General features: G+C 48.7%; 1 protein-coding gene across 2 annotated transcripts; it reads left to right on the top strand.

Annotated features, from left to right (window-relative positions):
- The first annotated feature begins 15,550 nt into the window (after positions 1 to 15,550).
- On the top strand, positions 15,551 to 67,441 carry SAMD10 (sterile alpha motif domain containing 10). Of its 2 annotated transcripts, none has more exons than XM_081196724.1 (5): positions 15,551 to 16,192; positions 45,355 to 45,539; positions 59,056 to 59,224; positions 64,797 to 64,937; positions 66,945 to 67,189. In XM_081196724.1, the coding sequence occupies exons 1-5, from the start codon at positions 16,081 to 16,083 to the stop codon at positions 66,965 to 66,967; spliced, it is 630 nt and encodes a 209-aa protein (XP_081052850.1). In that variant the 5' UTR covers positions 15,551 to 16,080; the 3' UTR covers positions 66,968 to 67,189. The 2 variants fall into 2 exon arrangements, with proteins under 2 accessions (XP_081052850.1, XP_081052849.1); XM_081196723.1 differs by lacking the exon at positions 66,945 to 67,189 and adding an exon at positions 67,198 to 67,441 and having other exon boundaries at positions 15,560 to 16,192.
- The last annotated feature ends 3,963 nt before the right edge of the window (positions 67,442 to 71,404 follow it).

Raw genomic sequence — 71,404 nt, 5'->3', positions numbered from 1 at the left:
TCTCCCCCCCCCTTTTTTTTGGCCTATTGTTCTGTTTCGGCTGCATGTGGGGTTTCTTGGAGCGCTGTCATTTGCAAAATTAACTTGCACACAAGAGCTGAGTTTACTAGCCCAAAAAAAGAGGGAGGAAAGACATTTTGTAAGTCCATATCCTCTCTAAGCTTCTTAAAATGAGGCTTGGGGAACTGGGGTGATGGGGAGGAATACATCCCTGCAAGATAGCAGCTTAGATAACCATTGCCAAACCTGAACTGCGCCACTGGCAACCCTAGAGCGAGAACTCGGCATGAGCACTGCCTTATGTAGTAAGGATTAGGAAGCCTAGAAACCACTCGTATTCCTGTAAGAGTAATTAAATCCTGCCTAAGAGCCATCATTCTAGAGCATGGGTAGGCAAGCTAAGGCCCGGGGGCTGGATCCAGCCCAATCGCCTTCTAAATCCGGCACGCGGATGGTCCGGGAATCAGCATGTTTTTATATGAGTAGAATGTGTCCTTTTATTTAAAACGCTTCTCTGGGTTATTTGTGAGCTCTGCCTGGTGTTTTTACATGAGTAGAATGTGTGCTTTTATTTAAAATACATCTCTGGGTTATTTGTGGGGCATAGGAATTCGTTGATTATTATTTTTTCTTCAAAATATAGTCCAGCCCCCCACAAGTTCTGAGGGACAGCGGACCGGCCCCCTGCTGAAAAAGTTTGCTGGCCCCTGTTCCAGAGGAAAAGAACCTGTTGTTGGACTCCAAATCCCATCACCCCCTGCCAGCATGGCCAATGGTATACCCTCCAACATGTTGAGTCCGAAAACTAGTACATGCGTCTTCCTGGCTATGCTCCTGCATGAGTCACATAACACGTGTGAGAGCCCAAAGCCCAAAATCGTGCTTTTGGGGGCACTGTGCTCTTGTGCGAGATCTTTTGGGCTCCGTGCTCTCGTGTGAGAGTTCAGTGCCCCAAAACAGAATGTACCGATTTAATCGGGGCAGTTGAGGGATATGCAATACTCAGGGATGATGCAAGTCATATGCCAGAAGCACATGGAAACCAATTCCCCATCCCTCCATTACACCTCAAATATATGAAGCTGCCCATTCTACTGAGCCAGACCACCTAGCCCTTATCTCCTCTAGCGATGGCTCGCTAGGGTCTCAGGCAGAAACTTTCCCCTCTGGAAGCATCTGCAGGAGGTCTGTGATAGTTTCCCTGTCTGAAACCCCCGAGATTTGCTGCCAGTCACTACAGTCCATGGTTAGACTCAGTATACTTTCCTATACTCCCACTGCCTGCTGCTACCAGGTTCTCTGTCTGCCTTGAGTTCCCAGGGACTGAACGAACACAGGCAGTTTTGCATGTAAAGCAGGGGCTCAAATAGTAAGTCCTGATCTTGTATGGAAAAGCGCTGCCATTTCTAAATCTGCTGCATCTTGACCTCAGGTTGTTGACTTCTTTTATTATTGTTGATTTTGGGTGTGAATAAGTCATCCCTGCTCAATTCCCCCCCATGCCGTTCATGCTTTTGTCAGCTCTCTATCAGCTCCATCCTACAAACTATCCTTTCCTCAAAGCTAATTGCTTAGCCTTCTAAACCAGGGCCGCAACATTTTCTTTTTCCTCTTTGGCCGGGCTTCTTATTATTGCATTTGATTCTATTACAATTTGAATTCTGTGCCATACAATGGAAGGCAAAATATATCCGTAATAAAAGAGGCAATAAAAATAACAATTAAAAATCATACAGCATCTAGCACAATTGCGTTAATTGTTATGGCTGGCAGGGAAATCAATAAGCAATCCTTAAAGACCCATTGCAATTTTCTAAGTAACGCATTTTGAAGCAAGCGAAGCCATTGGACGTTGCCATCCCAAGAGAAGGGTCTGCATTGGACCATTAAGTCCAGATTTTAGCCATCTGCACTATTGACATTCCAACTTCAGGCATGCCGCAGACTTATATAATGGCATGACAAAAGTTGATGGTTTGTTTCTGAGACCTTCTGAATGCGGCCTTTGCATTCCTCAGCCGCCGCATGACAGTCTGACATTTTCCATGAACTTTGGGCTCACAGTCCAAAGTTTCATCCTTGTGCATCAACAGTCAATTCAGATCCTTCAGTTTATTGTAGAAGGGGGAAACCCTCGCAGTTTCATCATGCCAGTTTGAAAAGCCTGAGGAATAAAGTTGGGCTGGTCTCTCTTCAGGTTTTCTGCCTTTCTTTACTCCCATCCAAATTAGGGGGGGGGCTAACCCTTCGGAATATTTTTTGCCTTACCTGTAACACCATCAACCTACCCTGTCCAGTTTTATCTCTGTATTGGTAAATACCCTTTTTTTATTTTATTTACTTATTGCATTTACATTTACCACCTTTCCTTCAAGGATCTCAAAGGAGTGTACATGATTCTCCCCTTTGCTCTTCTATTCTCACAATGACCCTGTGAGGTAGGTTCTGTTGAGATACAGTGACTGGGCACAAGATATAGGTCATAACATTATGATGGAAGATTGGGAAAGGTTATGGAAAACTGATTTCAAATTTACAGATTGTTCTTTGTTGAAAGAAAATTATATGAAGATGATGTATAGATGGTATATGACACCAGTGCAGTTAGGAAAAATGTATGAAACTAGCTCAAATATGTGTTGGAAGTGTTAGGAAAAGGAGGGGACATTTTACCATATATGGTGGGACTGTAACGAAATTTTAACAAATTGGGAAATGATATACAATGAATTGAAGAAAATGTTCCATCTCACATTTGTTTAAAAACCTGAAGCATTTCTGTTAGGGATTGTAGGAAAAGACCTGCCAAAGAAGTTGAAAAACATCTTCATGTATGCGACAACAGCCGTGAGAGTCTTAATAGCACAAAGATGGGAGACTGAGGAAATCCCGACTAAAGAGAAACTGATGGACAATGCAGAACTGGCAAAATTGACACATAAGCTACGGGACAAGGATAACTGTGACTTTAAAGGTGAATGGGAACCTTTTACAAAATATTTAAAGATGCAACAAAGTGAATTGGACTCCTTGGCAGGTTTTGAATAAACACTCACAAACTTTTTACAGTGGTACCTCAGGTTAAGTACTTAATTCGTTCCGGAGGTCCGTACTTAACCTGAAACTGTTCTTAACTTGAAGCACCACCTCCTGCTGCCACCACACCGCCGGAGCACAATTTCTGTTCTCATCTTGAAGCAAAGTTCTTAACCTGAAGCACTATTTCTGGGTTAGCGGAGTCTGTAACCTGAAGCGTATGTAACCTGAGGTACCACTGTATTGATAATATGTTTTGTTTAAATTCCTAATAAAATATTTTTTAAAAAAGAGATACAATGACTGGCCTGGGGTCATCCCAGCTGATGGGCAGCAACTTCACCCCTTTCTGAGAGATCAGCTGTGCAATTGAGTTCCCTACATGAATCTCGTTCGGTCAGCAGATCCAGGAGGGTTGACCTCACAAACTATATGTGGGATTTATTATTATTTGATTATTGCATTTATATCCCACCCTTTTGTACTCCATCTTTGCCTGGTGCTAAAGAAGTCCCTCTTCACTCTGATAGAAGAATCAGAGACCCAGGGTGCATATTTTGATTTAATCATGTTTCAAATATTAAGGCAGTGTTTCCCAACCGGTGTTCCGCGGCACACTAGTGTGCCGCGAGAGATTGCCTGGTGTGCCGTGGGAGGGAGGCGGGCGAGTCGGGCGGCGAGAGGCGGGGCGGCGGCGGCGAGGATCCGCGTCGAGCCGGGGGCGGCTCCGCGGTGGTGGTGCCGAGGTTTCTCTCTCCATTCTCCCCTCACACACACACACAGGAAATAACACAGGATCAGCTGACAGGACCCGGCCAATGGGGCGGCGGCGGGGCAGCGCGCGCAAAAGGGAGGAGCGCGAGACAGCGGACGAGGAGGAGGCCGGCATGTCCGGGCAGCAGCAGCAGCAACAGCAGCAGCAACTCCCGGCGACGGCTCCTCAAGCCCCGGGCAACCCTACTCCCTCACCGGCCTCGGCCGCCCTCCTGCTCCACCCGCCGCCGCCCCCTCCTCCGCCCGCTATCGCCGCCACCACCACAACAGCCGCCGCCGCCTCAGCTGGGCCCATGCCTGCCGGGAGCGGCGGCGGCAGCAGCAGCAGCGCCCCGGGTTAGCGGAGTCTGTAACCTGAAGCGTATGTAACCCGAGGTACCACTGTACTTCCAAGTCAGCGTGCAAGGGATTGCAGGACCGGCGGACTTGGCGGTGGGGGTGGTTGCTGGAGCCTTGTCTGTCCTTTCAGCCCCGCACCCACCGCAGACCCCTTCCTATGCCACTGGTAGCTAGGCGAGGCGGGGGGCACTGGGCGCCACACCTCGGCGCCTGCAGCGTGCCTGAGCCATGCGTCTGCGGGCGAACTGCCCGCAAGCTCCGCTCTGGCCTCTGCCCACCACCTCAGCCTCCCTACAGCTGAGGGGGAGGCTGCAGCGAGGCTCCACGCAGCGCGCCCTGCCATGGCTCGCCCCCATGGCACTCGCCCCTGGTTGCAGGACGCGCGCGCCGCCCCGGGCCCCTGAGCGGCTAGCTGCGCCGCTGCGCTGAGCGCAAGGAATACGTCCTCTCCGAGTTCGGCGTCCTCTTCGTGGGCAGCGCGAACCGCATCTCCAGCTTCAGGTGGAACTTTGGCCAGGTAGGGGGAAGCCTTTGGGCGGGGGGGGGCTGGAGGGCGGGGGGGAGGGGTTAGGAGAGACGCTACCGGCGCTGTCCAGAAATGCCCAGAGCAACTGGAGCTCAGCTACGCGCACACATGCGCCCTCCAAATCCCGTTTCCCACCCCTTTCTCAAAAGAAGAGAGAAAAAATGGGTCCTGGGTGTGAAACCAAAGGACCTTTCCAGCTCCTCCTCAATTCCAGGTGTGGATGGCAATGCCTCGTGTCTCCTCCCCCGCGACCAGAGCACACTTCCTAGGCTGGTTGGACGGTCCCTGGGGGTCTTCGGGTTGCCATATTTTGAAGAGCAAAAAACAGGACACATTTGTCGACTTCTGCTTTTAGCTATGGATCAGTGGCCTAGCGTGGGGGGTGCAGGGGGGGCCGGCCACACCAGGCGCAACATCTGGGGGTTAGTGTTAGGGGGCGCAAATCCACGGGTTAGGGGGCGCAAATTACTTGCATTGCCCCGGGTGCTGACAACCCACGCTACGCCACTGCGGCCCTGAACGAGCAGGAGAAGGAGCTCAAGTGACGCTGCGCGCTGACGTCACGGGGCTGTAATGGTGGTGTGCCTCGAGATTTTTTTCATCAAACAAGTGTGCCTTTGCCCAAAAAAGGTTGGGAAACACTGTATTAAGGGCATTTAACCTTTAGATAGATGGAACACATCACTCAATTGTTTTTTATGTATGGCTCCTGTGCGCCTACATTTTATAACCCCTGTGCTCTCTAGCCGATAAACAAGAAACCCTAGCTAACCCCAAAGGCGGCACAAATGGTCATTAAGGATGTTGTTTTAGTCAGTTGGAGTGTAAATCCAAACATATCCTTGAAGCTTCTTGGGAGATAGGAGAGGCAAGGGAAGTGAGATAGAGAAAGGAATGTCAACAAGCCAGGGAAACTGTGATAAAAATGCAACATTTGAGGCCCAAATGGCCTAGGCACTCCCAAGGAAATTGCAGGGAAGAAGATAGCAGTATGGAGAGTATGGAGCCATAAATGTTCACCATCCCATGACCTGTAACTTTTCTTTATGTACGTAGGATGTTTAAGAATGTTATATTTTGGTGTTTTAGGACCCTTTGTGTGCTGTGTCTATAAAACCCTTGTTCTGAAGCTCCTCGTGGCAGAACATTTTCTTAACCTGCTAGAACAACAACGTTGGGTTGAGCTCTTCCCTATTGCAATAACTAACCAGACACTGGACTTGCTTAATTTCCTTGGGTCCATGTTTCTAATTTAAGGGCGGTGTAGCGATGGGGTGAGCTCCTGTTGCTCGGTCCCAGCTCCTGCCAACCTAGCAGTTCGAAAGCACAAAGTGCAAGTAGATAAATAGGTACCGCTCCGGCGGGAAGGGAAACAGCGTTTCCGTGTGCTGCTCTGGTTCACCAGAAGTGGCTTAGTCATGCTGGCCACATGACCCGGAAGCTGTATGCCGGCTCTCTCGGCCAATAAAGCGAGATGAGCGCCGCAACCCCAGAGTCGTCCATGACTGGACCTAACGGTCAGGGGTACCTTTACCTAGAAGCTAAATTCTTGCAACAATTCCAGGCTTCCTTGATATTGTTGCCACTTAGCCTCTGGAAAATCTGCTGAGCGGAAGAGTTAATGGGACTGTTTACATTATGTATTTGACAGTGTAATTTGACGACTGGTCTGGGATTTATTTATTTTTTAAAATTCATTTATTTAAATGAATTTAAAAAAGAAAGAAGTGCAATATTTGGAATCCATTCACTGATTTCTGGGGTTGGAGGGTCGTGGGCGGAATGGGCCTCATACCTATTTAATAGACACATTTGGAGCCAGCGACAGATGGAATGAAATCACCAGTTTGTTTGGGCTGCCTGTGTGTTAATTAGACGCACGCTTAAATGTTGCAAAATGTGCGCCCACGTCTTCTCGGCTGTTCCTTCACACATACACATATGCACTCACACACCGAGCTGACTAACGCAGCACATCGCACATAGCGCCACAGCTTCTTGAGTGTGCGAGGTGTGAAGTGTAATTGAAGGGAAAGAAACAGCCTGGGAAACGTTTCTCCATGCAAATTGGAAAGTAAACTCCAGAGTCCTGGGGAGAGATTGCGTTGTCATCCTCGACTGTAGATTTTGATCATATTTTTTGCACCTGCTGATCTGCGCCGCCATTTCTTGCATTCAGCTAAAAAGCTGCAGCGCCAAAGAGACGATCGGAGGCCCATCTTAGTTTCAGCTGCTTTATTATTATTATTATTATTTAAATAAGCAAACCTGGAAACTTGTCTGAGCAGCTCCTGAATGAACGCTTCTGGGAAGTATTCTTTCTCAATTACTGCGCAGGGCTGCTGCAACTCTCTGAAGGCAGGGTGGCCTATTTAGCAAAATCAACTGTGCATTAGGTAAACATTCTTCCTGAAATATTCATTGGTCCCAGGGAGGTACATCAACAGAAGGCCCTCAAGTCACAAGCTACCAACATCTGATTGCTTCTGCATGGGAAGCGGGTGGTCAGATCCGAGCAGCGAAAAACAAAGTGTGTTAGGAAGATGCAAGGGGGGCCTGCAACAAAATGCTGCAGTCATGCTTCTCCTGTTCAGTTCCCTCCTGCAGGGTACTTCATTCCTTTTTCCTCCCCCTGGTTTTCCCAGTGACATAGCGTGGCTTGCTGGTGCCTGGGGCAGTCGTGAGGTGGAACACAGAGGGTCACAGAGCCTGCCACACCGGCCCTGAGCTGCTTTGCGAGGCTGGGATCTGATCTGGATGATTTGACACAGCAGAGCCAAGGAAGAGATTTCAAGGGAAATCTAGGAATTATAGATCTTTGGCGGGGGCGGGGGGGGGGAGTAGGAGACTCCTAAAAACTCTCAGCAGCCTTAACATGCCACAGTTCCCAGGATTCTTTGGGGAAAACCATGACTGTTAAAGTGGCACGTTTCCACTTCAAATGTTTCCCGCAGGGGCAGGGAGGCGTGTTCGGCTCCCTGCTCCTGATTGCTTCTGCTGCCGCGGCCAAGCCTTCCAGCCGACCAATAGGGCCAGCTGGTGGGCGGGGCTAGGCACATTTAAACAGATGCAGCAGTGCTCTGTTCTCAGTCTGGTTCCTTTGGAACTCCCGCCCTCCCTCCCTCTTAGGTCAGCTTCTTTTGCGTATGGACTTCAGTTGGTTGCCTTGGTTGCCCAAGGGGCCTGGTAGGACTTTTTTATCCAGTTGGCAAACTGGCACCAGCCTCTTGGCTTTTTTGCCTACCTCGTAGCAACTCATCACAACTTTCTGGTATTGGCGGTTAGGCATTGGAATATGTGTGCTGTGTTGGAGGATTGGGTATGCCCATCCCTCCCATTTTTGGTTATTCTGTTAAAGGAATCTGGTGGTCGTGGATCCTGTCCGATGCCCTGCTGGTGGCTAGGGCCATGGCATGACCCCCGGTGACATCATGGGGGAGCTTCCAGTTGTATTTGCATCAACAAGCTCCTCCCACTGGTTGTTAACCCTGAAATGACTCCCCGCTGAGCGGGGTGGAGTCATGTATTCCTGTTTTATCCAATGCCTAAGCCAATACTACTCACATGCTGTAACCATTAAAAGTTGTGGCCTAATTTTGCCACTTATCCTAAAATAATGTGTCTTTGTGTTTTATTATAATCCTATGCGGGTGGCGGGTCCTCGACTCACAAGTAGGGGGACTGGCACCTGGAGAATGGCTCATGCATCCTGAAAGGGTAAAAATAAGGATGTGCAGGGGATGGGCATCAGATAATGGGGCTGTCTCTGGTAAACAGGAACAGTTGAGCATCTGACTGAAGGGAGAGAAGAAGGCCAGCAAGATACAATTACACAAGCAAATTGAAGAGGAAAGAGCACAAACAGATGCTGACCCATTAAGAGCCCATGAGAGAGAGAGAGAGATATGGAGAGAAAATGTTGAGTTGTCAGATGTCAGGGAACTGACATCAGAGGGAGAGGCGAAGGGGAGGCTCCCAGATGATGCTGGCGAAGGACCCAGCAGCAGGGGGAGAAAGAGCTCAGTAGAGGGGGAAGCCAATCAGCGCAACACCAGGGATAAAGGGGGGCAGATGGGGGAATTGGAGAGAGGGCTCCAGGACTCTTCACTGGGCATCAGTGAGGAGAGCCCAGGTCCTCCGCTACCCACGCCTTCCCTGCGCAGAAGACTCCCGCGCAGTGAGAGGAGGAGGAGACTGGGTGTCAAACAACTTTTATGTTGGAAGAGGTTCAAGAAACGCCCACTGACGGATTCTGCCAGTGACTGAGGCAACCACGATGAGAAGGGGCTGTGCAGTCAGAAAGGTTTAACAAGGCAAAATTAACCGAGAAAGGCACCAGCTTACGCACGAGTAACTCATACCTATTACATCAGAGACCAATCTAGGCACACAACTCTGCATATCATTTACATAACTTTAAACGAGAACCAAGTCTCTGCAACAACTGTGGATCATTACCAAGGCCTATTTTTTTTACGGATTATTTTTTCCCTGCTTCCACCCTCAGGAGCCAGGAAATCTGCTAGTGTCAGCTAATAGTTTACTTGGAATAATCGCCATTTGTGGGACAACTCAGAGGAAGAGGAGAGGGCACTCCATTTCCTCCCAGCTGTAATTCTAATAATAACCGTTTTGCCAGCTTCAGCAGTTTGGTTGAGATCTGGAATGCTGGGTATTTTTCTTTCTCCTCAAGCTGGGCGCTTCAAGGGAGTCTGGGATTTCATGGAAGCAACGAAGTTTCCAAGATTTTGTGGTCGCAGAGAGAAAGCACAGAAATAGAAACCGTCAAGCAGCCTGGAATTGTCTCCCTGGGTATTTCTGCACGTCAGCCTTCTCACATTGGCGAGGAATCGGTGCGATTCGTTGACGACGACTTCCCTAATCGCAAGGTTTAAAAATACAGGGTTTTAATGTGCTTGTGGTTGAGGAAGAAAGAATCTGGCTGTTTCCTGAAATAGATAGCTACCTACTTGACATCCAACCAGGCTATTGACTCCCAACCAACTGGAAGAAGAAGAGTTTGGATTTGATATCCCGCTTTATCACTACCCGAAGGAGTCTCAAAGCGGCTAACATTCTCCTTTCCCTTCCTCCCCGACAACAAACACTCTGTGAGGTGAGTGGGGCTGAGAGACTTCAGAGAAGTGTGACTAGCCCAAGGTCACCCAGCAGCTGCATGTGGAGGAGTGGAGACGCGAACCCAGTTCCCCAGATTACAAATCTACTGCTCTTGACCACTACACCACACTGGAATGCAGGGTTGCATCCAAAGCAGTGCTAAGCGTGCATTTAAAGCAAAACACTCCACCCTTCCAAAAAAAACAACAACCCACAACCTAACAATGCAAGGATTTCTGTTTGTGCAACAGGACTCTCCTCCCGTCCCCCAAATCTATTCTAGGGGCTCACCAAACCCACTGGAGCACATCTGGGGAGAGTCTGGCTGGAAGAATGCTTCCTACTTGCCTGGGAGAGTGAGAGGTATAGAAACATTTAGTGAAATGCTAAAATTTACATTGTTGTCCCTGGCCCTGCCCATCCTTGGCATGTGGCCCTTGGAAGGTTGCCCAGATGGCAGAGTGGCCTTCAGCCTGAAAAATATTTCCCAACCCTGGCCTAGGACTGGTTCATGTAATGGAACGACCTTGCTGCAACACATTCAGGAAGGATAAGGGCTGTCCACTGGCTACAAGTCCTGATTTCACAGAAATTGTAGAGTTGGAAGGGACCTCAAGGGTCCTCTATTCCAATCCCTTGCAATGAAGGAATCTCAGCTAAAGCATCCATGACAGATGGCCATCCAACCTCTCCAAGGAAGGAGAGTCCACAACTTCCCGATAATGTTCATTCCACTGTCAAATAGCTCTTACCGTCAGAAAGTTCTTCCTGGCGTTTAATCGGAATCTCCTTTCTTGTAACTTGAAGCCATTGTTTTCAGTCCAGAGCAGGAGAAAACAAGCTTGTTCCCTCTTCCATGCGACAGCCCTTGAGATATTTGAAAATGGCTATCACATATCTCTTCTCAGCTTCCTCTTTTCCAGGCTAAACATACCCAACTCCTTCAACCGTTCCTCATAATGCTTGGTTTCCAGACCTTTGATCATCTTGGTTGACCTCCTCTTCAAACGTGCCAGATTTCCACATGGTGTAGCTCTGGGATCAGAGGAACCATGCCTCTGAAGACCAGCTGATGGGGAACAACAGAAGGCCCTTTCCCTCATGCCCTGCTTGTGGACTTTCTGTGGGCAACTGGTTGCTCACTGCAGGAAGCAGGGTGCTGACCTAGACAGGCATCTATGGGTCAGACCCAGCACAACCTACATTTTATGTTTGGTGCCTGCATAGGAAACGCCTTGCAAACCTGTGCGCTCTACCTTGGGTCTCAAAGATGGAAGAACGATAAGTCCTTTAAAGCACATGGCTCCCCCATACAGGGCCGTCTTATACATAGATGCTAGTGGCATAGGGCACCAGGGCGCCAAGTTCTGGAGGGCGCCACGGAAGAGGCGGAGGCTGGACGCAGCTCCTCCCAGCTTCAGCTCGCTGTCCTTGCCGAAGCAGCGCCGTACCTGGAGCCTCCGTCTGCCGTGGCCACCACAGCACGAAGCGTCCAGCCTCCGCCTCTTCCCCGCCAGAGGAGTCGCCCTCCAGCCACTGCCCACCTCCTCCAGCCCCGCCAGTCTCCCTAAAAAACTCTGGGAAATGGAGGGAGCTTTGCACCACTGCGCTGAATATGCTTAAGACGGCCCTGACGCCATAAATGAATCCTGGAGACTGTGTTTTAGAATTCCCATCGCCTGTAACGAAGTACAGTTCCCAGGATTTGGGCGGGGGGAGTCGTGTGCGGAAAATATATGGTGTGGCTTTGACCATAGCCTATACAGTGGTACCTCTGGTTACAGACACTTCAGGTTACAGACTCCGCTAACCCAGAAATAGTACCTGGGGTTAAGAACTTTGCTTCAGGATGAGAACAGAAATCGTGCGGTGGCAGCATGGCAGCAGCAGGATGCCCCATTAGCTAAAGTGGTGCTTCAGGTTGAGAATAGTTTCAGGTTAAGAACAGACCTCTGGAACGAATTAAGTTCTTAACCCAAGGTACCACTGTAATCGGCTTTGCACAGGCAAATCTGGATGAATGGTCAGTAAATAGGTTGCCTAGAGGAGCCCTTGGTTTTCCAGGGACTTTGCAGCCGCTAGCACCACACCTGTTCTGAGCTGGTCCTGCCTTGACCTTGGGCCACATCAGGTCAAACCCACAGCAGAGACCTGCCTGATGAGACACGCCAGTCAGGGGAGCAGCAGCTGGAGAGTTGGCAAGGGGAATGGGGACAGGGAAATTGTTGCATCTCCTGAAGGTCACCCATGCTAACACCCTCACCTCCTTCCTTGTCAACATCCTCTCCCCTTGCTGGGCATATCTGCGGCGACTGTTCTGTTTAGCTGGCTAGAACAACCTGTCAAAGCTGATGAGGTTATTCTCTTTCTGTGGCCTGTAGTGTACATTGCATGCTGATAAGATCATTAGCCACGGCCGGGATTCGTTATATTGGATTTCTTATTATGCTGAATTGGAGTCATCTTTTTATTTTTTAATCCCGCTCCCCTGGAATAAGCCTGATTAATTTTTCATGGGTCTTTACACTACTGTCTCTCCAGTTATACGGTCAAGTTAAAGGGGAGCGGGTCGTGAAACCTGGTGAATTTAAATGGGGTAACGGGAGCTCTTAACACTTTTGTCCCAAACAATAAATTAAAAAGACAAAGCTGACTCCATCTGCTCCAAAACAGGGAAAGAACTACGTAAAGGTCAATGGCTAGCACTATGTCAGCAAAGAGGGTGGCAGCCATACAGAAGGTTGGGACGCATTTCGGAACACTTTAGAGCTGTCTAACTAACTCCAGTGCAGCTGAGCTCAGCTTGAGGGCTTCTCACAGTCTTCTGGTTGGCCACTGTGAAAACGGGATGCTGGATTAATTGGACTTTCTGGGGAGAACACTTATGCTGATATTGCTAAACATGTGAGTGTCAGAAATCATTGCCTATCTCCCAGTCGACCCCAATCTGCCTTCTCCCCATCCCTAACAGAGGACTAGATCTGCTGTGTAGCGTTCAAAATTCGTTAGATGCCAGGAGCATTTTGCCCCTGAAGTCTCCACCGCCTGGAGGTTCATGCATGGGGACCATCGGATCCTGACCGTTTTCACACGCTAACGGCGCATCCTGTAGAATTCTAACTGCAATACTTTACCTGCACAATCAGAACAAATTCAGGAACCCAAAAGTGGTATTGAAAAATACGGCTTTGGAGCCATCTGGCCCCCAAATGGCAACTAGACATTCTGTTTTGGCAATTATAACCCTGGTTTCAGGAGCCACTTGGCACCTAGATAATATATACCTGAGTTTCTAGCATGCTGCTATGTGTCCACCCTGCAGCTTATCCACCCCTCTACCAGCAGTCTTATCCTCAGCCAGAAGTGACCCCATGTGACGTGGGTAAAATACCTGAGGGGACGTAAGCGGGGGGGGGGGGAGGACGTTTGGCACCCTGGACCACACGCTCCTTTTGCTGTAAAAACGGGACCCCCTTCTATGTGCTTGGGGTTCAAAGATATGAAACAGCCACCCTCTGACCATTTTTATGGGTTGAAGAAGCCATAATACGTAACACTGAAGTCTATTTCTGCTTTATGGCTTTTCATAGAGGCCTTCTGCAATATTCTTGCACGCTGGGAGTCATTGTATTGTATTTTCATCACACACGCTCCCTTCCATATGCTCGCTACAAATGGTGCATTCAATAATCCAAAGTGGAGACATAATAGATCACTGGAACATTCAGCAGTGACTCTGTTGCCTGAGTAAGTACAGTGGTACCTTTGGTTGAGAATGGGATCCGTTCCGGAGGCCCGTTCGCAACCTGAAAAGAATGCAACCCGCGTCTGCGCATGCGTGGGTTGCGATTCACTGCTTCTGCGCATGATTCATTTTGTGCGTCTGCGCATGCAGCAGAACCTGAAAGAAACCCGTTCCGGTACTTCCGGGTTGCTGTGGGACGCAACCTGAAAATGCTCAACCTGAAGCAAACGTAACATGAGATATGACTGTAATCCAGGGCCTTCTTTGGATAGCCCAATTTTTTAGCAAAGCAGTCCATTGTATGCCTTAAATCTTCAGGCATTCCAGGCCTGGCCAAACTTGGCCCTCCAGCTGTTTTGGGACTACAACTCCCACCATCCCTAGCTAACAGGACCAGTGGTCAGGGATGATGGGAACTGTAGTCCCAAAACAGCCGGAGGGCCACGTGTGGCCATGCCTGCCCCAATATAACCAAACTTCCACAACTCTAACTGCACTTGTGCAAGCCTACATCCCTCACAGTGTCTCTTCCTTCCTTCATCAAGGAAGAGCTGTAGCTCAGGGTAGAGCGATGGCACTGCATGCAGAAGGCTAGAACATGAGACTCTTAATTTCAGGGTCATGGGTTTGAGCCCCGCCTTGGGCAAAAATTTCCTATTGCAGGGGGTTGGACTAGATGACCCATGTGGTCCCTTTCAACCCTACGAGAGCTACTGCTGGCCAGTGAAGACAGTATGGATTAAGATGGTCTGTTTCAGTGCAAGGCAGTTTCCTGTGTTCTTCTATTTCCTATGTTCCTCTGACTTCCCTGCTGTCAAGGCACAGTCTCTCAGCTCCTCAGGAGGCGGCTAGTTCCCCGTCTCTCTGACTGCTGTTGTCAAGCTCTGTGTACATTGGATGGCACCCGCCTTATCCCTAACCGACTAGCTAATAGCAACCATTAATCAGGAGGGGGGGGTGGAGGAAACAAAGGACCGAGAGAGGGAGGAATAAAACAGGCAACTCTAGAAAGACGTTAGCATATGGCTACAAATATATAATAGCTGATCCCTCCCCTATGGTGGCTTGAGGCTAAATGGCAGATGAACTTCCTTCCGATCTCAGAGTATGTTTTATTTTATTTTAATTCTGAAAGTGGCTGAGAAGCAGCTTAAGAAAAGACAGTCTGTAATTTAAAACACCCCCATAGCAATAAAGCCAAGGGCATTCTTAATAATAATAAAAACAAAACTAAAAGATTAATCAATTCAACCCTCTGGATGCCTACACGAAGTTCTAACGAATTCGATTGGGTTGCTCTCCGAGGTAAAGGTGCATAGGATTACTTGGGAGTAAGCCATTGATCTGGGTAGATATGCATAGTATTGCACTGCAAAAGGCGTGGGGTAATAAATAAATAACACTAGGTACGGCTGGGAAAACCAGCCCAACCAGAGGCAGGGCAGGGCGAGGCGGATCGGGGCGTGTGCGCAGCGGGAGCACGTGCGCGCCCAAGCGCGGGGCGACGGCGGAGGCCTCCCCGAGAGCGCCCTTGGGCGGCAGCCGGCCAAGCCGAGAGCCCTTCGCGGCGGTGGCCGCCGGGGAAAAGCCAGCGGTGGGATGGGCGGGATCGCGCAGGGAGAGTTGCTGCTCGCCGGAGCCAGCCAGCACCCGGCCGGATGGTGCCCACGCTGGCCTGGCGGCCGAGAGGTGGCCCGCGAGCCTTGACCTCGCCTACTGCCAACGCGCGCTCGCCAGCCGCGCTACGAAGCACCTCCCGGTCGGGCACGCCGTGCGGCTCCCGGCTCCTTTCCCTGGCAGGTTGCAGGCCCGATCCCGGCGACTCCCGCCTCCCGCGGCTCCTCCTCCTTTCGCAACCTCGCAGAGAGCTTCTCTTCCCTGCCGGAGCCGGGGTCGTGCCTGCTGGGCCCAGCCCAGGCGCCGGCGAAGGGCTCTCGGCGCGCTGGAGACGCGCGCAGCGGCGCTCCAAGGCGCGCCGCCACCAGCAGCACCACGCCTCGCCTGCTTGCCGGGCTTTGTCCGGGACTTGCAGGCAGCTGCTGCGTCCGCGGCCCTTCCCCGCCCAGCTCGGGGTGGGAGGACCGGCGGCGGCGAAGGCGAAATGATCGCCTTGTTGTTGGACTCTGCCGTGCGCCTCGCTGCGCAACGAGGCAGGGGCTGGCACGGGCGGCGGCGAGGATGACCTTGCAGGGATGTCGGCGAGGGGCGTGTTTGAGCATCGTCTCCCTCCGATCCGGCAGTAGCAGCAGCGTCGTCGGGTGACTTGAGAGTAGGAGAGAGAGAGACAGAAAGAGACAAAAGCGGGAAGGGAGGAGGGAAAGAGGAGGAGGCGGATTTGCAGTGATAGGCGGTGCGCAAGGCGAGCGCTGGCCACTTTGCCGAAGTGTCTTGAACGTGGAGAGGAGGAGAGCGCCGGGCTCCGTCCACACGAGCGGCAGCGGCAGCAACACGGGCTCCTGCCCTGCCCCGCCCAGCCCGGAGCTCTTTGCGCGAGACCGCCGATCGTCTGAATCCCGCCGCCCATCCCCGCGCCTCGGGCCGCATGCGCTTGATGTTCGCGGAATTCCGCTCCAAAGGCAACCCCTTGCCGGACACGGGAGGGGGCCATGAACGGGCTCTAGCGACGAACTGCGGCGAGACCAAGGAGATGGAAGGTAAGGAAGCGGCGGGGGTAGCCGTCACGGGGCGCGCGCCTGGGCAGCTTTGGGTACCTGGCGACCCTCGCCTGTGGCTCTCAGGTGAGCGGGGGAGCTCTTTGTTCCGAGTCCGGCTCGAGGGCTTGGCTGATGCCCTCCGGGGCTCTTCTAATCATCGCATGCAAGCTGGGACTCCGGAGGGCGTTTGCTCGACCTCCGTGTTAAGTTAGGCGCGCACGGTGTGTGGATGAGGAACAAGAGCTTCAGAGACAGAAAGGGAGGTGAAGGGCTGGGGGTCGCCAGCTATTCTTCCGTCTTGCGGGTGAGGATGAAGGATGAGCATGCCTGAGCCTCTGATGCGCGTAGGTGGCTGGGCAGAAAGAGGTGGTGTGGGGCTCGGAAGGTGCCCCGATGCTTGCGAGTAGCATCATGTGCCCGTGTAGGGAGGGAATGGTTGCACGGACTCTCCCGAGCGCTGGGTTTCTGAAAAGATGTCTGACCTGATAGCCGTCCCCTGCTGTCTAGGTAGGTTGCTGTGGCGTCCTCCCATGCGTGCACGGGGAGCACTCTGCACAGGCTCAGTGTCCCTCTTGACTTCCGATTCCAATGTCAGAGGTGAAAATGAGGCTCTGTGACTTGGCTGCTTTTGTGGTGGTGGGTGCTGTCCTGGGCATCTTTAAGTGAAGAAAATGAAAAACTGGCATCCCTGGGCACATTTACATGGGAGCCAGCTTCCTTGAGCTGGGGGTGCTTCTGCTCCTGAATTGACCTGTATGGGATGGGCAGTGTTTGAGACTGCCAACTGACAGCAGATTTAAGGAGAGAGGGTGCCGCTGGGAATGCTTGTATCTCAGGCACAAGGAACACTGTGTTGCGGGGGCTGTTTTAATTTCTTCTTTTAAAAAAAGAGGTTGCGGGTGTTAAGCCTGCTAAGCCCCAGTCTCTGGCCTGGGTACCCTCAGATGTTGTGTAGAGGTTATTCAGTGTGGGAGTGACTGCCATTCTGCACATGGTCAGGGGCACTCTTTGCTCTGCAGGTGCTTTTTACATTCCAAATTGCTGAAAACCTTCCCCCAGCCTTTAGAGAGGCTTCGCTTCTAATTAGACCTTCTGTGGTGTGCTGTGAGTTTTCCAAAGCAGAGTATATTCCACCTGTCCAATGTGAGAGCTGTAAAGTGCGATAAGAGAGAGAAAGAATAGCCTTGCATCCAGTTAGAACAGCTGTGCTGGATGAGACTGATAGGATTTGAAGTCCAAAATATCTGGAAGGCTCCTGGTTGTTGGAAGCACAGGGCAACTAAATAATGTTGCAGCTCATATGCCAGCCATGTTTACGAGGGAGTAACTCCCACTGCTTGCAACAGTACTCATTCACAAGTATGTGCACTGAGCATTGACAGACATTTCCTAAACAAGGAGGCTCCCTTTATACGGAGCGTTGTTCCATCCAGCTCGGTTATTTGTCTTTGTTGATCAGAAGCTGCAGTCCAGGATTTCAGACAGGAGTTTCTCGCAGCTCTAACTGGAAATGTCATTGGGAACTGAACCTGGGACATTTGGGTGTGATTCTGCCACTGAGCTATGGTTCTTTCAATAAGCCCCACTGAATTCAGCAGGACTTAATTCTGAGCACACATACATATTTAGGGACAGATACCCTTCCTAAACAAAATTACCCTGGGAGCAAGCCTTGAGGACTCGCAGATGTGTGTAAACAGCATTTCCATGCAATCTTCCAGACTGAATAATTCAGAGTAAATGTGCACGCGCGGTTCGGAGACTCACAGGGGCAAGAAGGCAGTAGAGGAGCAATCTCAAGATCCCCGTATCCCTCGACATCCTTTGATGACCTTGTCAAGCTCTGAGTGGCGAAAGAGTGGTCTCCATCAAGGTTCTTCCCAACCTCTTTTAAAAGGAGCAAAATGGGTTTCTGGTCAGCGTTTTGCAACTGCGAGGAAGGAGCCTGGGGTGGTAGTTATTCCGCAGCGATGCACGACAACGGCAGTAGTAACGCCTTCACATTTATACGGTGCTTTAAAATGTACAAAGCAGTCCATGTTCGTTCTGGGCTAGACCAGCACACTATGCAGAACAGCCAGCTGTTATATGTGGGGCAAAAGTTTCGGGCCCTCCAAACTAATTGGAGAAAATCCTCTGGGGTGAGGGGGGGGAAACCTGTGGTCATCCAGATGTCGGGCAGAGGTCAGGGATGATGGGACTGTACCCCAATATTTTTGATACCTTGTGGGAAGGATCCAAAGACATACCAAAAATCTAGGTTTCTGCAGTTAAAGTGGATTTAAAGCGCTCTTGTTGCCCTAACGGAGCAAATTAACTTTAAAAAAGGACTTTTGGTGGATAGGAAGTTGGCAGGAAAACACAGTGCAAAGTGTGTGGGGGGGAATGAATGAACAATTAAGAGGAAGATGTAGATAGATAGATAGATGATAGATGATAGATAGATAGATAGATGATAGATAGATAGATAGATAGATAGATAGATAGATAGATAGAGCGAGCCAGCCAGCCAGCCCCCTGCAAGCGAATGGGAATGAATGCTTACTATCGTATAAACACCCCATAGGCAGATATGAATGAATGAGTAAAGCCCACATAAGATTTGGGAAAGCAAGTAAATGGGTTTCCTGGAGGAGGCCAGACAAAATCTGAAAGACTGCATGGGCCCCATAATATCCTTCCTGGGACCTGGACCCTTGGGATGTCATTTTGGGGGTGGTACCAATGAGCCACCCTCATTTTCACTTTCTCTCCTTCTGCGCAAGCAAATGGAACAGAAGTTCCTCCTTTTTTCTCCATTCACTCTGATGTAACTGGAAAAAGAGGTCTCAGGAGAAGACATAATTGCTGCCCGCCACCACTTTTGCCCTGGGAGACAGTGTATCATAGTGGTTAGAGCCGAGTTTCAGACTAGGACCAGGGCAATCTGGGGTTGGCCCCCTATATCTGAGACATGAAACTGAATGGAGTGACTTGTCCTAGTCACCGATCCACCCCACAGGGTTGTTGTGAGGCTGGATTGGTGGATGGGGAACACATGCTGCTTCTATATGGGGTTGGACTAGATGACCCTTGGGATCCCTTACAATTCTATGATTCTTGGAGGAAGGACAGGATACCAACGTAGCGCTTGAGTAAGTACTGTTGAGCAACATCTTCGTGAATAGACAGGCAGAGGCTGGTTGTTGTTCGTGAGTGCTTGGCTAGGTTGAGATTTGAACCCGGGACTTCTTGGGCCCCTCCGGACCGATGTCTTTCTGTGGATGTATCCTCCCAACATATCATTGACATAAATAATGGTGGATTAAAGGTAAAGGACCCCTGACAGTTAAGTCCAGTCGCAGACGACTCTGGGGTTGCGGTGCTCATCTCGCTTTACTGGCCGAGGGAGCCGACGTTTGTCTGCAGACAGTTTTTCCGGGTCATGTGGCCAGCATGACTAAGCTGCTTCTGGTACAACGGAACACCGAAACCAGAGCAGTGCACAGAAACACCGTTTACCTTCCCACCGGAGTGGTACCTATTTATCTACTTGCACTTTTGGGTGTGCTTTCGAACTGCTAGGTTGGCAGGAGCAGGGACCGAGCAATGGGAGCTTGCCCCGTCGCAGGGATTCGAACCGCCGACCTTCTGATCGGCAAGCCCAAGAGCCTCAGTGGCTTAGACCACAGCGCCACCCATGTCCCTTCAATGGCGCATTAGCTGTGGATTTATGCTTGACCACCCGCATGCCCTTCTGCTTTATTAGTTCTGCAACACTTCTTACCGCATAATTGCTGGAAACAAAGCCGTATGTCTACCCTGAAACTTTTGCAGGTGCAGAGGGCATTGAAAGCAGGTTTGCGTATAACAGCCCAGATAGCATCATGAGTGAAAATCATCAGGAACGCAGAAGGAAAGGGATCTCTGCAGGGACCCTTTATTCCCTTACAGCTCAAGCCATGTAGCCATGATGTTTGAGGCTGCTCTCCTGTACAAAGCATGTAGCGCTAAGGTCGTTCTATCCCGGAGTGCTTCATGTGCAATATCTCAACTGTCATAGAATTGTAGAGGTGGAAGGGACCCTGAGGATCATTTAGTCCAACCCTCTGCAGTGCAGGAATATGCAGCTGCCCCACACGGGGATCGAACCTGCAACCTTGGGGTTGTCAGCACCACGCTCTGACCAACTGTGCTTTCCAGGCATCAGCCCTCACGACAGTCTTGCAAGGAAGGGATAGTTCCGTTAACAAAGCATGAGGCTCTTAATCTCAGGGTCGCGGGTTTGAGCCCTACATTGGGCAAAAGATTTCTGCATTGCAGGGGGTTGGACTAGATGACCCTGAGGGAACCCATTCCAACTCTACGATTCTAAAACATATTGCTGGTGGTTCATGTAAAGCAGAGGAATGGCGATGGCCCTAGGTAGCTTGAGACAAGTGGGGCACCTGTGGGAGGGGATCCTGCTGTAACGAACGAAAGCAACACATCCACATCAACACCAAACCAATATAAATTCCCTTTCCCCAGATCAAGTCACTAGTCCATTTGATCTGTGAGCCACTTTGGTTTGCTTCTGGGCCGGATGTGTTGGCAGCCGCCCCAGTTGTTTAAACAGTGGTGTGCCCTACTTACAACACTAAAGAGGGGGACGACGGCCCCAGTTTGTTACAGGTGCTGGGAATTGTAGTTCTCAAATCCTGGGAATTATAGTTCACCACACACAGAGCTCTAATTCCCAGCACCCCTAACAAACTACAGCTCCCAGGATTCTTTGGGGGAGCCGTCTGCTTTTTCTGGCCGGTGTGCATGCGGCCATAGTCTAGCGATCTAACCATTGTGACACGCTGTCTCTCTAGCGTGGAAGGGGGGCTGGGTAAGCAGGTCGGGGAAGTAACAGCCCCTGCCATCAAACAATTGCAGCTGTTTTGCTCTAAGTGCTGAAGGCTCTGGCTATTTCTCTCTGCGGTTCATGCTGCTTCCCAGCTGAGCAGGTGCCGGGGTCCTTGCATCACATGCTTGCTGTGGTTTGCGCTTAGCAGCCCATCCTAGCCTTAAAGGCTGAGGCAGGACAGACAGCCCCGTGACTCAACTCAGTATTATTCCCATTTTACAGATAAGGAACCAAGACTGTGAGAAAGTGACTCACCCATGCCTCCTAGTGAGATTGCATCTCGCCAGAGATTGCTGAACTCCAAGATGCTGCTGTAAGATTTGGACCTGGCTGCTAGCCCAACTGGTTTTTAGAAAAGGCAAGGATTATGTCAAATTCATTGCAACTAAAAATATTATGAGCAAGTTCAGGCCTGATAGAAGCTGCAATACCTTTTCTGGCAGCTTCTACTCCCAGATATGTGGGAGCCGGTTCTGATTACTTGCTGAAACGCACTTTGCACATGCTCGTATTTTCTTTTTATTACTCGCATATTCTGTAGCCAAACCCCAGAACAGTAAGTTCTTGGGCTGAGCACTGGCTCAAGTGCAGCCCCGGCAAAAAAAAAAAGCCCATTGATATAACGTCCCCATCGTGTTTTACAATGTAACAGTAATTTGAGTGTCTTACCCCTCAAAAAAGGAAAGAAAGAAAGGTTGTCATAATATTTACGCAGAGGAGACTGACGCCGGGAGCTGGCGAAGCAAGATGTCGCGGTTGCAAAGTTGTTTCTTCCAGACGGGAAGGTGAAGAAAGGGGTCAAGTTGTCCTTTCTGATCACACCTCTGGGCTCAGTAGGCAAACACAGCCCAATTGTTCTCTTTGCAAAAAAAAAAATAGAGACCTCAGCCAGGAAGGAAGGTGATCTCCACAGGGCATGTAAGAATAGTCTGTGCACCTGCAGGCGTTAAGTGGTCTCTCTTAGATGCCGGGTTGCTTCTCCTGCCTCATTTCCAGTTGATTTGAATGGCCGCTGGAGAGCCTTTATTCCTCTCCTCCCCCACCCAGATCCTCAACACATTAATATAAAGGACTTGTCACCTGCAAAAGAAGCCTAACAAATTCATCGTGTGGTTTCCCTCTCCACCAAACCCTCCTCACTGGTCCTTCTCTGTTGTGTATGCAAATTTTTTGGGAGATATTCCAAACCACACAGATCAATCCACTTCGTAGTGTTAGTTCATTGAATGTTTTAAAAATCAGGGGAGGGGCTTTGGATTGCGGGGTGCAATGGCCTTCCTTATCGAGTGAACCCACGGGAGTAAGCTACTTCTCTCACATCCCTCTCTTGCTTGGTATTATTATTATAATTATTATTATTATTACTATTAATCTCCCTCCCAAACTCTGTCCTTCCACTTCCTTTGATTCTCTCTGGGTGCTGTTATCAATCTGTTTTCTGTTCCTTCTAAGAACTTCTAAGAACACAAGAAGAGCTCTTCTGAATCAGCTTCCTATTCTCACAGTGACCAGACAGGCACCAGCAAGTAGGATTCGAACACAGGAGCCGCACTCTCCCTTCCTGTGATTTCCAGCCACTGGCATTCAGAAGCATTACTGCCTCTGACCCAGTGGAGGAAGAGTATCATCCTCATCATCATTTTATTTGTATGCTGCCTTTCCATAGTTAAAACTATGCTCAAGGCGGCTTGCAACATGGCAAGGTTTACATAATTGCCAACGTAACAAAAGTCATAAGCAATAAATAAAACACATCAAAAGGTACACAACCGGGATGTGGGTGGTGCTGTGGGTTAAACCACAGAGCTTAGGACTTGCCGATCAGAGCGTCGGCGGTTCGAATCCCCGCGACGGGGTGAGCTCCCGTTGCTCGGTCCCTGCTCCTGCCAACCTAGCAGTTCGAAAGCACATCAGAGTGCAAGTAGATAAATAGATACCCCTCTGGCGGGAAGGTAAACAGTGTTTCCGTGCGCTGCTCTGGTTCGCCAGAAGCGGCTTAGTCATGCTGGCCACATGACCCGGAAGCTGTACGCCGGGGCTCCCTTGGCCAATAAAGCGAGATGAGTGCCACAACCCCAGAGTCGGCCACGACTGGACCTAACGGTCAGGGGTCCCTTTACCTTTATATATATATATGTACACAACCAAATGGAAAACAATTTCCATATAAATCATAAAATCTAAAACTAAGAATACAACATGAATATCAATAACAATTTAAAATGACATAAATAAATAAATTGATAAAAATAAAAGCAATATTTTAAAAAGGAGCCCTCTCTGTTGAGCAGCAGTAGTCCTTTATGGAGCCGTTTGTCCCCTGCCCCATGCCAGGTGGAGAAAAGCAGGGCAGGGCCCTTCGTCTCCCAGCAGGTCAGTCCTGGGGCTAGTAGCAATTGATAGCCTTCTCCTCTTTTAAAGCCATCCAAGTTAGTGGCCATCACTGCTTCCAGTGGAAGTGAGTTCCATAGTTAAACTCTGCACTGCATGAAAAAGTATTTTCTTTTATCTGGCCCTTCACACCTCTCTCTGTGGCCCTCCAGACTCTCCACAGGCCACGCCCCCATCCTCGAGCACTTCTGATTGGCTGGGATGCATCTTTGAACTGTGACATTAATGCTTCTTGCTCACCTGGAAGGAGGGTGGAGAGATGTATCGGTTGTGGGGAGGGGGAGGCTTGTAAAATCATGTGAATTTTTGCATAGGTGTTGTACATAAGTAAAAAAAAAGGTATATCCCTTGCTCTGCCCCTTTTTTGCACCTGGCCCTGCCCAACACTGTGTTGTGGCCCCCAGAAGGGAATATGGCCCAGAAAAGTTCCCCATCTCTACTTCACAACTGGCCTGAGCTGCAGAAAGGAAAAGCTTTTATCACTGCATCTGAAGCTGTCTTTTTTTAGGAGGAAAGAGACACTTGTTAAATTTGCCAATTAAGAATCCACAGGATGCAGCAAGGTCAAAGGATCACAAGTTGTGTGAGTAAATGGCTTTTCCGTAAAGGCACTCAAGGCTGAGTTTGTTTGCTCCTAAAACTTTGTGCCACCTTTGGGGGCACAGCCCACCTTAGGCGACTCGTGTTGCCGTGAAAACAAAAAAGACAATGGTCTCAAAGCTAACATAATGGACATAATGGTCTCAAAGCTAACCAAGGCCTTAAGGTCCGTATAGTTCAAGCCATGGTTTTCCCAGTAGTGATGTATGGAAGTGAGAGCTGGACCATAAAGAAGGCTGATCGCCAAAGAATTGATGCTTTTGAATTATGGTGCTGGAGGAGACTGCAAGAAGATCAAACCTATCCATTCTGAAGGAAATCAACCCTGAGGACAGATCGTGAATCTGAGGCTCCAATACTTTGGCCACCTCATGAGAAGAGAAGACTCCCTGGAAAAGACCCTGATGTTGGGAAAGATGGAGGGCACAAGGAGAAGGGGACGACAGAGGGCGAGATGGTTGGACAGTGTTCTCGAAGCTACAAACATGAGTTTGACCAAACTGCGGGAGGCAGTGGAAGACAGGAGGGCCTGGCGTGCTCTGGTCCAGGGGGTCACGAAGAGTCGGACACGACTAAATGACTAAACAACAATGATGACAACAAACCAAGGCCTTAACAAGGATTAAAAAGCCCTGTTTTTTTCAGTCTGCATGTGGTGGTGACTTTCTCTGTGTGTGCTTGCAAGTACGGTGACTGCTCCATCGTTCTTCTTAGATCCTGGCATTCCACCTGGAAGGGGGAGCAGGAAAGATCGGCACTGACACAGGAAAAAGGCTCTGTCTTCCTTGGAGAAATAAACGACAGCGACTCAAAGTTAATTTTCAAAAAGGATCGTAGTCAGCATCTAAAACTAGGAATCGTTCTGTGGTCTGCTGCCGTCGCTTATATTCACGTGGTCCAGTGCAGAGTTGGGAGAGAATTTTGGAGGCACTGCCCTAGCTGACTAGTTTTCTGTGTGTCGGGGATATTTATATATGTGTGTATTGCATCAAAGGAGCATTCATTTGCCTGGACAGTCTGAAGTGCAGATCCGTCAGTGAGGACTAGTCCTAAGAGCCAAGCTATATAATAATAATAATAATAATAATAATAATAATAATAATAATAATAATAGTAAATTTTATTTATACCCCGCCCTCCCCGGCCAGAGCTGGGCTCAGGGTGGCTAACACCAATAAAATCACAGTAAAAACATAATGGGGGGAGAGAGGGGGAGGGAAAACCAATTTAAAATACAGGTTAAAATGCAATTTAAAATGCAACCTCATTTTAAAATAGCCGATAAATCAAGACCATAAGGGGAAGGAAACATAAGGGTCAGACTAAGTCCAAACCAAAGGCCAGGCGGAACAGCTCTGTCTTGCAGGCCCTGCGGAAAGATGTCAAGTCCCGCAGAGCCCTAGTCTCTTGTGACAGAGCGTTCCACCAGATCGGGGCCAGTGCTGAAAAGGCCCTGGCCATAGTTGAGACCAATCTAACCACCTTGTGACCTGGGACCTCCAAAGTGTTGTTATTTGTGGACCTTAAGGTCCTCCGCGGGGCATACCAGGAGAGGCTGTCCCGTAGGTACGTGGGTCCTAGCCGCCTTCATTTGTTTACTTAATATTGTGCCTTAATTTGTTTACTTCAGTTCTGAATTATTTCCCATGAGGCATCCCGAAACGATTTACAATATAACAACACACACACATACGAAGTTGCATATATAAAAGCATCTTTTAATGGAATCCTAGAAGGGACCCCAAGGTCATCTAGTCCAACCCCCTGCAATGCAGAAATCGTTTGCCCAATGTGGGGCTTGATCCTGCTCTATCATATGAATAAGAAAGAAAACATTCTGACAACAGCAGCACATACATAAAATCACTTAAAATCCACGACAGATGCCAAGCTTGCTGTGCAAGAGGAGCATCTTCAGCAGGCGCACCGAACTGCCTTGCTCTCTTGCGCCCGCGCTGCGCTTGTGGGAGTCCCAGAGGCATCCGGCCATCGTCCTCTGTGGGAGACAGATTGCTGGACCAGATGGGTCTTTGGTCTGATCCAGGAGAGCCCTTACGAATGCTGTAGCTCCCATCTCCTTCCGCATCATGTGAGACTCTTAAGACAGGGATCTTCTCTTGTGCTCCTTGTATTTATCGTGTTTTTAATATTCTATTGTGAACCACCCAGACTGGCTGGGGAAACCCAGCCAGATAGGTGGGATATAAATATTATTATTATTATTATTACAGTCACAGCTCATGTTACGTTTGCTTCATGTTACATTTCTTCGAGTTGCGTCCCACAGCGACCTGGAAGTACCGGAAAGGGATACTTCCGGGTTTCACCACTCGCGCATGTGCAGACGCACAAAATGATGTCACACACATGCGCAGAAACGGCGAATCACAACCCGCGCGTGCACAGACGCGCCGCTGCGGGTTGCGTTCCTTTCATGTTGCAAACGGGCCTCCGGAACGGATCCCGTTCGCAACCAGAGGTACCACTGTATTATTATTACTACTACTCCTATGGCAAGATCAGCCTGAGAATTTTCTGGACCACATAGGATTACGAATATCCTAACGTTTCTATCCCGCTTTCCCCCCAAGGAACTCATTGTGGCATGCGTGGGTCTCCCTCTCTCCATTTCATCATCACAGAAACCCTGTGATATATTTGATGCGGAGACAGTGGCTGGCGAGGTCCTGTGAGGTTCATGGCCACGCGGGAATTTAAATCCTCATCTCCTGGGTCTTAGTCCCACAGTCTAACTGCTATGCCAGTGTCTCTGTAAAAACCTAGTCTCTGAAGCTGCTTCTTGCATCTCAAGCGAGACGATGAATTAAACTTCTGCTGTGGGTTAAACGACAGAGCCTAGGACTTGCCGATCAGAAGGTCGCCGGTTCGAATCCCCTCGACGGGGTGAGCTCCTGTTGCTCGGTCCTTCTCCTGCCAACCCAGCAGTTTGAAAGCACGTCAAAGTGCAAGTAGATAAATAGGTACCGCTCCGGCGGGAAGGTAAACAGCGTTTTCGTGTGCTGCTCTGGTTCGCCAGAAGCGGCTTAGTCATGCTGGCCACATGACCTGGAAGCTGTACGCCGGCTCCCTTGGCCAATAAAGCGAGATGAGCGCCGCAACCCCAGAGTCATCCGCGACTGGACCTAACAGTCAGTGGTACCTTTACCTTTTCCCCCTACCTCCCAGACTCCTGAGGAAACTCGAGGGATGCTGTGCACTAAACAAAAAAGTATACACCGTAATTACACTCGCACAATAAACATCACGTCCGGTTTGACTCTTAAGAACCCAACAGTCTCTCCTTTGGAAGGAAAGCTGCTCTGCTAATGATGCTCCGAGTTTGTTACCTCTCACGGAAGAGGGATTAAAACCAATATGTTCAGCCGAAGAAAAGAAGTCGGACCACAGCGAGCGTTCCTTCCCGCCTGGTTCTCTGATCAAGTACAGCTAGTACATAAAAAGCTGCGGTGGGAAGGCGCTGGATCCATGTGATTGATTCTCCTTTCCAAAGGAATCCCAGGGGACTCTTGATTTCCTTTGTTGCCTGTTACTGAAGTACATGCACCTAGCTTGTCGTTCCTGACCACAAATCCATTTCCCTGCCTGGAGATAAATAGCTCGTAGGATCTGGAGGCTAACTGGCCTATTTCCGAAGCACTTTAATGTGATATGTTGTGTGGGTTGCAGTCAGCAAGGAAGTACGTGACTCAGATTTGCGAGCCGACCCAATCCTATGTTTGTTTACTCAAGGACTGCTTCCCCCAAGATGAACTGACCCGGACCCTGAGATCATCATCTGAGGCCCTTCTTCACGTGCCTCCTCCATGAGCGTGCCGTAGGGCCTTTTCTGTGGTGGCTCCCCACTTGTGGGATGCCCTTCCCCAGGGAGGGAAGCCTGGCACCTTTCTTGCATATCTTTAGGTGCGAGATGAAAACATTACTCCATAACCAGGACTATCCTTCTTTTAGAAGACATCTGAAGGCAGCCCTATTTAGGGAAGTTTTTAATGTTTAATGCTATATTGTGTTTTTAATATTCAATTGGGAGCCGCCCAGAGTGGCTGGGGAAACCCAGCCAGATGGGCGGAGTATAAATAATAAAATTATTATTATTATTATTATTATTATTATTATTATTATTATTATTTTATTTGACTAACATTCCATGGCCTTTTAAATGTGCTTGTGGGAGGGTTTTATTTATTTTTGTGTAATTGTGTACTTTGTGTTCTCATTTTATATTTTCATGTTGCAAAGCACCATACAAATTTATACAAATTTAATAAATAATAATGTAATGCTGAAAAGTAATTCTCTGTCTCTCTCACACCAATCCTGTGTCCTTCATTCCTCCCCAATCATGTGCCTTCCAGATGTTTGGGGAAGCAACTGCCATCAGCCCCAGCCATGAGACATCTGGATGGCACCAGGTTGCGGGTGACTGGTCCAATGGTTTGATTGCTGGACTAGAACCAGAGAGACCAGGGTTCGAATCCCCAGTCGAGAAGCCCACCTCTCAGCCGAACCTGCCTAACAGGGTGGTTGAGAGGAGGCAGGAGAGAAGAATAATGGAAGTCGCAACAGGGAACCAAGTGCTGCTCAGTGAGAAAGCAAAAAGTGCAGGGCTTTCAGCAGATGACTGTAGCAGTTGGCAGATCCTGGAGCTTCCACAGTCACTCAGAGGCTTCTCATTGCTCTCTGCTCCTGTGGTTTCCAGCAACAGGTATTTAGAAGCATTTACTGCCACCAGTTGTGGAGGCAGAGCAAGCATGTGTGCTGCTTGTATTTCTTCAGCAGCTGCACCACAGCAAGATATTCAGGAAGCGTAGCTTGCTCCTTCAGTCCATGCTGCAAAAAGCTGCATCCATTGAGTGTGTATTATGCAGTGCTGTGCCTCTGTCAGGGCAGTACAGTCATACCTCTTGTTAAGTTAGCTTCAGGTTATGTCTTTTCAGGTTGCGTCCCGCGGCGATCCGGAAATACCGGAAAGGGTTACTTCTGGGTTTCGCTGCTCGCGCATGTGCAGACACGCAAAATGACGTCACGCGCATGCGCAGAAGTGACGAATTGCGACCCGTGCGTGCGCAGGCGCGGGTTGTGTTCTCTTCAGGTTGCGAACGGGGCTCCGGAATGGATCCCGTTCGCAACCAGAGGTACCACTGTATACATTTCAACGTTCCTGGCCAAAAACTGAGACACGCATCTTCTGGGCTAGTGCCCCGTATGAGATCACAGCCGCTAAAAAGGGTGCTTTGGGGGGGGGGCGTGAGATCACTTGAGATCTTGACGCACCAAATAGCTGCCGTGAAAAATAGAGGATGTCCTGGTTTTCCCAGGGCATTTGCCGGGGTATGGGGTGGAGTGGAGATGCAATCCTTGATGGCAGGGGAAACTTTCCTTTTCAAGATACTCTCTCTCTCCCCTCTTCCTCCTTCGCCGCCTCCTCCTCCTCCGTGGGGCTTGGCAAATTAAAGAACTTTCCTTCATAGGAGCAGTGAAATTAAGTGTTTATGAAGCTATCTTGGAAGCTTTGACCTGAACGCATTTGCAGAAGTGCTGAGTGGTGTTCTGGTAATAAAGGGGCTAATAAATCAAAGAGAGTTGTTCAAAGGCGTTGTTTTCGTTGTTTCCCACCAACACCTCTAGTTGCTTAATTTATTTTTTTTGGTAGAAAACGACTGGAGAGCAGAAGCGATAAAGGCTGCGCTATTGTTAGCTGAAGGTGAGAGGGGGAGCGTTGTTTTAATTTTATGGTTCGGAAGTGGTGTTGATTGTGTTGAAAATTAGGCGTGGTAGAAAATGCCCCCTGTGGCAAAAGTGACAGCTTGGCAAAGCAGGAGCCAAAATGTACATCACGACCAGGAAATCACAGAAAGGAAAGCAATGTGGGGGCTGGAGCTCTTTCATTTTGCAGTTGAGACAAAACTGGCTCACCTCTTCCTGCCCTTTTCAGCTGTTCTAAGGGCCTAAGTCATGAGTAGGCAAGCTAAGGCCCGGGGGCCGGATCCGGCCCAATCGCCTTCTAAATCCAGCCCGCAGACGGTCCGGGAATCAGCGTGTTTTTACATGAGTAGAATGTGTCCTTTTATTTAAAATGCATCTCTGGGTTATGTGTGGGGCATAGGAATTCATCCCCCCCAAAAAATATAGTCTGGCCCCCCACAAGGTCTGAGGGACAGTGGACCACCCCCCTGCTGAAACAGTTTGCTGACCCCTGGCCTAAGTCGACAGGTAAATAAACGTGGCTTCTGTATTTAGCATGCAGGGTAAGGTCGCTCTTTAACAAAGTGCGTAAGAACATAAGAAGAGCCTATCTAGTCCAGCATCTTGTTCTTACAGTGGCGGACCAGATGCCCGTGGAAAATCCACAAGTAGGATTGAAGCACAAGAGCAAATCCATTGTTTTCCAGCAACTGATACTCAGAAATAGTGTGGCTTCCAACCGTGCAGGCACAAGCAAAGCCATTGCGGCTAGTAGTCCCTGAGAGCCCTCTCCTGTAGAAATTTGCCTGATCCTCTTTTAAAATTTAGGTCGGTGGCCATTCACTGTCTCCAGTGGTGGTGAGTTCCATAGTTTAATTACATGTGTGATGCAAGCAGCATAAACTGGGGTGGGAGCAGGCATGCAGGATTAACCTTTTCCTGTGATGCTGCAGTCCTGAAGGAGCCAATCATCGAATTGTCGAGTTGGAAGGGTCATCTAGTCCAACCCCTTGCAATGCAGGAATCTCAAGTCAAGCATCCATGATAGATGGGCATCCAACCTCTGCTTAAAATCCTCCAAGGAAGGAGAGTCCACCACCTTCCGTTGGAGTCTGTTCCATTGTCGAACAGCTCTTATTGACAGAAAGTTCTTCCCAATGTTTAGTTGGAATCTCCTTTCTTGTAACTTATGAACTGCTTGCAACCACCTCTGAAGCTAAAATGTGCTGTGCATAGAGGGGGAATCCCAGTTGGTGTCTAAGGCAGATTTCCACCCAATGCAAAGAGTCAATTCGGATGAGTGGACCACAGCAAGGGGAAGGAAGGAAGGAATTCTGCCTCTCACTTGGACTACTGCAATGCGCTCTATGTGGGGCTACCTTTGAAGGTGACCCGGAAACTACAACTAATCCAGAATGCGGCAGCTGAACTGGTGACAGGGAACGGCCACCGAGACCACATAACACCGGTCTTGAAAGACCTACATTGGCTCCCAGAACGTTTCCGAGCACAATTTAAAGCTGTAAACAGCCTCAGCCTGGTATACCTGAAGGAGCGTCTCCACCCCCATCGTTCAGCCCGGACACTGAGGTCCAGCTCCGAGGGCCTTCTGGCGGGTCCCTCACTGAGAGAAGCCAAGTTACAGGGAACCAGGCAGAGGGCCTTCTCGGTGGTGGCGCCCGCCCTGTGGAACGCCCTCCCACCAGATGTCAAAGAGAAAAATAACTACCAAACTTTTAGAAGACACCTGAAGGCAGCCCTGTTTAGGAAAGCTTTTAATGTTTGATGCATTACTGTATTTTAATATTTTGTTGAAAGCCGCCCAGAGTGGCTTATTATTATTATTATTATTATTATTATTATTATTATTATTATCTACACCTGCTAAGGATTCTGATGGTTATCAGCTAGAGACACACACCCTATTTACTATTTACATTTTTTAAAAGGTTAAATGCAAAGAATTTGGCTTCAAGTGGATACAGTGATCCTGTGGGGGAGATGGCAAGGTCCAGTCTCAAGCTGTGCACCATTGGGTCAATTTTCACCCATCAGCTATGCTGGCAGGGGTTGATGGGAGTTCTGGCCCTTCAACATTTAGAGGGTATTGTTATGTACTGAAGTTCTCACCCTTGGCCAGCAGGGGGATACTGTAGATAGTTATGCAAATGAAGGATCAAAAGTGATGCTCAGTGATTGGATAGTTTTAGAAAGTTGCTACAGTTATGTTGTACTGGACCTCTATATACGCAGGCTGACTGAACCCTTCAGTTCAGTTCTGTTCTGGCCTCTGAATAAACAAGAGCTGTTTGAAGAATCGCTGTGTCGTCTGATATGTTCACCCACAACTTAACAGATATCATGCTGGCTGCCCCTTCATTAGAATGTCTGCAGAGAATCCCTCCCACACATATGGGGCAGATCTTGCCATCACAAAGCTGATTTCCCCCTTCCCCTGAGTTTATCGTATTTGTTATTTAAACATGTCTATGCTGTGTTTCAGGGCAAAAACCCTCCCGAGATTGTCTTGCGCGTATAAATAAAACGTAAAATGCAAAACTGAAACCTCTTCTTCCAATAAAACTAAGCTGTTAAAACGGCAGTTTAAAATCATTTCACGGCACAACACTCATATAACACCAATTAAGGCAATCTAGAGGAAACCGTTTTAAGAGCCGGAGAGGTATAAACCATGAAATCGTCAAAAATTGCACCCACTTACAGCATCTCAAAAGACACTTCTCTGCGGTGTCAGGGCGCTAACTTCCCCTCCCCTTTTTCTCTGTCACGCAGTTTGGTGTTAGGTTGCTAGCTCAGATCCAGACCCCAAAATGGCTCTTGGAGCATAGATTGAAGAAGTAGAGGAGGAGGAGGAGGAGGAGGAGGAGGAGGAGGAGGAGGAGGAGGAGGAGGAAGAAGAAGAAGAAGAAGAAGAAGAAGAAGAAGAAGAAGAAGAAGAAGAAGAAGAAGAAGAAGAATTTTATTATTTATACCCTGCCCATCTGGGTGACTTTCCCCAGCCACTCTGGGCATAAAACTGTTCATTATTGTTATTATTATTCCATAGAATACAGAGCTCATGGAATCAAAGAACTGCAGAGCTGGGACTCCCAACTGCCATCTAGACTGACCCCTTGCAATGCAGGAATGACGACTAAAGAATCCGCGACGGGTGATCATCTGACCTCTGTTTAAGAACCTCCAGCGAAGGAGGTGTCCACCGCCTTCCGAGTTGCATGAAACAATTCTCATGTATCTAAACGTAATGGATCGATCAATTAATTACTTAAACAAATGGTGATAAATCAACCCCCCAAAGCATTTTTGCAGCTGGGCCCAGAATCAGCACCCAGCACCTGCGAGTAGCTGTCAGTCACTGGCCCAGCAGGGCAGGCTGGAGCCAGACATCTGGGTCTGCAAACCACTGTTTAAATTTCCCACCGTCCCCCAAAATGATCAGGGACGTTGCTGGGAATTTTAAGGGTCACATTCCGCTGTCACCAGGTGACCTCATTACTTTGGGGGTTATAGGGGCACGCCAGTATAAATTGGGGTGCATTAGAATCCTTTTGCTGTCAAAACCTGGAGCCTGCCTCATTTGCAGCCTTTCAAAATAATCAAGTGAATCTGGAAGCAAATTTGCCCAGGTGTATTTCTTCCCTGGATTTCTTCCCACATTTCTGCTAGTGTGAAGAAGTCTTTGGCTGTGTTCAGACAGCACTTTATTCTTTGAGGATTGCTTGCCTATAATTTCCAAACTTTATATGATCTTTCACATGACATGAAGGCCTCTTCTGGAAATCGAGCTTATGGTTTAATGCTCATCTCTGCGATCATTGCTTCCAGAAAAAATCCATTCACAACCTCACGAACCTGGAGTTTTGTGCTGCAATTTCCTCACTGTTTCCATTTATTCAGTTATCACAGTTACACCACAACTTTCCATCCAGGAGCTTGAGGCTCCCCATTTTATCCTCACAACAGCCCTGTGAGGTAGGTTAGGCTGTGACCAGCCCAAGGTCACCCAGTGAGCTTCATGGCTGAGGCAGAATTTGAACCCTGGTCTTCCAGGTCCCAGTCTGATGCTCTAACCCATGGGTAGGCACAAGGTCTGAGGGACAGTGGACCGGCCCCCTGCTGAAAAAGTTTGCTGACCACTGTACCACACTGTGCTTCTCTTTCACGGATCATGCCATGTGATGAATTTTGGGGTACTATTGATGGGGGAGGGACGCAGGTGGCGTTGTGGTCTAAACCACAGAGCCTAGGGCTTGCCGATCAAAAGGTCAGCGGTTCGAATCCCTGTGACGGGGTGAGCTCCCATTGCTCGGTCCCTGCTCCTGCCAACCTAGCAGTTTGAAAGCACGTCAAAGTGCAAGTAGATAAATAGGTACCCCTCCAGTGGGAAGGTAAACGGTGTTTCCGTGTGCTGCTCTGGTTCGCCAGAAGCGGTTTGGTCATGCTGGCCACATGACCCGGAAGCTGTATGCCGGCTCTCTCGGCCAGTATAGCGAGATGAGCGCCACAACCCCAGAGTCATCTGCGACTGGACCTAACGGTCAAGGGTCCTTTACCTTACTGCTGTGTCACTCTGTGCCTACTGGTACGAATGAAATTTCACGCAGCGTGGAGGTATATCTGCCGGAGAGCCACCGTTCCACTGCACAACGGGCAATGCAGCGTAAAAGGAACATCAGAAACCAGGGCAGAGGTGCTAGTATTATAACCAGGAAAGCTAAGGCAACCAGCCCCACATCTGAATGCACCCTCAGAGAGCAGAGCTTGAGGGACTCCCATCGGAGAGCCCTGTCACGCAGGCAGTAATGAATGTGTCTGCAAGGGTCATTCAGGCTTGCTCATCTGGGTGTATGAAAGACCCTGGAAATCCCCACTTGACATGGGATTAAGAGGGGCTGAGCTGCGGAAGTGGGCAGCAGATTTAGAAGTCTGGTGGCGTTTGTGGATTAAGCTGTTTTCCAGCCCTTTGCATTCTGCCTCGTTTTGCATGGCCCGCCTTGAGAGTGAATGAAACCAGCGAGGGGCTGGGGGAGAAAGGGATTATCGGATGGGGCGGACAATGAGGCAAGAGGAAGGGGGGAGCTCCCCTAGCCAGCGGGAGAGTGTTGTGTGTGCACGCAAAGGATGCCAAGCTCTTAATCCTCCTCTTTTAATTACAAGGCCCAGATAGGTAGCTTCCAGGAACTCTGGGGCACGGGAAAGAAGCAGGGGACAGACTGCGGTTTGTGCAAAAAGACGGAAGCAGCAGTCGGAGGGAATTGTTTGAGGCGTTGTGAAGAAGGGGAAAGGAAATGAAAGCGAGCAGATCCCTCAAAGAAGGCACTATGCATTCTCTCACATTTCGCCATCTTTCCTTTATCCCTCTTTCCCTTAAGATTTCCGACCTGCCAGCATCTCAGTGTCTGAGTGGCCCAACCATTAAAAGTGTGTTGTGCTAACAGAACCATAGCCTAAACAGCCAGAAAATTCCAGATTCTGCAGGCTCCAACTAGAACCTGCTAGCAGAGCGCCCAACAATATGAGAGTATTTTTCAGAAACAAAATAATATTATTTTTAAATGGGTAGTGTAATTTGTGAGCTTGGACCATGCCAAAAAATGGGCCGAGTCCATCCAAAGTCACATTTGGTCCACCATCTTGATTCAAAATGTCACCCAGCACCCAGACATCAGTGAAGACTGCTGCCCCCAGCTCAGGAACCCTTGTGCCAAATTTGGTGACTATATCTCAAGAGATGGCCAAATGTATACCAAAAAAATATGGGCAAAGTCGCACCAAAATCACATTTCAGTGTGCCATCTTGAATCAAAATTTCACCCAGCATTGAAACATCAACAAAGACTGTCCCCCCCATAACCCTCATTCCAAGTTTAGCGATGATATCTTAAGGGGAAACCAAATCCATTGGCAAAGTTGTACCAAAAGCACATTTTGGGATGGATCAGGGCAAATGAGATGAGGTTAGTTCCAAGGAGGTTGTTGTGGTTGGGAGATTCCACAAGGTGGTCTCCAACTGGCCTTAGATAGGCTTGCCCTCTCCTCCGTTAAGAGACCAGGTGTGCTGATTGGGACTGCAACTTGACTTTGCAATAACTGGGGAAGACCAGGGGCTAGTAGCCAGAAAGGCCCTTCACCAGCTTCATAGCAGCCCTGCATGGAGAGATCTGGCCTGTAGACTTTGAATGCAACCCAAGGGTCAACTAGTCCAATCCTTGCAAGGCAAGAATAATCCATGTTCCGCTCATGCCCAGCTCAGGTTTGTCATTCGCTCTAGGTAGGGCTTCTTTTAAGGACAACCAGGAAAGTTGTTGTAAACAAAAAATCGGCCCTTTTCCCTTATGTGGTATCCAAGAGCCCATATAGAGTCCTTACGTAGGTTCCCTATTGGTAGGAGAAAATAACAGAGGCCGACCAGAGAATACTGAGAAGCAAAGCAGCTAATAAACCTGATCTTTACTGATCTGTTGCAACAGGGTCCTCACTCACCGCACGCAGGAGGAACCCAGAACAATGGCGCAGAAGGCCTTATATAGACATTTTAAATTCCCTACCCTGGAGCTCCAGACCACCCTTCCATACATCATACATACATCACAGAAGGGGTCTAACCTAAGACCACCCCCCAGATACCTACATCACAGAAAAGGTGGTCTAAAACAGAAATTTGAATGTTGTTTTCCCTGTTTGCCAGGTTATAATAATAATAATATAATAATAATTTATTATTTGTACCCCGCCCATCTGGCTGGGTTTCCCTAGCCACTCTGGGCGGCTTCCAACAAAGATGAAAAATAAGGTTATCTTATTGCCTTTCCTGATTGTCTTTCCTAATAGTCTGTCACCCATTAAAATGCTGATTACTCAATTCCTGAGACAATGGGAAGGCTCCCTGACCCCCCCTCCCTCCTTGCAGGGAAAGCATTTGATCAGTTTGGGGATCAAAATAGTTTCAGATCGGTCTACCTGTGCTGATCTATGTACGTGCTTGGCTGGTGCACTTATGAACATTTAACATATATCTAAGACCCCAAAATTCCTATCACATAGTTAATGCCTGCTGGAAAATGTGGCCGTGAAGAGCATTTCTTAGAGTGGTACCATATAGATGCGTTAGAATAACATGCATTTTTATTTAAATCTCTTTTTTCACATTGAACCGCTTTCTTTTTGTAAACGGGAACTGCAGACGGCCACCTCCCCTCCTTACAACCCCACCCAGCATTTGGTGCAATGAAATCAGGATCCCTGATGGATCGACTGCGCGCTCCCATTTGTTCTGCCACTGTTCCAAACTGGAACCCTTTTGCCCTGGAACGAAACATGTTCCCTCCACCCGGAACAGACGTGAGAATTGTATCTCCTGAGCTTGAGGCTCTGCACCCCTGTTGTGTCATATAATGAGAGGGTCTGGCCTCACGAGTTGACCAAAGGCTCTCCAGGCCTGGACTCCTCCATCAAAGTGCGAATCTGTTTGCCCTTCCCGAAATCCCTCTTTATTTACGGCCCCGTTTCCTTCCATCTGCTCCTGCTGTTGCTCAGCCAGCCCCTTGCTTTACCGTATTTTTAACTAGTCCAAAACCAGCAGTTAGCTTCGAAAATGAGAGTTCCCCAGCGCTTGGTGACTACTCATGCGATGATACCGATTTATTCAGCAAGGTGCCCATTTTTTAAAGTACCTGTACAAGGTATATCCATTCTAACACACTATCTGTTTAAAGCACATGTGCAAAGAATCCTGCGAACCCTCATTCATCCCTCCTGGAAGTACAGTTCCCAGCACCTGTAATGAACCACAATTCCCAGAATTATCCTGGGGAAGCGTTGTGCTTTAAATGTATGGTGCGTGCACGGCACAAGTGTACCGGTTTTCATGCACTTTGAGAACTGTGTCCCAATCACACCTCTCAGGTGAGACACCGTTCTCAAATCATGCAGTGGAGCCATAAACAGTGAATAATCTGAGCCACGCAGGGGAGCATTCTTACAGTTTCGTAAGATATAAGAAGCTGCCTTGTTGGCCCACCTAGCTTAGTGTTGCCTGCACTGGCAGGCAGTGCGACTCCAAGGTCTCAGACCTGGGATCTTCTGCATGCAAGGGATGTGATCTGTTGCTGATCTGCAGCCATTCCCTGCTATCTCTGGGGCTGCCTTTGAGATTCTGTTTATGCAGTGCGTGATCACCACTTGTACCGTATTTTTCGCTCTATAACACGCACCCGACCATAACACGCACATAGTTTTTAGAGGAGGAAAATCCACAGGCATGCCACCCGTAGGCATTTCCTCCATAACACACACAGACATTTCCCCTTACTTTCTAGGAGGAAAAAAGTGAGTGTTATGGTGCAAAAAATACGGTAATTTCAAGGGATGCTAAGATGCACTCCTCTCCCAGGAGCTTGCCAGTCAGTAACCACACAGTTCAGAATTGGACTTGACTCTTTATTAGCAGAAGCACGATCTGCGCAGGAGTGTCAGGCCTAGTGAGCGCAGCAACCCATCTCTAGGCCAGAGGAACATTGCTGATTGCAAACGCCCATCCAGTTTTGTCTCGGCTGCAAGCATGGAAGGCTGATGCCTGCACATAGATCTTCCTTGCCGCATTGTCTGTGTGCACATGCATGTCCGTTCCCCATCATCTCTGTGCCCTGCGGTCCTTTCTCCGCTTTCATTAACTGCCCAAAGTTAGAGCATGAGAAATCACGAATCGTAGGCTGCCACACCCCTTCTGCCAGAGCACAGGGGAGGGAAGACCCCCAAATTCCTCTCTGGCGTGAGCCTTTGAAATCCAGCTACAACCTTTCGAATCATTGGCAACCTTTGCGAGGATGCAGTAATCCTGCTTTTGCAAAGGGCTTGATTAATCTTCTCCTTTTTGTTGTTGTTTCCAATTTCCATTCCTTTTCCCTCAACCCCTTTCTACTTGCTTATGCCCCTTGGCCAGGTTTATTTCTGTGAAAGGGCAATTGCTCAGGTAGGTCAAATTTATCCTCCCCCCCCCCCGGCTTTGAAGCTATCCTCTTTCAGGGGTGCATTTCACACAACGGCTTCAGTCAAGGGTCTCATAGCTAGAGAGGCGATGGAATTAGCACACAATAGATCAATGGCTTTCCGGAACACTTTCATTCCTGGAACACATGAGGCAGACTTACACAGGAGCCTCCATTCCTCAGCTCTCTGATCTGCCTGTTTATTGTAGTGCTCGCTGCTCGTCTTCGCTTGCCAGGATCAACGGCAGCTTAGACAAAGCCGGGTGCTTTTTTATCCAGGGAGACAGGCGCGCGAGTCTCGTGCAAGGGAGTTTCCTCATTGACACACACACCCTTCCTTGATCATGGCGGGTTTTGATTTTCTGATTGTTAATACAGGTGGAAGAGTCTGATCTAAGGGTGATTCTCTGTGGATGGTATTTGAGAGACTCTGCCATGCGCTCTCTTTCAGAGCATCAAAGACCTACAATATGTCCACATGGTAAATGCACCACTTACATGTTTTGATGTGTGTATGTAAATGCACCACCTTCCCAAAAGTCCTGCAGTCTTGGACCAGCGCCAAGGGTCAAGATGACCAGGCACGTGCCAAGGTCCACAGCTCTGCAGAGGACCCACCACTGACCTGTGTTTGGGGAGTGATCTCCCAAGGGAAGGGCCTTAGCTCTGTAGTAGAACATCTGCAGAACATCCCAGGTTTAATTGAAGGTGGAGACCTATCCCAAGCAGATTTTCATAATTTTTGAAAATACCATTGGGGAATATATAGAGATATCCCATGTAGCAACTATATTGTCCGCACACTAGATCAACATCTTCTTGGAGTGATTCGCAATGAACCCAATGTGTCTCTCCTGTTCAGCTGCCCCCAGTTCTGACCCAGGAGTGTATATGCTGAAATAGCTGGGCTTTTGATACAGCCCAGTAAGAAACTTCTTACGTCCTCCTAAGTCGTCGTCTTCTTCTTCTTCTTCTTCTTCTTCTTCTTCTTCTTCTTCTTCTTCTTCTTCTTCTTCTTCTTCTTTCTTTCTTTGGTGATCACTCATAGCTGAGTAAGATTGTCTTCCATAAACACGGTTTTAACAGTGAGTCCATAAGTGACTGTAGAGGCCAATTCTGGATCCACATGTCCTTCCACAGTGGGGACATAGGTTTCTGGGCAGGAGTTGATCATGGTGAAGGTTTGCCAAGCGTGCCTTCCTCTTAGCACGTTTCTCCCTTGCGTCCTGAGTTCGAGCGTCTTCAAAACCCACGACACCTTTGGTAAAGGCTGTTCTCTAACTGGAGCACTCGCAGGTCAGTGTTTCCCAATTGTTGGTGTTTGTACTACATTTTTTAAGATTTGCCTTGAGACAGTCTTTAAACCTCATTCGTTGACCACCAGCATTACGCTTTCCATTTTTACGTTCGGAACAGAGTACAGTGGTACCTCGGGTTAAGTACTTAATTTGTTCCGGAGGTCTGTTCTTAACCTGAAACTGTTCTTAACCTGAAGCACCACTTTAGCTAATGGGGCCTCCCGCTGCCGCTGCGCCACCACCACGCGATTTCTGTTCTCATCCTGAAGTAAAGTTCTTAACCCGAGGTACTATTCTGGGTTAGTGGAGTCTGTAACCTGAAGCGTATGTAACCCGAGGTACCACTGTAGTTGCTTTGGAAGAGAGTAATCAGGCATCTGCCCAACATGACCAGTCCAAGGAAGTTGATGTTGAAGAATCATCGCTTCGACACTGGTGATCTTTGCTTCTTCCAGTACACTGGCATTAGTTCGCCTGTCTTCCCAAGCGATGTGTAAAATTCCTCATCCTCCTAAGTAGCCTTCACAGGGCCGCATGGACCCACACTCTGACTCTGTGTAAGGCAGATAGAGTCCTACGACTGGAAGTAAATTATATTTTGGAAAGCGGAAGACCTCAGGGTCTCCTGTTTCCCTATTGTGTTTTCGGCTGGCGCGAAATGATGCAGGGGTTTCTGCATTGAGGTCAGCGCAGCAGACATCTCAGTGGAGGGACCCACCACAGCCAATTCCTGGCATAAATCTATGGTGATCGTGTGGTGAATCATTTGTCTGCCTCCGGTGCGAAATCTGGCTGTTGAGCGCATCTTCCTCCCTGTGGAAAGTGTCTGGAGTGCACAGTTGCCGCCGGCCTCACGGTTTAATTGCCTCGGAGTGAATCAGCATCCCCAGTTTGGGGCTTTGTCAGAAGAAAAGGAAATGTGTGTCTGTTTAAAAATAAGATGACATTTAAACCAACATTTGGGTGACTATCTGGACTGACAGAGAGCAGAAATAGTCCCAAATGATGCTGTGATTTTTGCTCCCGGTGTCTTTTCACACCACTATGGTAAAGACGGTGTTGGGAATAAGATTGAGGAAAAACTAAGTGTTGTTTTCTCTCTCTCGGCTATTAATATTTTTATTTTAAGATTTTTCTTTTCCCCGTTTGACGCACCTTCAAAGGTGTTGCTGCCTTAGCAATTGAAATAGAGGAAATATTTATATGAGATATAAATACACTGCATAATGCAGCAGGAAAAGGCTGGGAATAAAACCGTTATGGAGGTAAAGGCGGGAAGTCAAACCATTAAGGGAAATATGTATTAAAGTCAGAGTTAAGGTACCACTGTATATAAATTACAGGAAAAGCCATTGCCCTTATAATCGTCTTTTCTTTTAATGGGAGAATAATGATTCTGGCTTACTTTAGGAGGTTTCTGTAAAGCAGAGATTTCCATGCCAAGAAGTAGCAACAGCAGCAGCAGCACTAACAACTAGGGCGATGTGTCACAAGCAAATGATGGTTTGGCATGGATTGTTGCTTACAGGTGATCCTGGGCCTTGCATGCAGACTACCTGTAAGCAACAATCCATGCCAAACCATCATTTGCTTGTGACACATCGCCTGGTTGTTAGTGCTGCAATGGTACCCACCTGAGAGGTGCCAGAACCGAGTTCTGGCAAGTTTTGGCTGGGAAAAAAGCCCTGATTATTGTTATGGCATAAGAGAGGGTGCAGCAAGGAGGGGAAATAAAAACACAGCGGAAAGTGGGATGGGAAGTCGACAAAACAAAATGAATAGATTATTATGTATTGGAATGTATAGGTGAAATAATAAAATATAATGGGGGGTGGGGAAGAATCATTAGTTACCCCCTATACTGTATTGTAGGTCTGGGAGATGGAGGCTGAGATATTCTGGCATCCCAAAAACCAGCTAATCATATTCATACCAGAGGTGAGATTCCTTTAGAGATAACGGTTCCCACTTTTAGCTCTGCTGACCTCCAGAATAGCCAGCGGTAACAAGTCACCCCATCTCATTCATCCCAGGAGAATATGCAAAGTCTTAGTTCCAGTACTTTAGGCTAAACTATATTAGAGCAATTGCACAGACCCCCCCCCAACCATTTTTGCATGCATTCTCCCTCTAAAATAAACGTTTTCTGTACGCTTTTTCGATGCATTTTCCTGCTAAAGTGCAAATTTTTGTATGCATTTTCTTTAGCCAAAAGAGCATCGCCATAATCAGAGAAGCGTAGGAGCCAACTCCTAGGGACCCAGGTCCCTTTGCCCCACCCCATAAAATATTTGAGGGGGCTGCCCCCCCAAAGTTGATGGGCATTGCCATTCAAATGGTGTGATCTGTTATGTGGGGCAGGGATTACATGCCCTCCCCAAATTCAGGTTGGCACCCCTGGTGTGGATCAGCAGCCGTGTTCTGATATACTTCGAAATTCTAATTAGGCCGCAGACTTTAAAAATACATTCCACATACGTTTCTCCCCCATCCCTAATAAAGGGACCCCTGACCATTAGGTCCAGTCGTGACCGACTCTGGGGTTGCGGCGCTCATCTCGCTTTATTGGCCAAGGGAGCTGGCGTACAGCTTCCAGGTCATGTGGCCAGCATGACTAAGCCGCTTCTGGCGAACCAGAGCAGCGCACGGAAACACCGTTTAGCTTCCCGCCGGAGCGGGACCTATTTATCTACTTGCACTTTGACGTGCTTTCAAACTGCTAGGTTGGCAGGAGCGTGGACCAAGCAACGGGAGCTCACCCTGTTGCGGAGATTCGAACCGCCGACCTTCTGATCGGCAAGTCCTAGGCTCTGTGGTTTAAGCCACAGCGCCACCCGCGTCCCTCATCCCCAATAACACTGATGCAAAATATTATTTGCTACATGCCAAGCACAGGGTCCTGAGAGGCAGAAACCACTGACCCGGCTCTGGTTCCAGGCTTGCAGCTTCTGTTCCAGCAACCCCGCCGTCCAAATAATAGCACAGCTCATCCCCTTGAGTTGGCCTTTTTTCACAAACAGCCCCACCCAGCTGCCTGTTTGCACTCCCCTTCAATAAAGCTTTTAATTGCTGGGACATAACGTTTAATTGCATTGCATTTAGATTGCTGGAGGGGAATTGGCAGTCCAGCCGAGCGGAGATCAGAGAGCGCTGTGGCTCGGCTAACCGCAGCGTTTGATTCAGCCCTCTCTGCTCCAGCCCGACCGCAAAGACTATATGTATATAGTGAAATGACGCGATGTACGCCTGGGAGCAGATGTGTCCGAGTTCAGCGGATTGCGCGTTTGAGTAAATAGGCACAGGCTTGGGCTGCAGCCTGAATCCGTGTTGTTTGACTTGGGTTAGGGAAATACTTAATACAGTGGTACCTCAGGTTAAGTACTTAATTCGTTCCGGAGGTCCATTCTTAACCTGAAACTGTTCTTAACCTGAAGCACCACTTCAGCTAATGGGGCCTCCTGCTGCTGCCACGCCGCCAGAGCACAATTTCTGTTCTCATCCTGAAGCAAAGTTCTTAACCTGAAGCACTATTTCTGGGTTAGTGGAGTCTGTAACCTGAAGTGTATGTAACCTGAAGCGTATGTAACCCGAGATACCACTGTATACCTTCCAGCTCGGTGGGAACCGCGGGGCAGCTCGCGGTAAGGACGTTTGACAACGAAACAGTTTTATATCGAAAGAAGCTGCCAGCAATAATAGCAAGGCCAAAGAGCAGCCAAAAAAAGCCACCTCCCCAAAGCCAGGAGGAATAGACACACATAGCTGATCATAGGTCATAGAAGGGAACCCACGGGGTCATCTAGTCCAACCCCCTGCAATGCAGAAATCTTTGGCCCAATCCACAACCCCGAGATAAAGAGTCTCGCGCTCTACCAACAGCTGCATACAAGGAGATGCAAGATTCTTCTGATCTGCTTTCTGCAATTTTCTAATGATGAAGTCAACTGAGACTCCTGAGGCAGAGAATTCTAAAATCTGGATGCCTTAACCAAAAAGGTGCTGTTTGCATCGCCTCTCTCCAAGCTTCCGAGAGAAGGAGGCGCCTGGAGCAGGGCCTCTGTCAGTGACCAAACATGCAGGGTCTGCTCTGAGGGAACCGTTCTCATAAGGTTCCCTGGGAAATGGGATTGATGGTTGAACCACTCTGGGAGTTGTTGTTTTGTACTGAAGTTCTCACCCTGGGCCAGCAGGGGGATACTGTAGATAGTTTTCACTCAGGTCCGCATATGCAAATAAGGAATTGAAAGCGACGTTCAGTGATTGGATAGTTACAGAAAGTTGTTACTGTTGCTTTGTAGTTGAGCTCTGTATAAGCAGGTTGGCTGAACCCTTCAGTTCAGTTCTGTTCTGGCCTGTGAATAAACAAGAGCTGTCTGAAGAATCGCTGTGGCGTCTGACATGTTCACCCACAACTTAACAGTTGTAGCTCTAACTACTCTCAGAACCCTTTGCAAACTATAGCTCCAAGTGGGGAGGAAGCTGTGACGGTTAAAAGTGTTGGCTATTTGCAGAATAGTTGCGCTGCAGAAAGCGTGCTGGGGAGACCACACATTCAAGAAACGCAAAATAACTTTTGCTAGGTTTTAATAACAAAAACTCCTTTTACACTAAATTACATTATATCAATAAGTGTGACCCATCGACCAGGGTACTGAGAGAACTACATTCTGCTCTTTATATACCATACCCAACAGCTTAATCGCCATATCTTAACAGCACCTTCTTTATTGCTTCACAGCTGCAAAACCAGGTCACGTTATTTGCTCTGGCCTTTAAAGAAATACACGTCTTGTGGAACAAGAATGAACCTTCAGATTTAAAGAGACCATTCAACAAAAAGCACTATGGTAGCTCGCACCTGTCGCTCTGCCTGAGCCTACCTGTTGTTGTGAAGATGAAGGGCGAGGGAACAGCGTAGCCCCCCAAAGCTCTTAATGAACAAGGGTGGCATTAAAAAAATTGCATTTATTGGTGTGCTTGTTTGCTTATGGTTGCGTTTATATCCCACTATTTTCTCCGAGGGTCTCAAGGTTTGCCGCTCCCCATTTAATCCCCGCAACAACTCTGTGAGGTAGGTTAGGCTGAGAGGGAGTGACTGGCCCATGGTTGCCCAGTGAGGTTCACAGCCGAGTGCGGAATTCGAACCCTGGCCCTGGTCCGACACTCTGAGTATGATTTGATCTTGAGGAGACGGGTGTGTTTGTGTAGGGGAGGAATGTTGCATTGGGAGAGAATTACTGCCTCATTGCCTCAGTTGGTTTTATGTTCTCACCCTTCTCTCCCCGACAGCCGCCGCCGCTCACTTCAGCTTCTGCCAGAACCTTCTAGAACACACCGTGTCGGCCGAGAACCTCAATTACCGCCTGCAGAGGAACTCCGGCAGCAGCCTGACCTGGCACGACGGGCGAAGCCAGCGGTCGGCGGGAGGGAGGACCGTAAAACTCCTGCAGCAGCCGGGAACGGAAGGCTCCCAGGTATGATGGCAGGCAGGAAGTCTGCAAATGGCACCGGGATCCGTCCCTTGGCAGGAACCAAAGAGCTTGTTCTCCCACATGCAGCGAAACCGGCCGTGCGCCTGTGCTGACAAGGGTCCGGGGGCCACATGCGGCCCCCAGGCCTCTCTGCAGCACCCATCACCGTGCGTGTTTCTGCCTGGGTAGGCAATGCTCTGGAAACCAGATTGCAACTCCCTGCTTGCTTGGCTGCAGGATACAGAGGGGTGTGGGCGCATGCGTACCAGCTAGCCAATGGCAGAATTCACGACCGTTGCCCCGCCCACTTTTGCCTCTGGCCCCGCCCACTGGAGTGCAGCTCCTCCCTCTTGGCACCAGTCAATCCAGATCAGCTGCGGAGTCCTGGATCAAAAAAGGGTTCTGTCCCCAAAGAGGTTCCTTGTACCTTGGTCTGTGGAGATCCATGCGCAACAATTGCGCATGCCTGTGCATTTTGTGTGTGTAACTGCTGGAAAGCCAGGCCGTGTGTTTTTGTTGCACGGTGTAGCTGGAACAACCCAACCAGATCCGTGGGGCACAGATAACACCACAATTATTATTATTATTACTATAATTCTCTGTCTGTGAATTGAGGATCACAGCCACACTTTTGTGGTGGGGTTTTGGGGGGAGTGGGGTTCAGTCTGGATGATGCCCTGAGTCCCTTTTAAGTCTTGGGATGCTGTGCCCAGTGAGGGCTAGAATTTAATAGGATCCAATTGCTGAAGTAATAATAATAATAATAATAATAATAATAATAATAATAATAATAATAATAATAAATAAATAAATAAATAAATAAATAAATAAATTTTATTTATACCCTGCCCTCTCCAGCCGAGACCGGGCTCAGGGCAGCTAACAACCAATAATAAAAACAAGTTGATTGAAATACAACTTAAAAAACAAGATTAAAATACAACATTGAAACATTAAAATGCAGCCTCATCACAGGAGAAAGGAAAAAAGAGAAAGAGGGGGAGGGAATGAAATTGATTCTAAGCCAAAGGCCAGGCAGAACAACTCTGTCTTAAAGGCCCTGCGGAAAGAAATCAGATCCTGCAGGGCCCTGGTCTCATGAGGCAGAGCGTTCCACCAGGCCGGGGCCAGTGTTGAGAAGGCCCTGGCTCTAGTTGAGGCTAATCCGACTTCCTTAGGGGCCGGGACCTCTAGGATGTTGCTACTTATGGACCTTAAGGTCCTCCGCGGGGCATACCAAGAGAGGCGGTCCCGTAGGTGCAAGGGTCCTAGGCAAGCTTCTTTGTAATGCAGTGACCTTCACAGCTGGCCACCCAAGTGTCCTCATCAGCAGCCCAAAAGAATGAGCTCTTTGCAAGAGCTGCAAGGAAGTGATGGTGCCCTCCAGGCTAAGGGGTGGGCCTATCCTCCTCTCACCCTCACCTGCTGTGTAGAATAATAGCTGGAGAGTTCATAGAATCATGGAGTTGGAAGGCACAACCAAATTCAACCCCCTTCAATGCTGAGTGTGTGTGCGAGTTGAAAACAGGCTGGAAGCTGGAGACACAGAGGCCTGCTAGACTCATGTTGGAACCAAAGCTGTGACTAATGGAGAAGCGAGATCTGTTGGGGTGTTCATGCTGCGAGCCCCTCCATATTAGATCAGTTTATTATTACAGTGGTGCCCCGCAAGACGAATGCCTCGCAAGACAAAAAACTCGCTAGACGAAAGGGTTTTTCGGTTTTGCGTTGCTTCGCTAGACGAATTTCCCTATGGGCTTGCTTCGCAAGACGAAAACGTCTTGCGCTTTTTCCTTAAAGCCGCTTGAAGAGGCGCAGTTGCGACGGGCCGTGCTTCGCAAGACGAAAAACATCGCAAGACGAAAAGACTCGCGGAACGAATTATTTTCGTCTTGCGAGGCACCACTGTATTTATTGTTTTATTGTTTTTAAATTTTTTATTGAAATAATTCAACATTGATACAGTTATACATACATATTACGGATATACAAACTGTCAGGAAATTGCCATCGGCTCAGAGGCGAGAAATAGAAGGGCAGTTGTGTTACAGGGAGCCTCCAAAAATCTTGCGAAGCAGTTCCTCTTCCGGGGAGGAAGAAAGCCCCACCTCCAGTGGGGAAAAGGTGCAGGGACCAGAGGATACTGGTGGGAGCCTTAACACCGCTTCTGGGCAAGCCAGACAGGAGGGAAACACGCTCTTGCCATCGCCCATCTTGCGCAGTAGTTTGGGGCGCAGAGAGGGGAGGAGACGTTTGGGGGTAACGAAACTCTTTAAAAAAGACCACCCCCGGATTCTGCTAGCAATTGAGCCAGACGTGAACTTTGAGGCTCTTCACTGTAAATAGTTTGCACCAAAATAAAGCCTGTAAAACACAGGTCAGAGTCCTGCCTGGTTACTCTCGAGCAACTGCAACAGCCACCTGACACAAACAAACATACTTTTCATACAGTCCTAAAAAATATTCATACATACCCACACACAATCCCGCACATACTTCCTTTTCCCATCACCGTCCCTTACCCCACCCTGTGCTAGACTTCCAATCTACTCAATTGCAATTTCTATTTATTATTTATTGAATTTACATACCGGCCTATATTCAGGGCGATTCGCAGAATAAAATTTAGAAAAAGGGGAAAGACCCCTCGACAGTTAAGTCCAGTCAGAGGCAACTGTGGGGTTGAGGCGCTCATTTCACTTTCAGGCAGAGGGAGTCGGTGTTTGTCCGCAGACAGCTTTCATGTGACCAGCAGGACTAAACCGCTTCTCGCGCAACAGGACACCGTGATGGAAACCAGAACAGTGCACGGAAACACTGTTTACCTTCCCGCCGGAGCGGTACCTATTTATCTACTTGCACTTTGACGTGCTTTTGAACTGCTAGGTGGGCAGGAGCTGGGACAGAGCAACGGGAGCTCACCCCACCGTGGGGATTCGAACCGCCAATCTTCTGATCGGCAAGCCCAAGAGGCTCAGTGGTTTAGACCACAGCGCCACCTGCGTCCCTGAATCACAGAATAAAATCAGGATATAAAACCACAAAATACATAATCAATCTTTATTACGGTCCAGAGACCCAACAAATTGTTACAAAGCAATACACAATTTATACAGCCTACCTCCAGGTTAAACAAGCATTTTGTTCAAAATATAGGGATCATTGGTTCTTGCAACCACCGATAAAAATTTTGCCACTGCTAATGTTCTAGCATTTGTCCTGTCTTCCAATAGGAACCTGACATAGTGAGCCTCTGATTTTCCCGGGAAAGGTGCCAGCAAGGGTAATACATAATAAAAATTAAAACAATCCAATAGCTCCCCACCAAACACACATTATGCTAAATGAGAGTAGGTTTCATGAATGTTTTCACATCAGAAAGCACCCCCCTCATTCCAGTGAATCTTGAGGTTGTGTATATGTGTAACTTCTTGGGAGAAAAGCAATGACAAACCTAGACAGCATCTTAAAAAGCAGAAACATCACCTTGCCACAAAGGTCCATATAGTTAAAGCCATGGTTTTCCCAGTAGTGATGTATGGAAGCGAGAGCTGGACCATAAAGAAGGCTGATCGCTGAAGAATTGATGCTTTTGAATTATGGTGCTGGAGGAGACTCTTGAGAGTCCCATGGACTGCAAGAAGATCAAACCTATCAATTCGGAAGGAAATCAACCCTGAGTGCTCACTGGAAGGACAAATCCTGAAGCTTAGGCTCCAATACTTTGGCCACCTCCCTGGAAAAGACCCTGATGCTGGGAAAGATGGAGGGCCCAAGGAGAAGGGGACGACAGAGGATGAGATGGTTGGACAGTGTTCTTGAAGCTACCAGCATGAGTTTGACCAAACTGTGGGAGGCAGTGGAAGACAGGAGTGCCTGGCGTGCTCTGGTCCAGGGGGTCATGAAGAGGCGGACACGACTAAACAACTTGTTTAGTCGACTAAACGACTAAACAACAACATATGTGTAACTAAAACCATCTATGCTAAAGACATTGCGCTCTCTGCTGACCTTCATTCCAAAGAAACTGAACCCTAAATAAGAGAACCTCTGGAATCTCTCACTGCTCAGAGATTGGGGTGGTCTGTAACACGCACCATCCCTCCCCCCAAGAATTTTGGGAACTGTAGTTTACTTCCTCCCGCACAGCTACCATTTCCGGGCCCCTTAAGAAACTACAGTTCTTTGAGGAAAGCCATATGCTTTAAGGGTGTGGCACAGATTCTTTGAAGCCGTTTTGGCACATCTGCAGCGGCCCAAAGGAAGCCAAGACCATTCTCCTGCTTTTGGGATTACGGAGGTGGCCTTTCAGTCAGAATTGAGCCCCAGAAATACCTGCCAAAAACCAGCTCCTTTGTTCCTTTCCTTCTCGGAAACAGAGCTTTCCCTCCCTAACATCCTTCTTTGAATCTCAGTTCCGTCTTTTGCGGGAGGGGCGCTGAAGCAGGGGAGTTGGGTGGGGGACGACGAGAGGCTTGAAATGTAGAACTGGCTGCCTTCAGCCTGGAAGGAAAATACGGGGGGAAAGAAAAAGAAAAAAGCTTCCTTTTAAACCAGCTGAAAAATTGCCTCCAGGTGCCAGTCTCTGCATCTGTTCCATTTATGGGTCACGTTTGAGGCAATGTATGCCAATTTGGGTTGCGGAGAAAGGGAGGGAGATGAGAGTGGCAAAATCCAGACCGTTTGCCAATTTGCAAGAAGGAGACTTAGCGTCAAGATTAATGCGCAGTTTGCTTTGGTCTGGGGGAAATTGCTAGTTGCCCTGGGTACCTATTACTCAGAAGTAAGGAGGGTTATTTGGATAAAAGTTGCTGTGGGCTCAGCGTCTTTTTTTCCAGCGAGGATGCCGTCACTCTTGGGCGCAGATTTCCTGGACCAATTTCCTCTTTTCTCTCCGGGAATTAAAGGCACACATGTTCTCTGCGCTACACATTCGAAAGCCTGCTTCTCATGCTTGAAAACAGAAAAAGATCAGATTCGCTTGGAGACTCTGAAGGTGGGACCAAGCCAAGGGGTTTCTCTCCCTCCCCAAATATCCCCTGACTCAAACAGACAAACAAAAATGAGCAGAAACTGGCAAGGGGGCAGAAGAGGGTAACGGAAAGGGTCATGGGGGATGTACGCATTGAACGCTCAAATTGCTATGCCGTGCTGGTCCTTGCCTTTGGAGCATGTGCAGAGTGTTTGTGTGCCAGTGTCCATGTGTTTGTGTCACAAAGGATCATGGGCAGCAAGGAAGTTCAGAGCAGCCTTTTAAAAGGAGAGTGTTTTTAGAGGGGAAAGGGTTATTATTATTATTATTATTATTATTATTATTATTATCATTATCATTATTTATTGAATTTATATACCGCCCTATACCCGGAGGTCTCAGGGCAGTTCACAGAAAAGATCAACATGAAAACCACAATATATATATATATATAAAATCAAAATAAAAACAACAACCCAATAACACACCCACTCCATACCTGTTGAGAATATTAAGATCCTAAGCGCATTGGTGTCCAAACTTTTTTCAGAGAGGGCCAGAGTGGATGAAGCGAAGGGCCAACCAAAGTTGTTAACCTTAGGATTGAAGTTGTTGAGCTTTTTTGGAGGTTGAAGGTTTTTTTAAAGTTGAAGTTGTTAAGGCTTTTTTAGGATTTTACCCCAGGAAATAAACTGAATTCAACCCCGACCGGCGGGCTCAATAAGGCCCCGAGACAGACATTTGACATGCCTGTCCTAAGGGGTAGTGTCAATAATAGAAGCACTTACATGATTGTTGCTGAGCTAACCTGACACTTACATGATTGTTGCTGAGCGCACCGACCCCTCTCCAGGCTTCAGCAAAAGCCTGTATTCGCCCCATAGGATGCACACACATTTCCCCTTCATTTTTGGAGGGGGAAAAGTGCGTCCTATAGGGTGAAAAATACGGTATTGCTGTTAAGCCACTTGGAGACCTTCAGACGACCAGCAGCTAATAAGCTGAAAAAGTGGTAATGATAAACAGCCCTAAATGTATGCTGGGCCGCTGTTCTCTAACTAAGCCCCATAAGGCTGCAGAAGGAGCAGTCTGGGTTCTCTCCTGAGGCTGCGCTGAGCCCATAGCCTGTGTTATGGTGATAATCTGCTCACTGGCGGATGTATTGCTTGAGTTAAGAATGCACGGGGGGAGAAGCAAGCCCTCCGGTAGGCCACATCCACACTGCACATTTAAAGCACAAGGCTCCCCCCTCCAGGATCATGGGAACTGTAGCTTACTGCTGACAGAGCTACAGTTCCCTCAACAAGTTCCCAGGAGAAGCAGTGTGCTTTAAATGGATGGATGGAGGTTCCTGGACGTATTAGCACTAGTTTTCTTGGTGTTAGTACCACCTGTAGGTATCTCCAAAATGCTGGAGAGGGTGCACCTCCACAGGCACATACCTCCACATGTGGTGGGAGTGCCCCAAATTCCAACTATTCTGGACAACAACCATACGAGAAATACGTAAAATAACCAAGCAAGTGTTAGAAACCACCCCAGAATTGAACTTACTAAACATCTTCCAAGACAATAATGCCCACTTACACCACAAGGAACTCATAACCCACCTACTTTCAGCAGCCATAGGCATCATAGCCAGACACTGGAGAGACCTGTCAGGAGTAAACACGGACCAATGGTACCAAATAGCATGGGAAGCAGCCTGACTAGAAAAATTAACCAATAAACTGAAACTGCCATGGGGACAAATAGAAGAAGATGCCTTCACCCAGGTATGGCTCCCCTTTATCACATACACAGCCCAACAGGACAATGACAAAAATCCACCAACAGCATACAAATCAGTATGGCTAACCTGACCCAAAACACCCACCCACCCCACTCACACATGAAAACAAAGACCACCACAGCCAACCACAAATGAACAGCCATACCCTAGGCCAACCCCAACCTCTCTCAACAACAAAGGAACACAAGTGAACACCAGAGAACCTGTACAAGGAACGCTGATGCAAAACCCCACATATATTAAGTAAAATAGAAACATCGCCACCCGACCCCACTCATCTTCCACCCCCCACCTCTTTCCCCCTATTCTTCCTAATGGCTCAACAAATGAAACTGATTTGTAAAAATGTTACACGGGGGGGAATTACAAGAGAGAGACATTGCACAGACTTTTGTAAATCAACAAAATCTTTAATAACCCCCCCACACACGCATACACACAACACACACACAAAATAATGTATGGATGGAGTGGATGTGGCCGCAGACCAGTTTAGTCTCAGAGGAGCACCAGCGCCCTAGAAGGCAAGCTACGGCGTCTTCCTGCCTCCTTGACCAAGCTCCCCAAAATAGTTTCCACCTCAGAGTTTGCAAGACTGGTGTCTGATTGCCTTTGCAGAGGAAGAATGGGCAGATGCGTATTCCAGCCTTGTTGCAATCTTGACAACGCGACTGGCAAAGCCGCTGGCTCCCCTCAAGACTGCGCCAGGCCTGACAGAAGCCCTTGCGCAGATCTTTAGGAATTATTGGGTTGACCCCGTGGCCAATCAGCCCCGTGGTCAATCGGGCAGGGAATTGGCCTCAATCTCCACTTGCCTGGCTTTTGGCATCTCTGAGGGACAAGCCATTAAGCAGGGCAGCAGGTCTTGACATGCCTGTTGTGCTAATTGCGGCGGCTCCTTAATTGGGTGTGCTTAATTAGCCAATGTTCACACATGGGGAAGTTGGCTGTGGTGCAATGCATGTCAAGCGCCATCAGCCTTCTGAGCGCTGCCTGGGCCCTGATATTTCCAAACTCTGCTTGGCTTCTGGTTTCCAGGTCCACAGAGTCGCCCTGAGAGATCCATTTTTCATTTATCACCCCTTCTCTGAATGCCTTTGTCTCTGCTGCTCCTTACACAAGCTTCCATTGCTACTCTTTTGCCACCTTCGATGGTGGTGGTGGTGATTTGTTTTCACGACTGTATTGGGGCAGTTAGACCCAAGCCCCATTTTCAATACTCTTTCTAATACCTGAAGGAGCATCTCCACCCACATCGTTCTGCCCCGACACTGAGGTCAAGCGCTGAGGGCCTTCTGGTGGTTCCCTCACTGCGAGAAGCAAAGCTACAGGGAACCAGGCAGAGGGCCTTCTCGGTAGTGGCGCCCTCCCACCAGGTGTCAAAGAAATAAACAACTATCTGACGTTTAGAAGACATCTAAACAGGCAGCCCTGTTTAGGGAAGCTTTTAATACCTGAAGGACTATTGTATTTTAATATTTTGTTGAAAGCTGCCCAGAGTGGCTGGGGAAACCCAGCCAGATGGGCAGGGTATAATTAATAAATTATTATTATTATTATTATTATTAATTACATCTCAACAACTTTGACCCACTTTTGGGGATATGGCGACCCTATTTAAATTGATATTGCAACCTTCCCTCTGAAATAACCTCCAAGGAAGGCCCTCAGAAAACTACTAAAAATTAAATAGGAGATCCAAGTAACTCCATATGAAATCCAATTTGGAATAATGCATTTTAGAAAGTAAATAAATCTGAGGTCCAGCGCCGAGGGCCTTCTGGCGGTTCCCTCGCTGCGAGAAGCCAAGTTACAGGGAACCAGGCAGAGGGCCTTCTCGGTAGTGGCACCCGCCCTGTGGAACGTCCTCCCATCAGATGTCAAAGAGAACAACAACTAGCAGGCTTTTAGAAGACATCTGAAGGCAGACCTGTTAGGGAGGCTTTTAATGTTTAATAGGTTATTGTATTTTAGTGTTTTGTTGGAAGCCGCACAGAGTGGCTGGGGAAACCTAGCCAGATGGGCAGGGTATAAATAATAAGTTACAGTGGTACCTCGGGTTAAGTATTTAATTCGTTCCGGAGGTCTGTTCTTAACCTGAAACTGTTGTTAACCTGAAGCACCACTTTAGCTAATGGGGCCTCCAGCTGCTGCCCCGCCTCCAGAGCACGATTTCTGTTCTTATCCTGAAGCAAAGTTCTTAACCTGAAGCACTATTTCTGGGTTAGCAGAGTCTGTAACCTGAAGCGTATGTAACCTGAAGCATATGTAACCTGAGGTACCACTGTACTATTATTATGATTATGATTATGATTATGATTATTATTATTATTATTATTATTATTATTACAGTGGTACCTCAGGTTAAGTATTTAATTCGTTTTGGAGGTCCGTACTTAACCTGAAACTGTTCTTAACCTGAAGCACCACTTTAGCTAATGGGGCCTCCTGCTGCTGCCGCGCCGCCGGAGCACGATTTCTGTTCTCATCCTGAAGCAAAGTTCTTAACCTGAAGCACTATTTCTGGGTTAGCGGAGTCTGTAACCTGAAGCGTATGTAACCTGAAGCGTATGTAACCTGAGGTACCACTGTATTATTATGGAGCATGGTAAAAAAAATGGGGAAGGAGAAAAATGGGAGAGAACGGAAAGCAAGTCGGCGTCCTTTTGCAGGTTGGGATTAAAGGCAGATTCTGATCCAAAGCTGCTGTGCTGTGCAGTTATTCACAGAGTCCTTCCCTTGAGCCCGATGTCCCTGAACAGCTTGTTGCTGAAAAGGGAAAAGGGGAGGGTTTAGGCATGGGACTCCAACGGCCAAAGTTGGCTGCTGTTCAGCTGTCAATGCCACGCTGAAGCCAGCTCTTAATAGCTCTTCATTTTCCAGATTTCCAAATCATCCGGAACGTGATGCTTAACGCATCCTAAACGTTGCCTCTTATTAACAAGCTGTGGCTTTTGTCTGCCAAGAAGATTAAAACCAGCACGGCGGCCTCCGAGATCGCTGGGATGCTGTTCCGCAATTATCCAAACGGGGCGTGGGGGGGAGTAGATGGGACTATGTGGGGGGCATTCCCTAAATTCTGCGGTTTGAAAGCCCCACATGTGCTCTTGGGATGAATTCAGGGTGGACGGTTGAGTTAGATTTGTATCTCGCCTGTTCCTAGAGGCTCACTGTGGGTTCCTTATAATCTGAAAACAAGGCTAAAGGGGGGGGGGGAATACAATACAGTGGTACCTCGGTTTAAGAACAGTCCTGTTTACGAATGATTCAGTTTACGAACTCCGCAAAACCGGAAGTAGTGTCCTAGTTTGTGAACTTTACCTCGGTCTAAGAACGGAATCTGAATTGTGGAAGGGCGCCAGTGGTGGAAGGCCTCATTAGGGAAAGCACGCCTCAGTTTTAGAACGGTTTTGGTTTAAGAACAGATCTCCGGAACAGATTAAGTTTGTAAACCGAGGTACCACTGTATTTCCAATGTTTTTGAAAATGTGAAGCTTTGAAGGCTAACATCCCCAGCAGAAACCATCCAATACAGTGGTACTTCGGGTTACAGGCGCTTCAGGTTACAGACGCTTCTGGTTACAGACTCCACTAACCCAGAAATAGTACCTCTGGTTAAGAACTTTACCTCAGGATGAGAACAGAAATCGCACAGCGGTGGTGCGGCGGCAGCAGGAGGCCCCGTTAGCTAACGTGGTACCTCAGGTTAAGAACGATTACAGGTTAAGAACGGACCTCCAGAATGAATTAGGTTCTTAACCTGAGGTACCACTGTATTAGCTCTTTCTCCAAGCTGCTCATATGAATGCAAGAAGAGATTGCTGGATCAGACCAATGGCCTGTCCAGCCCAGTGTCCCATTCTCGCAGTGGCCAACCAGGTGTCTGTGGGAAGCTTGCAAGCAAGACCTGAGGACAAGAGGACTCGATCCATTTGCAATTCCCAGCAAGGATCTACTGCCTTGGGCAGTGGAGGCAGCCATTGATGCTCAAACTGCTCCAAGCTCATTGGAGTCACAGTTGTTACTATTCATTAATTTTGTTGTTGTTGTTGTTTAGTCGTGTCCGACTCTTCGTGACCCGCTGGACCAGAGCACGCCAGGCACTCCTGTCTTCCACTGCCTCCCGCAGTTTGGTCAAACTCATGCTGGTAGCTTCGAGAACACTGTCCAACCATCTCATCCTCTGTTGTCCTCTTTTCCTTGTGCCCTCCATCCTTCCCAACACCAGGGTCTTTTCCAGGGAGTCTTCTCTTCTCATGAGGTGACCAAAGTACAGTGGTGCCTCGCAAGACGAAATTAATTTGTTCCACGAGTCTCTTCGTCTTGCGGTTTCTTCGTCTTGCGAAGCACGGCTATTAGCGGCTTAGCGGCTATTTTGCCCATTTTTGGAGTAGGGCCTGAACACGGCCCCTTTCTCTTCTGTGAAGCGTGCATTTCCTGCTCCCCACAGCATTTTCTTAATCCCTGCTACTACACCCTCTTGTTGCAGACGGTGTTTTGATATCCTAGGACCAAGCAGGAGACAATGAAATATATATTTATCTAAGGTGAAGAACCCCATTTCCATGACGAACAGAGCCCGTGACAAAATAAAAACCCGGAGGAGAAAAGTGGAAACTGGTACCGGAGAGGGTGGGGAGACGGCTAGCGCATTGCAGCCTTGAGCATTTCCCGTAATTGGATTCTTAAGTAGCCGAGCCGCAGACGCCTGGGATGGTTTTACCCAGCGATGCCACAGACACTTTGCTCTGAGGTGGAAGAAGATGCCAAGTGACAGCCCAGCCTGAGCAGCGAGGTGGTACCAGTTGCATAATAGTGAAATGCCAGGGAGGGGAAGCGTTCAGAAAAGGACAGAGGGCTGCCGTGTGGGATTGTGGAAAGGGAACGGCAGCTCTGAAATGGCTGGCTCAGGATTTGGCGGCAGGAGGGCAGGTCAGCGCCCCCAGTGGTCGGCAGCTGGCTGCGTGGGGGCCAAATATGCCTATGGCCTGAATTTTCTTAAAGCAATTAAATACAAGTACAGTCATACCTCTTGCTATGTCCGATTCAGGTTACGTCTTTTCAGGTTGCGTCCTGCAGTGACCTGGAAGTAACAGAACGGGTTACTTCTGGGTTTCGCCGCTCGCTCATGCACAGACGCTCAAAATGACGTCACACACATGCACAGAAGCGGTGAATCGCGACCCGCAGATGCACAGGCGCGGGTTGCATTCTGCTCATGATGCGAACGGGGCTCCGGAACGGATCCCGTTCGCAACCAGAGGTACCACTGTACAGTGGAACCTCGGTTGTCGAACGTGATTTGTTCCGGAAGACCGTTCGACTTCCGAAATGTTTGGCAACCAAGGCGCGATGGACGGTCGGCAAATTCCATTGAGAAAATGGAGAAACACACCTCGGAAGCCGTTCGACTTTCGAGGCGCGTTCGAAAACAGAAGTGTTCCCTTCTGGGTTCTCAGCATTCAGGTTCCAAATCGTTCGGCTTCTGAGATGCTCGGAAACCGAAGTTCCACTGTAGTAGTTGAAGAGTGGTAGAGGAACTTCCGTATTTTTGTGTCACCAACCATAATAATAGTTCATTCTTGTTTTTATCTTGTATTTTGTGGGTTTTTTCTTGTGTTTTTAAGTTGCGAACTACAACTTCAATAAATAAATTCAGTAAATAAATAGTACCAGGCAAGGCCAGCCAAAGCCACAACATTGACAAAGGGACTCCATTGGCTTTATTGCCGCCATCTTGGGCCAGCGTTGCTGAGGGAACAGGACTTCAAGACGATGCCCTGACTGGCGGGCTGTGGTTCAGGGCCATTTTTGCGGGATACAAGCGAGGTCCTTGAAACCAGAAAGAACACACAGCTCTCCTCAAAACAGAGGGGGTTTATTCCTGTACTGAGACAGAATTCTGTTGGGGCAAGAAATGAGCCTATGTGTACAAAGCATAAACAAAAGACTGTAACTCCTGGTGACAAACCCAACAGAACCGGAGTAATCTGGGGGAAGCAGCAACATGGTACAAGCAAAGTTCTGCTCCAACTTACCTGCCAAAGCCATTGGACACAGGATCCGAGTGACGCTGCATCCACCTAGAGTCGAAATTTAGAGTGAAAATGAAATTACAACTGCATTGGCAAGCTTCCTCTTACACATTCTACCTGTGTAAACCACTGAGCCTCTTGGGCGTGCCGATCGGAAGGTCGGCAGTTTGAATTCCTGCAATGGGTGAGCTCCCGATGCTCGGTCCCTGCTCCTGCCAACCTAGCAGTCTGAAAGCACACCAGTGCGAGTAGGTAAATAGGTACCACTGTGGCAGGAAGGTAAACGGTGTTTTTGTGCTCTCTGGCTTCCGTCATGGTGTCCCATTGCTCCAAAAGTGGTTTAGTCATGCTGGTGGCCACATGACCCAGAAAGCTGTCTGAGGACAAACACTGGCTCCCTCGGCCTGAAAGCGAGATGAGCGCCGCACCCCATAGTCACCTTAACCATCCAGGCTTTAACTTTACATATTCTACCCTCACAGATACAGGATTGCAGGTCTGGGGAGGGGCACGGGGTTTCATCCAGACTGGCCAGCCCCCAAACTCATAATATTATCCCTGCTGCAGTTTTCCTGGCCGCTGCCAGGAACCATCATTTGTGCGGCAGCTTAGAAGATATTGTTTGGGATGCTGAGGGTCCCAGGCACCACTGAGTTGTGACACCCTGCGGGGGGCTCGCTAATGCTTCTCATCTCTTCCCCCTCTTCCTCAACCCCATAGGTCCGGACCTACGATCACTATGGCATCTACCACACCAGCCCGACACTTGGGAGCCTGACCAAGCCAGTGGTGCTTTGGACGCAGCAGGATGTGTGCAAGTGGCTCAAAAAGCACTGCCCGCACAATTATCTCATCTACGTGGAGGCCTTTTCCCATCACGCCATCACAGGTAATCGAGCCGCTCTGGGTTTCCCCAAAAGAGGAGGCTCCCTGGAAGAAAGGGGTGCTCTGTAACGCACGGCAGTTGGGCTTCGTTGTCAGGATAACAACAGCAGAAAAAGTGCTGAGGCACAAGATTGTAACAACCATTCGTTGACAAGGAGGGGAAGTTTGGAACAAAGCAGGCTTCCTCGACCTCGGCCCTCCAGATGTTTTTGGCCTACAACTCCCATGATACCTAGCTAGCAGGACCAGTGGTCAGGGATGATGGGAATTGTAGTCTCAAAACATCTGGAGGGCCAAGGTTGAGGAAGCCTGGAATAAAGCAAGACGAAATATCATGGCAAAGTTGCAAATAATAATAATAATAATAATAATAATAATAATAATAATAATAATAATTATTATTATTATTATTATTATTATTATTATTATTATTATTATTATTATTATTTATTTATTTGTATCCCGCCCATCTGGCTGGGCTTCCCCAGCCACTCTGGGCGGCTTCCCACAAAGATCAAAAATACATTAAAATGTCATACATTAAAAACTTCCCTGAACAGGGCTGCCTTCAGATGTCTTCTAAATGTCAGGTAGTTGTTTTATCTCTTTGACATCTGGTGGGAGGGCATTCCACAGGGCAGGCGCCACCACCGAGAAGGCCCTCTGCCTGGTTCCCTGTAGCTTTGCTTCTCGCAGTGAGGGAACTGCAGAAGGCCCTCAGAGCTGGACCTCAGTGTCCGGGCAGAACGCTGGGGGTGGAGATGCTCCTTCAGGTCTACTGGGCTGAGGCTGTTTAGGGCTTTAAAGGTCAACACCAACACTTTGAATTGTGCTCGGAAACGTACTGGGAGCCAATGTAGGTCTTTCAACCTGCAAAATGCAGATTTTAGCAAGGCTCGCAAGGAACTACACACACAGTGGTTTTCAACCAGTGTGCCATGGCACTTTGGAGTGCCTTGAGTGGTGGCCCGGGTGCCGCGGGTAACACTAGCCTCTGTCCCTCTTTCCTTCCCTCCCTCCTGGCGAGCCAGTGTGGTGTAATGGTTAGAGCGGTTGGCTCGTAATCTGGTGGACCGGGTTCGCTTCCCTGCTCCTCCACATGCAACTGCTGGGTGACCTTGGGCAAGTCACACTTCTCTGAAGTCTCTCAGCCCCACTCACCTCACAGAGTGTTTGTTGTGGGGGAGGAAGGGAAAGGAGAATGTTAGCCGCTTTGAGATTCTTTCGGGTAGTGATAAAGCGGGATATCAAATCCAAACTCTTCTTCTTCCTCTCCTCTGATGCCCTCTCGCAACTCTGCCTCCCAAAGGCTTGCACAGCTGTTTGCTGCAGCAGCCCTGGCTACAAGCTCCCCAGGCGAATCGTACCTCTGGGGCTGGCCAGGGGGTGCTTCCCAGGCCCCTGTGGGGCACTGTGAGGAGGCACCTCTTTGGGGCAGGCAGGGCAGGTCAGAGACTGGGGCGGCAGCTGCCGGGAGGACTCCCAAGGAGGGGGGAGAAGAGAGGAGGCTAAGGGAACACTCAACAAAAGAGGATGTTCAAAAAAGAGTTAGGGGCTTCAGGCTCTGCAGGCAAGGGGTGACATAACTGGACCCCTGAGTCCCACAGGGTTGTTGCAGAAAGTACGTAGTTGGTCAAGGGAGTTGTGGACCCAAAAAGGTTGAAAACCTAGCAGAAAAATAAGAAGTATTGAGGGGTGCTTTAAGCAACTGGGAACAGGCATGCTTCTAGATAATACGATACGATAATCTTTATTGTCATTGTCCCATACAGAACAATGAAATTGAAAAATCTACAGAAGTCATTCAAAAACCAACAAGCCTGCTATCCCAGCTATCCCAACCTGGTTAGCCCCCTAAAAACTCTGATATCCCATTTTTAAATACAATATACTCCCATACAGACTCCTTACAAGAGCCAGTGTGGTGTAGTGGTTAAGAGCGGTAGTCTCGTAATCTGGGGAACTGGGTTCGCGTCTCTGCTCCTCCACATGCAGCTGCTGGGTGACCTTGGGCCAGTCACACTTCTCTGAAGTCTCTCAGCCCCACTCACCTCACAGAGTGTTTGTTGTGGGGGAGGAAGGGAAAGGAGATTGTTAGCTGCTTTGAGACTCCTTAAAGGGAGTGAAAGGCGGGATATCAAATCCAAACTCTTCTTCTCTTCTTCTTACAATGAGTTTAAAACCAAAAGTGCATTTGGGTAGAAACTGTTTCTCAGGCAGCTAGTCCTAGTCTTTATACCTTCTTCCAGAAGGCAGAAGCTGAAAGAGATCACTTCCGGGGTGCGCACTGTCCTGCGCTATCTCTGCAGCTTTCTTATGGCACCTGGAAGCATAGATTTGATCCAAGGTGGGAAGAGTGCACCCAATTATTCTCGCCGCAGTCTTTACAACCCTGGACAGCATTGTTTTTTCCCTGACCCTGCAGCTCCCAAACCACACACACAGACCATAAGTTAATACACTCTCCACAGTACAATGGTAAAATGCCATCAACAGGTCCTTTGAGAGATTGCTTTTCTGGAGGATTCTCAGAAAATATAATATAATGCTGTGGCGCTAAGTTTTTAGGAGAGTGGTCGTATTACAATCTGGCATTCTTCGGCAAACAGTGGATGGATGAGTCGGAGAGTAGCCGATGGGAAGCTCAGGACGGGGTGTGTGTGTGCATATTTTCTCTGGCTTTGGCACTGTGTAAAGGTGATTGGATTCTTTGTTCAGAACTTAGCACCTTGCCTAGAGGATCGTTCCTTTTGTCACATATGTACAGGTGAGCAACAGAGCCGGTGCAGCCATTGGGCAGAGGGAGGCAACTGCTTTTGGCGGCAGAAGCTGAGGGGTGGCAGCAGCACTGCTTCACTGACTGTTCCCTTCTGTTGGTGGGCAGAAGCAGGAGTGCCCTGCCCCAGCCAGCAGCCCTCAGGGATGCTACTGTCCTGTTGCCAGCATGGAAGTTTGAGTCAGCTCTTGGCCCAGTCACCTTCTGAACGTGGAAGTAGAGTAGGGGAGCCATCTTGTTGTCCTCAGGTGGCAAAAGGTTTTGGGCCGGTTCTGCCAGGCAGCATTAATTGCTCCTTGTGTAGGTACTTGCGGCAGCCTTTCAGCGTGACATCCTTTCTGGGTTTTCCAGGCTGACAGAAAATAGTAGATCCAGGGCGGCTTGATCTGGAGAACAAAAGGATCTTTGCAGGAGAACATGAAGCAGACAAGCAAGCGAAGTTGCTGGATTAATATTTTACAAGCAAGAGAGAAAGTAGCCCGAGCCAGTAATTACTGCGCAGACACTGTCTGGGGTGTGTGTTTGTTTGGAACCAAAGAAAGGCAGACAGATCAAACTGCCTGTGTTTCCCCTCGCCCCAACCTTTGCTTAGAAGAGGGTAACGTATCTGTGTCCTGATTTGGGAGGCAGAGAGGAAGAAAGGGAAGAGAAAGGGAGCGAAGTTGTGGTGTTTTCTCCCTGGGAGTCACAAAGGCTGCTCCCTCAGCCTTGCGTGCCTTGCAGGGTTTGGTGAAACACTAATGGAACGGCTCGCTCAAGCCCTTGCGTTGGAAATAAAGGAAGCATTAGCAATTGTACCCGCAGGAGAGGTGGGCCGAGCGAGTTATAACATCCCTCCGCTCACAAAGCCTGGATGGCAGGAGAGGGAGCTGATGGGAAAATCTTGCGTTCTAGGGAGGATGCACCAATCTCTTCCAACATTCCTCCAGTGCTCACAGAGGAGCCCTTGAAATAAAATGTGTTTTGATGCAGGAGGTAGATTGGAGAAACAGAGAGAAACCCCGTTGCAGGAAAGAAATACCTTCCAAGCTGCATGATTTGTAGAGTCGGGGCAGCACAGCATCATTTTACGACAGGCTTCATTTTATTCATTACACTTACGTCGCACCTTTCCTCCGAGTTGCGCAAGGCGATCCTCCGCCTCCCCGTTTTATCTCCACAACAGCCCTGCGAGGCGGGTTAGAGTGACAGCGGCTGGCCCAACGTCACCTGGTGCACTTTGCGGCTTAGCGGGGATTTGAACCCAGGTCTTGGTCCAGCATGTGAACCACTACACCCCCCTGGTCACAGTTTGAGGGTTTGGGGTTTTGTTCCTTGTTGTTAAATAGCAATCAGTGAGTTGGTGGGGGGAGGAATTGGGATCAGGACTGTGGGGCATGGGGAGGGGGTAGTTGAGTCCATTGCGCCCCCCCCCCGCTGTAGCCCAAAATGAACGCTGACTCCTTGAAGCCTCTGTCACAGCAGTCTCCCTCATGCGCCAGGCAAGAACTCTGGAGGGCAAGGATTTCTGAAACGGCCACAGGGTGGGGAGGAAAGGGTTAAAACCCCTCATGTACACATAGGCACACACATGTATCTGACAAGCTGCCATCTGAAACGCCCAGATACATGAATTGCCTATCATCCAGTTTGACCTGTTTTATGCTGTAGAAAAACCACCACAAAATTCTGGGTTGAGTCTGGGAACAATGTTGTTGTTGTTGTTTAGTCATTTAGTCGTGTCCGACTCTTCATGACCCCCTGGACCAGAGCACGCCAGGCACTCCTGTCTTCCACTGCCTCCCACAGTTTGGTCAAACCCATGCTGGTAGCTTTGAGAACACTGTCCAACCATCTCGTCCTCTGTCGTCCCCTTCTCCTTGTGCCCTCCATCTTTCCCAACATCAGGGTCTTTTCCAGGGAGTCTTCTCTTCTCATGAGGTGTCCAAAGTCTTGGAGCCTCAGCTTCAGGATCTGTCCTTCCAGTGAGCACTCAGGGCTGATTTCCTTAAGAATGGATACGTTTGATCTTCTTGCAGTCCATGGGACTCTCAAGAGTCTCCTCCAGCACCATAATTCAAAAGCATCAATTTTTCGTCGATCAGCCTTCTTTATGGTCCAGCTCTCACTTCCATACATCACTACTGGGAAAACCATAGCTTTAACTATACGGACCTTTGTCGGCAAGGTGATGTCTCTGCTCTGGGAACAATAGGGCATGTCATTTGAAGGGGCGAAGCTTACATTTTGCAAATTTCTTTAGTGAGGGGTCTTAAAAATACATTTTGGGGGGTGAAGAATTCAAATCTGCCATCATTTTAGTGATTGGACATTTAGCTTGGTGAGATGGAGAAGCGCAGAAACTGCCTTTGGAAAACCAAAAGCATTTCAATTTTACCTTATGAAAATGGCAGGTAATGCTTTATAAAATACAGAATACGGCTGCAGGTACTTGGCAACGATTTTTAATGATTTCTGTGCCACATTGCACACATTTCACTTACCGAGCAAAGCTAAACAATATTGATTTAACCAAAATACCTATTGAGTTCCCAGGTCATGTTACAACATTTTAGTGCCCCCTTTTGGGGAAGTTGAAAGATTCAACACACCATATGTGGAACAGTCTGTCTATGCTTAGGCTGTCCCCACTTCAGGCTACAAGGGGGAGCTGGGCTGGATTGCTCCCTACTCCCAAAAAATAAAACCCCTCTGCACAGAAACCTGGTGTCAGGAAGAACACCCACCCACTCACCCCGCAGAGCTCTTATCTGGCCCTTTCTCCCTCCTCCTCCTCACGGTTCTGCTTTCTTCCCGGCAGGTCGGGCGTTGCTGCGGCTGAATGCGGAGAAGTTGCAGCGCATGGGGATAATCCACGAGTCTCAGCGGCAGGAAGTCCTCCAACAGGTGCTGCAACTGCAGGTGCGCGAGGAAGTCCGCAACCTGCAGCTCCTCAGTCAAGGTACGGTGGCTGGGGGGGCGGGATGTCCCCAAATCATTCCCAATTCCCTGCATTTGAGTGGCCTGCTGCGTTGGTCAGCCTAAAGACAAGTAACCTTTGAGGGTTACTTCTTGTTCCTCCCGGCTACGTCTGTCTGTCTTGCCATGGATTCTACTTCTCCGCCTGCAAAGCTGGGACTTGTGGGGTGAAGCTCTGAGATTCGGGGCACTTTCAGACTGTTGCTGGTTTTGGGTGGGATTTACTTCTGCACCAGCAAATCCACGTTGCACAGTTAAAGCTGAGACGGGCCTCTTTGTCCCCCAAACTGGACTTTTTGCAATAAGGGAACCTGCCGGCAAATTGCACTGGGGAAATGTGGGGTAACAAAGAACTGCCAGGCACAACATCGTTTAACCTCCCTGCCAACAAATCAGGATGAATGCTGACTTCATCTGGCCTCCTGGCAAGCTTCTGTGCCAACAGATCAGGGTGAATCTTGCCTGGAAGTGACATTTGCATCTCAGCCATCCTTTTAAAGAGCGTTTAAACAGGATGTTGTGGGTGCTTCAACGCACAGCAGTTTGTTGTGGACTTGGGTGCTGCTTATTCCTGCAGTCTTATTGCAAGATCCACATGTCGTAGTATTATAAATAAATAAAAACCCTTTCCCATAGTTCCCCCTCCCTGCACCTTCCCATTTGCCATTTCCAAAGGTGCTGTAGCCTCTTTTGACTTTTACTCATTGGATTTTCTGCAGAAATAGAAAATCCGTTTTAAGTTGGAAACTACCATATTTTTCGCACCATAAGACACACTTTTTTCCTCCTAAAAAGTAAGGGGAAATGTCTGTGCGTCTTATGGAGTGAATGTGTGGTCGGTCGCTGGCTCTTGCCCAGGCCTCCGTTGTTGAATGTTCTGCAGAAGGAGGCTCTTTGTTTTCCCAGCGACATGTGACTGGCTGATTAGATTATCTGTCAGGAAACTGTAGAAACGGCTCCCTTTCCTTTCCTAAAGAAGCTGCAGAACTGTGAGTTGAACCCCATAAAAACAGGATTTTTTTACCTTTGCAAAGTAAGCTCAACAACTTTGAGCTGATCCTTAAAAAACCGGGGCTTTTCCCCTTTGCAAAAGAAGCTTCACAACTGTGAGCTGATCCTCAAAAAAACGGGGCTTTTCCCCTTTCCTCCTCTAAAAACCAGGTGCGTCTTATGGAGCGAAAAATACGGTGATAGGGGGTGGGAATTTGATGAGGATGACATCAGATAAGAGTCTGAACAAATTTTGCATGCACCGACCCCTCCATAAACTGCAACCCACCTGAGAGGGAGGGACCTACAAGGAAGGGTGATGCTGCCCAGGGGAAAAAGTCACCAGCCAGCCATCTTCCTCCCTTTCACCCTCCATCTCTTTCCTCGATTCTCATTCCATCCTTTGAGTCTGCTCCCCACCTTTGCCCTTCCTTCCCCATCTCGCTGCCTCCTCCTAGTCGCCCTCTCTGCTTCCTCCATTCCTACTTCTTCTCTCCCCCCATTTCGCCCATCTCCTCCATTCCTTTTCTCTTCCTCTTTCTTCTGCGGTTCAGCATCCCCAACCCTTGCTCCTTCCCTCCACATGTTGTCTCCTGATGCTTGCCCTCAGCCTTGCTTCAGAGGAGGGGAGCAGGGTCAGCCTGGCCTTGTTCCTGCTTCATGGATGGGGCCCTGCAGCTGGGCTCCCCCCCCCGTTGCGTTCACCCAGTTGTCTTGCTCCCGAAGCAAGACCGCACCAGAGGGCTCCAAGATCTGTCTGCTGGAAACCGTTCTGAGAACCTTCCAAGTGTCTTCACCCTCTCCCCCTTGACCTCATTTCCAACTTCCAGGTGGGCCCAGAAGAGCTGTCCCCCAGTCTTGCTCGAGGCATCCCCTTCCCCAATTCACCCGTCGCCACGATTTCCCCCTGTGTCCTCTGCCTCCAATCTCCCTTGACAGCTTTGGTACTTACTCCCTTTTTTCTGTTTCTTTCCTTCGCTCCCAACCCTCCTTCTTCCAGCCTCTTTTGGGAACATCTCCTAACCCCTCCGGCTTGTCCCGGCACGACACTGTGAAGTTGCATCGCTTCTGGGATGCGGATGGCTTGTGTGGACCGCAGGTCTGGACACCTCGATTGCATGCTTGGGAAATTAGGAAGGGACCCGATCCCAGACTGGCTCCAGGGGGGGCGGTATTTGGTGCGCTCGCTCTCCCCACCCACCCCGACACCCGCCCCTCACTCTTCTCTTTGATTCCTCATTGGTTCCATGCAGAGACCAGCTGCTGTCTGGCTCAGAACTCATGCCACGCCAAACCACCGCCACTAGGACTTGTCAAACTCAGCCTCGTGGGATCCGATCACAGCGCGAAATTGTTTCCTTGACGAAACCAGTGAAGACAGACTTTCTCCCCAGAAGGACACGGAAGACTTCTGAAACCGAGGATTTTGCAAATGCTTCACTCGTTTCATTGTACAGGCGTCTTGGATCTCGTTCAGAGGCTCTCCGTAGCGATCGGGTGTGTGGGCTGGAGTGGTTCAGAAGCCATCCTCCAAATTCAGGATTCCCAGGTTGAACCCTTGCCTTTGCCACAAACTCACCAGCCTCTGACCTCTCCCCCCCCCCACAACCACCTGCAATATGAGAATAAAAATCCTGGTCTACCTTACAGGGGTGTTGGGAGGATAACAACCAGCTGCCCATCGTTTTGAACACTCCTTAACATGCTACGTAAGCACTGTTTATTATTACTACTGCTACATGAGAGTAAAAACAATGGGGGGGGCTCTGTGTATGGGTGTGTTAATGCAAAACTTTGGTCAGATTTTTAACCTGAATGCACAAATGCCCAAACTTGACTTTTTAAAAATAATACGCTTTTAGGGCAATTCCTGCTGCTAATTGCAGTGGATTCTTTGTCCAACATTCAGACTGTCCCCTCCTTGCTGAGGCTGTGATATATTTGGGGAGGAGGGTTGTGTTGAGAAGCCAAGGCTGGATTGAGAGTGATGGCAGCCAGTGACTCTACGTACTGCCAGACACTGGCCATGGAAGCAGCCTGTCTCTGTCACTAGTCATCTTGGAAATTTTGGAGGGACTGTAGCTCAGTGGTAAAGCACCTCTTTAGCATGCAAATGGTCTCAAGTTCAGTTCCTGGGGTCTTCAGTTCCAAAGATTTGGGAGCAGTTGTTGGGAGGGACCTTCTGGCCGAATCCCCAGACAGAAACATCGCCCAATACTCAACTTTGCGGACAAATTCTTGGACCTGCTATAAGGCCGCTTCCTAACAACAACCCACATTTCTGGAACAGGAATTTAAATTAAGAGTTGCCCAGTGAAGCTTTATGTATTTTAACAAGGTTTTCTGTAAAAAAACAAACAAAAAAACAAACAAAGGAAAGCCAAACAAAACAACATCAACGAGAGTGAGCAAACACACAGAATCCCTGAAAGGTAGTAAATGTTATTATCATTATCAATATTAATTTATTAAATTTGTACATCGCCCTTCATCCAAAAGATTGCAGAGCGGTTCACAGCATAAAAATATAAAATGAGAACACAAAATGCATGATGAAGCAAAAACAAAAATAAACCAATAACCCCCAAACACAGTTAAAAGGCTAGAGAATGTTAATGTCAGAGACTCGCTGGAGAGAGCGTTCCACAAACAGGGAGCCACCACACAAAAGTCCCTGTTTTCGTGTTGCCACGCTCCAGGCCTCTTGTGGAGGAGACACACGAAGAAGGGCCTCGGATGATGATTGCAGGGTCTGGGTCGGTTCAAATAGGGAGAGGGGATCCTTGAGGTATTGCGGTCCTGAGCTGTTTAATAATGACTTGTGAAAGAGGCTTTTGACATTCCCTCTTCCCCACCCCCCAACCCACCCACATCTAATGATGATGCTTGGCATGTGCTGAGTGGTGGTTCGCAAGCAGTGTCACAGTCCTCCTTTCAACAGCTGGGGGGAACGGTGGCTCTTATTTCCTGCAAGTGGGGGGGGGGCTGGAGAAGGAGGGCATGTCCTCTGAAAAAGGTCAAAGAGTCGTTGGCCCTTCTTCTAGCAGACTGTTGGATGGGAATGACAGGGATGGAAGTAAAAAAATTCCTTCCAGTAGCACCTTAAAGACCAACTAAGTTAGTTCTTGGTATGAGCTTTCGTGTGCATGCACACTTCTTCAGATACACTGAAACAGAAGTTGCCAGATCCTTCTATATAGTGAGAAGGTGGGGAGGGGTATTACTCAGAAGGGTGGTGGGAATGGGAGATAGCTGAGATGAGCCTGTTGACGATGGAATTGGATGGAAGTGTCACAGAGAGAGAGGGGGGTGTCACAAAGGGAGAAGAAGAGAAAAGGAGATGAGAGGGAGGAAGGAAGGAAGGAAGGAAGGAAGGAAGGAAGGAAGGAAGGAAGGAAGGAGGAGGCCCCAAATACTTTTGGCTCTGGTTCCATCTTGTACAGTGGTACCTCTGTTTGCGAACAGGATCCGTTACGGAGCCCCGTTCGCAACCTGAGAGGAACACAACCCACATCTGTGCATCTGCACATGCGCAGGTCGCAATTTGCCGCTTCTGCACATGCGCATAACGTCGTTTTTGCACATCTGCGCGTGCGTGAGCGGCGAAACCCAGAAGTAACCCTTTCCGGTACTTCCGGGTTGCCGCGGGACGCAACCTGAAAATATGTAACCTGAACCAAACGTAACAAGAGGTATGGCTATACTAGCATACACCTCAAAGGTATTTTGCCCTATCTACAAACCTTAGCACCTTCTGTATTTCTGTGCACAGCCTCTATGCCCTCTCAAAGTTAAAAAAAAGGTCTGCACCAAAACACTTGTGATTAGAAAGTGCTGCCTGAGCATCACTTGATTTGCAGTGCGTATCCTCCAGCACTGCTGCACTCGAGCGCCGAAACTCACTGTGAAAACCCTAGAGATCAGGTCACCGCTGGATACTTGAAGGCCTTCCTGGAGCTAAATAGCAAGGGCCACTTCTGACGCTTCTGCTTTCAGAAACCACACCTGTTCCGCCAGCCCATCCTTCGCCCAACATGGCAGGTAGTTAGAAAGGGCCAAAAGAAAGCCCCAAACTTCTGAGCTGGAGAAGATGCCTTATATGGAGCCAGGCCGCTGGCCATCATAGAATTGTAGAGTCGGAAGGGACTATCAGGTGTTACCCCTTGCAATGCAGGAATCTCAACAACCCGTGTCAACATCATCCACTCTGGCAGCTCTGCAGTATCCCTGGTGGGGACTCTGTCTTCAAGGTCTTACTAAACACCCCCCTCTCCTGACGAGCAGCTGACCCACTTTTGGGAAACTAGGTAGATTCCCCTTGGTGGTTGAGGTGAGAGTTTTTCCCATGGGGGAAAATCTGTAGCTGTATAGATTTGGGTCCATGACCTTTGGGTCCATTTCGGTAACTGGGCTGAGTTACTCTCCCCACTCTCTGCACAGACCCACCTGAACGCTCTCCTGCCCTTCGCTTGCCTCCAGTGCAGCAGACCATGCTTTCTAAAGACTCTCTTCCCCCGCCCCAGATGAAATGCACAGCTCAGAATGCGCCCAGAGCACTCGTGAAAATCGATTTAGCTTACATCAAGAGGCAATGCTTTTGCAATCATTGCGCTGCCCTTGGCAGATTCCTCTGCTTCTGAGGGTGCCCCCAATCCTTCAATTCTCCTCCTCTGCACAGTCTATTAAAATTAATAGCGGTGCTGTTATCTGCAGGGTGCGCCCCACTGCCAAGGTCATAAGTCAGCCCATTAAAACCCAGCGCATGTTATTGCTCCCTTGACAATGAATTATTATTGGCGTTTGAAATTTGGGACCGTGCCGTGCGATCGCAGGAGGCACAAGACTGCTTGGCTTAATGGACAAGCCGCCGATGACGTCATAGCCGGTGCCATTGGCCATGTGGTCTGGGGCTGATGGGAGTTGGAGTCCAGTGACCTCTGGAGGGACACAGGTTCCCATCTCCTGTGGGACCTCACAGAGGCAGATTTAGGGCAGGAAAAATAGTTCCACTGCGCTGGGCACTGAGCCCAGGGGGTGCCGAAACTATGAGCAGAATGGAAGGCGAGAGGCGAATTTTGGCCTTGCATCGTTGAAATTTGAAGACCAAAGTTTGCCCCGGTCTACCTTTTCTCTGCCTAGGAGTGCTCCCAAAGCCACCAATAAGTTCGGTCGTACAAGCCACTGCAAAGGGTGTTCTTCCCGGCCTCCATCACCCACCTCCCGCCCCGCTCTTCCTGACCACCCAGCTGTGAAACAATGCTTTTGATTAGCTCCCCAGCAGTCCTCCCCGAGGCGAGCTCATCCCCGCGACAGGCTGGGCAATAAGGTCCCTTATCAAATGTCCAAAGTAATTTCCCTAAGCCGTCTCTCCTCGCCCTCTGAATAGGGAGCTCTGCCTTGGCAGTCAGACAGAGCCTCTGGGGAAAACCTGGCCATCTTTACCCTCCAGCCCGGCTGCTC

This window comes from Podarcis bocagei (assembly GCF_964188305.1).
Source record: "Podarcis bocagei genome assembly, chromosome: 5".
Classification (NCBI taxonomy): Eukaryota; Metazoa; Chordata; class Lepidosauria; order Squamata; family Lacertidae; genus Podarcis; species Podarcis bocagei.
Note: the sequence above shows the minus strand (reverse complement) of the source record. Positions and strands in the feature narration are given on the sequence as shown.

Coding starts and splice junctions, on each gene's coding strand:
- SAMD10 (XM_081196723.1), top strand. CDS start 16,081: ATGCGCTTGATGTTCGCGGAATTCCGCTCCAAAGGCAACCCCTTGCCG. Junction 16,193..45,354: donor CGAGACCAAGGAGATGGAAG/GTAAGGAAGCGG, acceptor TCTCCCCGACAG/CCGCCGCCGCTCACTTCAGC. Junction 59,225..64,796: donor TTCCCATCACGCCATCACAG/GTAATCGAGCCG, acceptor TCTTCCCGGCAG/GTCGGGCGTTGCTGCGGCTG.